The 72,089-nt window shown below is 36.2% G+C and overlaps 1 protein-coding gene across 2 annotated transcripts; it reads left to right on the top strand.

Moving 5' to 3' along the window:
- The first annotated feature begins 22,818 nt into the window (after positions 1–22,818).
- LOC131067970 (uncharacterized) lies at positions 22,819–40,753 on the top strand. 2 transcript variants are annotated; one of them, XM_058003152.2, is made up of 5 exons: positions 22,819–22,912; positions 23,113–25,167; positions 25,265–25,315; positions 25,698–27,415; positions 40,131–40,753. In XM_058003152.2, the coding sequence occupies exons 2-5, from the start codon at positions 23,379–23,381 to the stop codon at positions 40,164–40,166; spliced, it is 3,594 nt and encodes a 1,197-aa protein (XP_057859135.2). In that variant the 5' UTR covers positions 22,819–22,912; positions 23,113–23,378; the 3' UTR covers positions 40,167–40,753. The 2 variants fall into 2 exon arrangements, with proteins under 2 accessions (XP_057859135.2, XP_057859134.2); XM_058003151.2 differs by lacking the exon at positions 22,819–22,912 and having other exon boundaries at positions 22,957–25,167.
- Positions 40,754–72,089: the final 31,336 nt, after the last annotated feature.

The following is a 72,089-nucleotide window of genomic DNA, read 5'->3' on the forward strand; positions in this document are numbered from 1 at the left end:
TTGTGGATTACTACATCTCTTTGTAGGCAATTGCTTGTGATATTATCTAAAGGAGATAAGGTTACTTGTGTTCTTCCAGTAAACCTCTGTGTTTCATATTGTGGATTTGAATAAAAGATTTACTTGCAAATATAGTTTTGTATATAGTGCGCTTGCATATTATCTCAACCATGGTGCGCTTGCATATGTATATAGTTTTGTTTATAGGTGGAAAGCCTGAGGTTCAATGTTGAACTTGGTTGCTCTGATACCATATGTAATATTCCATTAATTCTATACTTAAAGAAAATAAATTGTGATCTATATTAAGAAGAAAAAAATTGAGCATTTCAAAATAAAACATAACTACTTCAGTTGAAGGATAAAACTAACTAAATGTTCTTCAACATAATAAGAATCTAACTAATTTTTCTAAAAGGAAGGTAATCTTTTAGCGATAAAAAAAATTGAACAAATATTATTAAGCTAATCAATATGAGAAAGGAATTCAAATGGCCAGTTTCATCACTTAGATAAAGCATCACCATCTTGGCCAAGGTTTTAACATTGCAAGCACCAATGCATTGTTAGTGTTCACCTCCCTTGCTCGACTTGTACATCCAATTCTTGAGCTCAACAAACTCACTAGTTACCAACCATCTAAACAAGTCATCTCCTTAATGTGTACTAACAATAATGGTTATTAACGACCATCATATGATAAATAGCATACACTTGAGCCAACTAACTCACTGGTTTACTAACCAACTATCTAGAGAACTGCTTAATGTCTACTAAGAATAACGATCATAAATGACCATCATAAGATAATTAACATACACTTGAGTTAGTTGATTTATTGGTTACAGAACTTCTAGGTTTAGCTGATCCAATTCGTTACATAACAGTCTCATGTCTACTGACATTAACGGTTTACAAGGACCTTCATGGGATTGTGACATAACCTAACAAGCCAACTGCTACAAATCCCCTATCTCTAACAAGCTTCAACTGTCATCATGGAATTAAACATAATACAACATTGGCTCCCTTATTTAGCTAAATTAACAGATCATATTATGTCTCAACAAAAAATACGGTTCTAATATATTTTTTTGTCTTTCTATATTCCCAAAAGTATGCATCTAATTGATGATAAAAATCCTTCTTCAGGTCTTGCAACCATGGAGACTGGTTATAATCTGATTATAACCAATGTGCATTGATTCCAAGATGAACCATATTCGGTTGAACTATGAGTTAAGAGTGGAAAATAAATAAACATAGAAAACAAATAAACATAGAATAGCTACAAATTAGAGCAAGGTATTGTGACTATAAGATAGAAACCATCCTAGGAGCCTCCAATATATCAAAAGTTGAGAAAGTAGCAAGCTTATTGTACAAAGACAGTGATCACTATAAAGTTGTAGTCAAGTTCAAAGCATTGATTTGTGGGAACAAAGGGTTTCATATGGGGATAGAGCAGTCTCATGAAATATCATGACAGTCATAATCATAATCTAAAGAGTAGTCAAATCTTCAAGATAGATTGGTGATAGTGCGGTCATTCTATTGAGCATCAAATCTGAATTAAGTAAAATATCTTGATTTGAGAAATTAAATCATAGAAGCCATCTCTCTTTGGAAGAAATCATCATTTTCATTGATACCGTAATGACCCATAAGTTATCAAACAAGTCTAAAAGCATTCTATCAAAGTATCTAAGATTCAAACAGTATCGATGAGACCCAATGATGTCTCATCGATATAAAAGGGGCATTGAAGAAAGCAAACGTCGATCAACTTCAGAAAGGACTCATCGAAGACAGTAACTCCATCGATAAAAGATATCAAGGAAAGTGGAGATAGTTCTCATCGACAAGAAAAGGTCTTCAAGGATATAACACTATCGGTGCAAAAAGACTCACCGAAAGAGATGGTCCCACCAACAAAAGGTATCGAAGAAAGCAGAGGTGGCCCCCACCGATGAGAAAAGGCTTTCGAAGAAATAATATCATCGATGCAAGATAAAGAAGATTCACCGAAAGAAGCATTCTCATCGAAAAAGTGATATCGTTAAAACAAAAGAAAACTACATTGATGAATGATATCGATAAGGATATGAGTTTCGATGGGAGGACAAAAGAAGTCACCAAAGTCCAAAGTCTCTTCGACATGAAACCCGACAGACAGCAAAAAGATTTCGATGAGAATATGAGTTTCGAGGAGACTAAAAGGCATGTCTCTGATACACATGGTTTCATCGATACATCTTTATTGGTGGAAGACGACAAAGAGAGGATAAAAGGGGATTTGGTGAGACAACAAACCCATTCATCGAAGGAGCATAGTGATATTGATGGAAAAAGCATTTCGATGGGAAACTAAAGGAAGTCATCGAAGCCCAGGGTTTCTTCGACATAAAAAGGGACCGATGGATACCAGATAGGTATCGGTGAGGAGACGACAATACTCAATTTGTTTATCTTCCAGTTTGTTAAACAAAAAATGTTGGTTACCGATTATATGTCGAAAAGCCACAGCACTTGGTAATAATGTATACTCTCATATAAAGGGGGGAGCTTTTGTAACATGAAAGAGAATTAGAGAAGGAATAGATTATAGCCTTAGGCTTACCATTGTACTATTTTGGCAAATATACATAACAGAATCAGTCATTTTCCTTTGTGTTTATGTTGTGGATTATTGCATTTCCTACAGGCAATTGCTTATGATATTATCTAAAAGAGATAAGGTTATTCGTGTTCTTCCAATGAAATTTTGTGTTTCATATTGTAGATTTGGATCAAAAATATTTACTAGCGAATTGTAATTGTTCATGGTATTTCTTCCTTGTATGGTCTCTTAAAAGCTAGGGTTAAATTCATTCAAGTGGTTTACAATATAGACATTGAAGTAGAGCTCATAAGAAACAGTAACTGACAGACTCATCGAGAGGTGGTGGGTTTAAAAATTGTCTCATAAGTTTACACAATAAGTCCTAAAGAAATATAAAGACTCTGTAGCCCAAACAACGAAGAAAGGCACTGGTCATCTATAGAATACAATTCATCAGTTCACATTTCATTTTAAAGCAATAGGAGTAGCTGAGTAGGAAATATAGAGTAGACTATAAATAGTGTATATACATAAATTTCAAGCACAGAAATCGAATAATTTCTACAACAACAATCTTGAACTCATCTGCTATATCTCCATCCTATCAATTTATGCCATTCTGAGATGCATTAGGTTAGTCTCAGTCACTAGAACACAATTTGCAACATGCATTAGGAGTTGTCCTCCTTAAAAACAATGCAACATTAAAAAGGTATTATCAAAGCTACAACCACAATTCAAAGAGGAAGCTTACAAAGATAGGACAAAGCTAGGTACAGTCATAAGTCAAGGCAAATTCATAGTTGAAACACAATCCAAAATAGTGAAGAAGTACAACAAATGACATGAGAAGTCTAAAGAAGTATTATAGCAATCATGAGTCAAGGATTAATGAAGAGTTTTTTTGCATCCATGATACAATCCTTAAAAGCATCCATGATACAATCTCAAACACACTTTTTACCATTCTCTTGGTGATTGTGCACAATTGTGTATGTCTTGCTTATGTATGAAAATGGCATTTTGCAGCTTTCCACCGACCATGTATTTGAGATGTCTTTGATTTAGATATGGCATGAGCTTAGTCGTAGAGTGAGAATAGGGAGTTAGACCATCTCAACCATGGTGCACCTGCATATGTATATAGTTTTGTGTATTCGTTAAAGATTTTCATTTAATTTTAATCAACTAAAGAGCAATATTCATGACTTACAAGTAATAAAAAAACTTACAAGGATGAGGCATATTCATTACTTACAAGTAATAAAAAAACTTACAAGGATGAGGCATATTCATAACTTTTGCAGTCCTACCTTGGATATCAACACTAGAAGCAACTCATATTGTTTGTGTGCAAACAAGACAATATGAGAGTTCATTATACCCAGCAACTTGTGGTGGTGTTGTTCATGTTGGCTCTGTTGGACCCTGCAATTAAGATTCAATATACATTATTCAATAAGATTAACTGTGCAACATAATTAAATATTGAACAGTGTGTTACCTTGTTGAACTTCGCTTGGTTTCGAGAATAGTTTAATATTCTCTACTTAACAGGGCCAACCACGTGAAGGTGGAAGCTCATTTGTGCCCCCGCCCCCCAACATCACTCTAAATTCCCTGTTAACATCTTATAACATTCATTCATTAATTCTTTCTACCATTAATAAAATATAGCATTCATTCATTAATATCACATAACGTTCATTAACACATAACATTGATTAATATTAATTAACATGTAACATTCATCAATATTAATTAACACATATCATCCATAACCATTAATTAGCACATAATTACATTCACTAACACATAAAAATCAGTCATTATCAAATAAGTTAGATTACAATAATTTATTTCTTTGTTTTTTCTTTGAAGCTATGAAAAGACTAAGTGGAACATCGGTTTCTTCATCATTTCCCCCCTCTGCAGATGTTTCGCCAACTGCTCATGATCTCAATGTATGCCTAGTCCTATACTGAGGACGAGGACATTGAAGCGAAGGGGGGTCCTCTACAATAACAAATAAATGGGTTAAATTTTTTTTTTAAAATTATTATTGTTACAAGTATTTCATTAATTTAGAGAACATAATTGTTGTGCTCTTTACCTGATGGGGCCACATCATTTTGTGTAGCCTCAACCTCAACATGTTGAACACCCTCTAGATCATCTGGAGTTGAAATACTAAAGGTTACATTAATGTTGAACACCAATTGCAATTATATTTGTTTAAAGCAATAACAATGGTCCTGTTTACCTGAGTGGGGAACATCACGTTCTTGAGGTTGTGTACCCAGATCATGCTCCACTTGCTCACCACCGACTACATGCTCTAAAATATTAACAAAAAATGTTACATTAATTACTACTCTAATTACAAATTAAGATGTTTAATTGTATTAATAGCTAAAAAAATAAATTTGAATAGCAAATGAATACCTCCACTACTGGGATGCACATCCGAACCTTCATGTGCAGGTGGTGTTTCACAATTAGCAGGCTGCATTCCAATGCCATGCACATTGTTATCATTGCTTGCTTATTTAAAACAAATATAGTCACTTTATGTTGGAACTCAACATCAATTAGATTATTGGTAAAGTATTCAATTTGAAACAACTTCCATTTAGCATATTTACCTATGTGACGGATGCACTCAAATGTTGTGTATGCCCACTCAATTCTCGTAGCCAATCAACCATGGTTGAATAGCCTTGTTGGTAGGCAATTCTCTTGTCATCTTCTGTGGGCGCTTTATTCAATTCAGAGCCCTGCATTTTTGCTTGGTACTGTGAATTTTGCTTGCATTGTTTGATAGAAAAAAAATGTTTGCAATTTATTAATATTTTGATGCAATATTTCGTTTACATGAGATACTTACAATTCGTGCAACAAGTTTCATGTAACCACCAGAGCTGAGTTTGTGTTGCTCGTGCTTTTCTTGCCTTTCCTTGGTTGCCTTTGACGTGTCACTCAGTCTATAAAAAGTTTGAAATATGTTAGATTATATAAATATAAAGAGTAATTAATTAGTACATAATTACATTCTTAATAGTATCTCGTACCTTCTTCTGGCGTCTAGTGGTGTATTTCCTTTTTTCCTTTCAATTCTCTCCTTGGCATCCAAAATCGGGTCCTTCCACTCCCTCTCTAGAATCATGGGGGGACGCTCGTACTTTAGGTTCCTCTCCAAATGGGTCCTGTATTGGTCCCTCACATACTTTAGATATGTGCTAGCTTTTTCAAGGAGCTTGGTTTTGTCAAAGGTGGCATTTCCAAACCACTCAACCATTTGGTTTGTCAATTCATCTTTTAACCTTTTTTCTTGGTCATTCCACCTTTTAAAGCAAAAACAAACCTGTTAGATTCAGAAATGAAATGAAGCTACATTTATTACACTTCAAGAAATGGATCAAAGGAAAACTATTCTAACAATGATATGAAATCAAAAGTGAATAAGGGTTAGTTCACATATGATGTACCACCTTTTACGTATGGTGGGCCCAAATATCTACAATGCAATGTCACTAAGATGTTTATAGAAAATATCATTTCCTGCAAAAAATTCATGGGATCATTAGTCCAAAACGAGTGATCATAAAGTAAATTACAATTAGAGTATATATAATAATAATTTTAAAGTACTTGGAACCATTTGTATCTTTAAGGGAAGCATTTCTTCGTCGCTCACCACCAATGTGGCCTGCAACATTCCCGTACTAGCAATACGAGAAGATCCAGGAAATGATGGTATGTTATCAGCAGTAGTCGCCTCTGGCACATCCTCATGTGCATCTCCTCATGCAAAAAATGAATCCACTATGAAATGGCATTAGAATTCAAGAAAGAATGCTTGAAGGGAAATAAACACATGACAAAAGATAGAGCAAAAGAGGGATCTACCAACAGTGGGCGGGCCAATATGACGTGCACTAGAGGATGTCTACATGCTACATGTTGCCGACATTGTAGTCAGCAATACAGGTGAGGGTGACCTCTGATGAGGTAGCGACGACATTTGCACAGTAACATTGACAACACCTAAAGAATAATACATTAAATATATCAAACATTAAATATATGAAAAGTGCAAGAATTGTAAACAAGGATGAACCTTTATTTTGAAAATTGACAGTATCAAGTATGATGTGTTTTGAGTACTCAGAGTGATAAGCCAAGCAAGTGATAATGCAAGAAAATCGTCATCACCTGAAGATCCTACAACACCCTAATCGTGGGAACGACTTTCATGAGGGCGGATAAATTGCTGTAAAAACAATACGTACATATTTTAGTTAATGACATAAAAGAGAATAAAATATAAACCATTATTGAACTTTTGTTATAATTAAAGCTTTCATTACTGCTTACTTGCAAGTTTTCTACTGTCTTAAACAATAATTCCACTCTCTATCATATCTCATCAGTGGTAGGATGCACGGCTACCAAAGCAACAATCTCTTTTCTAATTTTTATAAGAGGCATTTTAAAGAATTTCACAAGGTTTGTGGGATCTTCAGGGTCATCATTGCTTAACCCTAATGATTCCACATCCATAGAAAGGTGCTTAGGTACTGCAACTCCCTTTCCCTTTCCCCGAACATCCATCTGTGTCAAGAATATCATTAACAATTACAAAATTAGTATAAATCACTAAAAAAAAGAACATAATAATGTAGCAGTTTGCTTCTATCTAATTTGTACAATTACAATGAGGTTTACCTGCTCGGTAGAAGTGTCGCAAGCTACATCTCTGTCTGCGATATGTGATGGATCCGTGTTGGCCTGTGACAAAGAAAAAATATAAAAAACGTTAGCGAAATTACATAGTACACAACATGAACAACATGAACTTTGTAGACAAAAAAAGTATTAAATAATAAAAAGATGTTGTCATCAAAATCATTGTAAATTTTTCAATTCCTTACCTTTACTTTATGTAGACTATGTAGGATCCTCAACTAAATGATTGACGATGTCTGTAGTCAACGACCTATTCCCACCAAGGGTGACAACATCACACAGGGACTATACCTGAAATCAACACCATCAATTGAGCATCATAAGCATTACTACATTTGTAAGTTGATAAGCAATAAATACATACGTATCATAAGCATCAAAAGCATCACATGATGTGTCATCATATATGTAAATGAGCATCACAATTAGCATCACATATCATGTGTCATCATAAACATGTAATCCATCACATATGTATCATAAATCACCATCCATCACATAGGTAATAAACAATCCACGTTCTATAAATAAACACAAAGTTCAAAAAATGTCACATGCATCATCATAAACATGTGATCCATTACATATGTATTTTAAATCAACATCCATCACATAGCTAATAAAAATCCAATTTCCATAAATAAACACAGTTTAAAAAATGTCACATAAATAGTCACTCTCCCTATCTCCATCTCCATATTAAAAGGCGTGTCATGAATTAATTATGTAATGGCATTAGAATTCAAAACATAATGAATTAATTATGTAAAAAAAAATCTATCAAGAAGTCAATATTAAATAGATAATATACTAATCACATACCTCATACATTTCATTCTTCATCATGAACATCAAGGTCATCATCACCAACATCATCATAGATAATATACTAATCACATACCTCATACATTTCATTCTTCATCATGAACATCAAGGTCATCATTGCCAACATCATCATCATCATCATCATCATCATCATCATCATCATCATCATCATCATCATCATCATCATCATCATCATCATCATCATCATCATCATCATCACCATCATCACCATCACCATCACCATCACCATCACCATCATCACCATCACCATCACCATCACCATCACCATCACCATCACCATCACCATCACCATCACCATCACCATCTTCTTCTTCTTGTTGTTCTTCTTCATTGTCATTGAGAAACTGTCGATCGTGATCATCATCCACTTCATCTTCTACTTCTTCGATATCTTCTTCTTCCATCACATTATACTTTATTGGCCTTCCTCTTGGATCATGTCTAACAACAAATGACCAACCCGGTTTATGTGGAACCTCTGAGTAAAATACTTGCTCACATTGGCTTGGAAGAACATAGGGCTCATCCCCAACTGGTTCAAATGACCTTGTATTTAGCATTATAAAACCATTATCATGTTCAATAACAGTTCTATCAGGATCATTTTTATTTAATCATAGCCTGTACCATTTGACGACAAACAAAACTAATTTGAAGGAATTAAAGTCACACTCAAGTATATCATCCAAAATGCCATAGTATCGATTTTGAGACTGTTGAGGATGAATGTCATTTCTCGATGAAATATTTGTCACCTCAAATACTGCAGTGATGCCAAAATCACAAGTTTTCTTCGTGTCATCCAAAAATTTTATGCGAAATTTATGACCATTGCAGCACATAGCATTGTGGTGTTTGACTTGTGATATGTCAAACATGTAAAATTTATTGCATTGAGAGTTGATAAACATATGGGTGATTAATAAATTTATACATACCTGTTTATCTCTTAAACCATATGCTAAATCAATTTCCCTTTGCGTAACATTGGAATCTCCATTACGATGTACTTCTTTAACCAATGAAGCCACACCTTCCCATGTTAACATGTGTCCAGAATGTTGACAATATTCAATCCATACCATCATCCAATCAAGATTGTTTGCAATATACAAATGTAGTGCATCCCACTCTCGACCAATTGTACAAAAAATAAATAGACATCTTACAATCGATTTATTTTGAAGATTAAGAATTAATTAACTACAATAACATCTTATAATTACCTCTCACTTTCCTCAATCTACCTTTCCGCATCAAGTACTCCCCTTCGAATTTGTTAATGGTGTTGGGATCCCAAATGCGATCCACGTGGATCTTTGTTGCAAACTTAGGAAGATATTCAGAAATGTACACCATAGTCTGGTATACCATATATCCCTCCACCATAAAACCCTCAGGATGTGCTCTTTGTCGAACCAAAGCCTTCAAAAATTTCAAGTGCCTCTCAACCATCCACATTGACCTAGTGTGTACAGGTCCACACAATTCAATCTCCTTAACTTGGTGTATGAGGTAGTGTTCTTGTGCATTGAAAAAAGCTGGAGATAGACACTTTTGCATTTTACACATTAAATGAAGAATTTTTCTCTTCCAATATTTTATATCGTCTTTATGGATTTATTTACATGACAACCACCTACAAGGTATTCAAGACGCAAAAAAATATATTACATAAGAAGTAAAACAAATTGCAAATATAATATCTATATAACGAACTAAATAAATATCACTACTTACCTCATGTATTTTCCAAGATCATTTACGACTTGCTTGACATTATTGTTGAAGTCGTCTGGGAGAGAGAGAGGTAGAACGTACTGCAACAATTATAAAATTATCTTTTCATTTTTTCGTAACATGATGAAAAGTACACGTACGTGCAGTACTTAAATACATACTAAAAACACAAGAACATGAATTACCTTAATGAAGGTATGCCAATCATGCGTTTTCATCCCTGGCCCAAATTCACTTTTCTTTGATATGAGATTGTTTATGTTCGCAGCAAATCTTGTGGGAAATCAAATTTTTCATATGACTTCTTTTATAGCATTGCTTTGTTGGTCCGTTAATCACCAAGGAAGCTCACTTATATTAATCTGGTCTCCATGACTATTTGATTGAATGACATTTATCATTGCATGATTGGAATTCTGAATGTCACTACATATTTTGACAATTTTTTCTTTGTCACGCCTTCCATCCAATATTTTCCATACTGTCTCTATTATATTCTTGCCAATATGCATACTATCAAACAAACGAACAATTTGTAACTGCTCGTAGTAGGGCAACCTACTAAATTGTCGGGGATAACTTTTTATTCCCTTAGGAAGGTGGTCATTTATGCCTTCACGACCTTCATGATCATCAATCACATCATCAGTAAACAAAACAAAATAGAAAAGATGTTTTATGACAAACCAATAGATGGAATGGCATTACCTTGACGATTAATTCTATTATATTCCAACTTCCACATGTGAGGTGTCATTCTTTATGGCTTTGATGTATTCTCTTCTTTCCCATTGAAAATATATTTTTCAGTATTTCGATACTTATGATTTTTGTGGAGAAAGTGCCTATACTCATCAAACACTTGCTTTCCTAAACTTTTTGAATGACGAGATTTCATCTTTGGACCACAAATAGGACATGCAAATTTTCCCTTTGTTTGAAGACCTACAAGATAATGTACAATTGGGTTAAATATGACAATTTTTTGAATTATAATGTTCATGCACAACTTAAACACTACAACATACCACAAAAATGTGTTAGCCCCGAGGCATCGTGTATTGTCCATAGAAGCATCGCATGGAATTGAAATTGTCTTTGTCCTATTACTCTAGAGACGTCATACATAGTGACACCATTCCATAACTCCAGCAACTCGTCGATAAGAGGCTCGATATATACATTCATATCTTTAACTTGGTACTTACCTAATCGAATGAACAAAAACATTACATAATTATTATGACCATTTTACTGCAATATTTATAATTAAATTTAGACGACTATATTTAAATGATAAAATACCTGGAACAATCATTGCCAACATTATGTGCTCCCTCTTTATTGACATCCATGGAGGAATGTTATTGTTGATAACAAAAATGAAGCCACACTGAGTAAACAGATCTCATCTCTCCAAATGGATTGACACCGTCCGCTGCCAATGAAAGCCTGAGATTACGAGGTTCTCCTTTAAAGTGTGGCCACTTTTCCTCTATGTCCATAAATGTTGAACCATCCGCAGGCATTCGAATAATGTCATCTCAACTTCTATTGCGTGCATGGTAATCCATAAATTGTGCCAAGCTAGTGCACTTGAATAATCGTTGCATACGTGGAATATTGGGAATATAGTGAAGAACCTTGCAAGGAACCCTTTTTGTTATTTGATCTATTTGATATCTACTGATATGACATTCAGGGCATTCAGTTCAAAATTCATGTTGTTTGTGATATATAATATGATCATTGGGACAAACATCTATTGCTTGATACTCCATTCCGATATCTTTCATAATGACAGATAATTCTCGGTATGAGCGAGGTAGAATATTTGATGGTGGTAACAAAAACTCACCTATCAATCTACAACGAAAAAATATAATTTGTTATAATAAAGAATATTAATGGTACAACATGATTCACAGTTTATTATGACATATATGACATACCTTAACATACGTGACATTGTTATGTTCGATAAACCATTCATAACCTTCAAGTTCACCAACAACAATACAACGGAGAGAATAGTTGCCTGCGAGCCTTCGTAAAGGGCCTCAGATGCCTTCTCAAGTAGAGGGACATCATGAACAACATCAAGGTCATCTTCATCATCATGATCAGCTGTGCGAGTACTAAATGAGTCATGGATCAATGTATTTGTACCATCATCTTCAATTGTGTTTTCTGGCTCATGATCATCATCTTCCATGGGATCATTATCTTCAGCTTCGATATTCACACCTCCATGTTCGTCCACTTCGAAAACCATATTCTCAGGGTTGTGTTGATCCATACCATGTGCTCCAGGGTGCTTGAGCTATATAAAATTGATAAACATAAATAAACCGTGATCATGATCTCATCATCACGTGATTTATTATGTATATAAATTGTCAAAACGATATAATGAGAAACTTACCAATGGATGATAATCATGTCCACCTTCAATGTGACCATGTAGCCTACAATGTTTCTTTGTTGTTTTGATTAGAAGTCTTCTAGTCTTTAATCCCTTACAAATTTTGCATGGACAACAACATTTTCCATCACCTTTTCTTTTCAGTTAGACCACAATCTAGCAATTGTCTCCTTATTTTGTTGTTCGTTGATATTGTCTGACATGGTCTTTCTTCACAGGCAAGAAAATAGAAATTATCATCATTGAACAAAGTATCTTATTGAATTTAGATTTCTAGTTTGCTTATGGTACATCACACAACATGGAAAACAAGAAATACTCAATAAATAACAGGATTCATTGATCTAGTATTATCACAATTTGCACTTGGCCTTCCATATTTTCTCCTCCTAACATTGTTTATCCATTACCTGTCAAGTACAGAACTCTAAAACTCGTGGCTATTAAAATACATAAGACAACATTGTAGCATCTTATAATCATCTGTTATAAAACCAAAGCACTTGGGAGTGATTCTTTTGTTTGTCACAGTCTAGGAAAACAGTGTCTACTGGAGCCTTGAATAACTGACTAGAAAGATTTTTAATTCCTTTTCTTTTTCCTTCTTATTTTTTCACTGTCACTTCCATCCTCCGAGTCAAATGCCCTTGCCCTTTTCTTTCTTCTTGTTTTTTCATACTCATTGTCATGCTTTGAATTATTTTTCTTTCTTGGTGACTCCTTACTGCTCTCACTGTCAGTTTCACTCTCAGAATCTGACGAACCTGATGAACTAGAAGAATCGTCATTAAAGGTAGATTCATCTGACTCAGGAATAGACTTTTGCTGCTGCATTACAAGCCTTGGCATATTCTTCAAATACTCACGTAAACTCTCAGTGATACCACCAAGACCAATAGAAGTAAAGAAATTGATAGCAAACCGTGAATTTTTGGGATTGTCCTTTGGAGAAATTGAATCAAAAGACTCCTGCATTGTTGGATCGTTCAACCTTTCATTAAGAAACAATATACCAAGCTGCTCTGCCAGCTCCTGCAAGAGAATCTTTATAAAAATATGAGAAGAGGAAGTAGTATCTTCCTTTGTCTCACGTATACAAGCAAGACAATGCCATGGAAGAGCATCTGTGCCAAGTAAGTGGGCAAAAAACTTTGCAACATTACGCAGTTTATTTGTTTCCAGTCTGTGTATCATAGAATACTATTGTACAAAACACTTATCAAAAAATTCCTCATAAATTTTATTGATCATACAAAATCTTTTCCCAAGAAGACCATAATAATGAAGGTATGTTCTCTCTTGACCAGGTTCAAGCTTGATCTTTAGTAGCTTATGACCAGCTTCCTCAAAATCAACACTTGACATGATTGTCAAATAAATTGTACGTCTTAAATTGACCAAGTTTGTCTCTGTCTCATCCTATATTCTCAGTGCTTCCTCACCTTCCTCATCATCATCATCATCATCATCATCATCATCATCATCATCATCATCATCATCATCATCATCATCATCATCATCTGAATCATCACCTGAATCATTCTCCCCTTCTGCTTCATCTGAAGAAGCATCTCCAAGGATATCTTTCTTTAGTTTTTCATAGGTTGCCTCATGCTCTAAGAAATTAGGACCTGGCTTGAAAACATCCAAACCAGCTTCTTGATCAAGTTCATCTTCTAGGAAAACTTCATGTGTTAACTGATCTGGACGCACAGCTGGATGACCCTCGAACTTAGCTTTGCGAACTGCAAAAAGGCCTTCGATTAAAAATAGTAGTCATTTGTCAATTTCCCCCTCATTGAGAATACCTCTAAATCTTTCAAAAATCCCATAGAGACCTTTGGGTGAAAGGTCTTGCAACAAAGAACCACATTCTTTCACGAACCCAACAACAACCTCTACACTGTCATCTGTGGGGTTCTCTAGTAAAAGGGTGAGAAGTTCCAAGGCAAAGATCTCGTGTGCAACTTGTTGATTCACTAAATGAGCTATGAATTTGGTTGTTGCTATGAACATGTGCTTGTCATTGCGTTTGTATGCCCTCTTAAGCTATAAAATAATTCTTCGCAAAAGCAGATTGCCAACTTCAGGAAATTTTTTATTTACCACAACAACCAACGCAGCAAAAACATCTGTAAATCCAGGGGATGCCATTTGGGATTTCATACAAGACCTACAAAATAGACCCCTCCCATGGATGAGATTCTCTACAAACAACTCTGGAATGATGTTCTTGATGTTAGATGCATTTACCTTGTTTACTAACCCATTGATACTCTTCTGAAGGGCATCCCATGTCATGCACTGGTATTCCACACTACTCTTGTCTTCCACATCTTTCATCATTTGAGACATCTTAAATGGGGGAATGTAAACACCCCCGATTCTTCCAACACCCTTCTCAACTCCTCTTACAACACCTTCACCATTCCCATTCTGAGATGGAGTAGACACAACACCAGAAGTTTTCACTTCCACTGCCTCTCTGTCCCTGTTGTTTCCAGAAGCCCCTTTACCACTTAATTCATGCTTATTTATGTACATAAACCCATCAGGAAGCATGAGTTTTTGCATATAAGCTCGCCCAAATATTTTACAGTTATTTTTCATCAAGATTCCCTCAGGAGCTGGCAAATCTTGCTTCCATACTTTAATTTTGTTTTCTCAAAGGACAATCCTAAAAATCCATGCATTGCAAACAATTTTTTACACCTTTGTTGGTTGTGGTGGCGTCACAAAGAGTTTACATTAATAAATGAAGAACATGCCAATGTTTTTAATGCAGCAGTAGAAGTCTATCTCTTATTCAATATCTCTAGTGAAACCCCCATGATCTTTTGTTGGAGTAGAATTTGTTATATTCTAGAAAGGGTCTTGTCCTTTGTTGATGGGATATTCATCTACCTCAAGAAATAAATGTTCTTTTCTCCAACAAGAAGTGGAACTAAATGAAGATCTAGCACCATGAAATGAATCCTCAAAAGGATTACTATAGTTAGTTTTGGTAGATAATGATCTGGGTAAAATACTAATGTGGCTTTAGGAAACATTATGTATTAGCTTAGCATACTCTAACAACTTAGGTGCGACATGCTACATCCAATTAAGTCTCCATCGGTATCTCTATTGTGTTTATGGATTGGGATTCAATGTACTCTTTTTATACACATATTTTACTTTCAACTGAGGAGGTTTATATGTACTTACTTGTCTTTCGATTGTATCCCTATTTCAAGAATTTCTTCTATCAACAAATCATTTGTTGTAAGTTGTACAAGTGGAAGCTTGAACATGCCTTCCATGCTAGCCTTGTTGATACGTTCAACACCATCTTGTGCAACAAATATTTAGAACTCCACTATTTCATTGAAGAGTGAGTAGTAGGGACAATCTAGGACACTTACAGAGGTTTTGCAAGAGAGATAAATAGACCTAAATATTATGGCTTAATAATGATCAATAGGTAAACAGATAAGAAACTCTCAATATCAAAATGACTTTCTCAATTGTCTTTACTAGAAATGGATAGATCAACTAATAATGGCTTTGTGACTGTATGTCAACTTTAGACTCAATCCAAGAAGAGCTAGAACTAATATGTGATATCTAGATTTATGATCTCTATAATATAACAATCCCATAATTATGTTTCCACGCATCTATACCACAACACAAACATCATGCTAGTGTTCAGCCATAGCAATTGATATCCTAATTATAAAATGTGAAATATGCACATAACTATGAATAAAGATTAAGAAAAACAAAGAAAGATGGTTATTGCAAACATAAATGACTAATGGACAAGAATTGAATTCATTGTAGATAGTTTTGAATATCAAATTCACTTATTTGTGTGCATTTAGTTACTCATGTACTTGTGGCCAACCATTTATCTCTTTCATAAATTAAACACTTATTAATAACATTAAATGGCCGAATAATTATGTTTTAGTTGAAATTGAAAATAAAATATTTTATTTCAGGACAACTCACACTATTCCCTATCATATTTTAGACTCTTGGTTTTGTTAGTAGTAGTTTGATGTCTTTGGAGCTGATCATTGCATTTATTTAGTTACGTTTGCCAGTGTACTCTCAGCCTGTACCAAAATGGGAGCTTTGGAACATGGTATAGACATCCATCAAAGCATAAAAGATAGAGGATTTTTGTCAGATGTAGTTGCAACTACTCTGTTAGCATGTATGCAAAATGTGGAAGCATAGACAAGGCACAAGAACTGTTTGATAGATTGTCTCAAAGAAATGTGGTTTCCTGGACTGCAATGATTGCCGGATATGCACAAAATGGATTTGTTGAGAAGGCTTTAGAAACTTTCAATCAAATGTAATCGGCAGGTGTAAAGCCAAATTCCACGACCATTGCTACTATCCTCCCTGCTTGTGCCAAAATGGGAGATTTGGAACAGGGTATGGACATTCATCGAAGCATAAAGGATAGAGGAATTTTGTCAGATGTTATAGTTGCAACTGCCCTGGTAGACATGTATGCAAAATGTGGAAGCATAGACAAGGCACGTGAATTGTTTGATAGAATGCTTGAAAGAAATGTTGTCTCGTGGACTGCAACGATTGCTGGATATGCACAAAATGGATTTGTCGAAAAGGCTTTAGACACTTTCAAGCAAATGAAATTGGAAGGCATAAAGCCAAATTCCACAACCTTTGCCAGCATCCTCCCTGCCTATGCAAAAATGGGAGCTTTGGAACAGGGTATGGACATCCATCAAAGCATAACGGATAGAGGAATTTTGTTAGGTGTTGTACTTGCAAATGCCCTGCTTGACATGAATGCAAAATGTGGAAACATGGACAAGGCTCATGAATTGTTTGATACGATGCCGCAAAGAGATGTGATCTCATGTGAACAATCAACACACGTGTATACGGGATGAAGGGATTGCCGCTACAAAATTGAACGCTCACTCCTCAATCACATTTCTATAGTTTTACGAGATTAAACTAGGGCAATTAACCACCACATGTATATTTTTTGCAACATGAAATTAAAAACTAGGGCAATTTGAATCTACCTCCTGCGTGGGATTGCAAGTAATGCCTCAAATGCCTTCAACGCGGGTTTGATGTTCTTGGGGGTAGAAGTCGCCACGGACACCTACGTGGGAAATTTGCAATACAAATGAATTCCCCTCTTCTTTTTTTTAAGTAATGACCGTTGTCGTCGGAATTACAATGAACTCGAGCACTTTTTGTAATGACCGTTGTCGTCGAAACCAAATGGAAAATTTTCGTAGGAATTATGATGAATGCGGGCATTTTTCCAAAAAAAAAACAAATTTGGCCACAATATACCTTCTCCGTCGAAAACCTCAGTCGGAAATCTAGTCCAAATGTATTAGTGTCCTCTGTCAGCACCAAATCCTCAGTCGTGTGAGCCTGACATCTACTCTCGCAAATCATGCATGAATGAGATGTAGATCCATCTGCAATGACCATGTCATCCGTCCTTGAGCATATCCTCGAGCAACTGACACACATATGCTGAATGGGCTCTCTGTCACCATCTGGAGCAACTAATGGCTCATCATCCAATACAATAAGGTGTGCTAACGACGTCCCATGCTGGATGATGGAACCAGTCAATGTTGTGGCCGACTGAAGAGTCTTGTAGCTCCATCGATTCTTTCATCTCTACTAGGACAACTTGATGCACCTTGGGTTTGGGTGCTAGGGGGTGACGACTCTCTGGGGCTACTCGCCTACGAGCTCCAAGTCTATCTTGGGCAGAGCCACCACCTCTACCATGGAACTCTCTCATGTCAAAATAGTTTGGCTACACATTGAGGACAAACTCACAGTATACTTTTCTCAAAAAATACAATGGCACCTCATAATTATTACAAGGTGGATCATCAAAGACCATCCACCACCTCTGCCAAAAAAGATTCTTCATCTACACATTGGTACACCAATGTATGGGAAACCTCTTTGCATTAAGAGGTAACGACTCACTAGTTTTAGGATCAACAAAAAGGGCACATATTTGTTGTTTACTAATATTTTTGTTTTTCACTCCCTCGTATGATAACCCATCAGCATAGTATTGATGACACCTATCCCTAAAATTTCCCCATTTTATAATTTGTGTGGAAACGGCTATGGCACCACTAGCTAATGTTTCTAAGCTAGTGGCGAGGGATTTATGATGCTCAAGTTCAGATATTTTTGATGGTATGATGAAAGAATAAGTATCTGGTAGATTACTAAGAGGGGGGGGGGGTTGATTCAGTAAATTGAAAAACTGATACAAACTTCCCAATCTCAAACTCAAACTCACAAAGTAAACTTTCACTATCAAGATCAATACTCATAAGAATACTCAACATCAACCAGTTAACTGTTATAACAACTTAACAGTAAACAACTTCAATCTTGTAAACATCAAAATGCTTAATCATATATCAACACACTTCATCTCTCAATGCTTCCAATTATCATGCCTTATCAGAAGTTAATCAAATCAACAAATAAGATCATAACCATAAAAACATTCACCACATGACACAAATATTCATACGTGGAAAACCCAAATAGGTAAAAACCACAGTGAGATGAGACTCATAAGATAGTTATCTGAATTCTTCTAAAGTTTGCCCTGTTAGGAGCCAAGCTTGTTAAAGCTTTTACAATAAGTCCTGTTAAGAATTGATTCTGTTAGGAATCACCTGGTTAAGGGATTTACAAAGTGCCTTGATGAAAAGCAAATACCCTGCTAGAAGTAACCTCGATAGAGGATTTGAGAATCCAAGCTAATGGATCACCTCATTAGAGGATTTAAGAAATAACCAAGCTTGTTAGAGATTGCCCGGTTAGGGGATTTCAATTCTGTTGTAATTGTTAGAAAACAACAGTTTTCTTGATCTGTCTGAATAGCACTACATTTGCTTGATCAGATCCCTTTTAAGCTTTAATCTGCCTTTACACAAACTGCAGATCCATTATCCGGTTAGGCAACCACACACTCAACTGATTTCAGCCAACACTTTGCCAACTCTAAACAAAACAACTTCATCGACCTTAAATACAAATCAATTAGGTTGGTAACACAACAAAAACCTAATTCTCTCATAGAGATTACAAACAAATCGGTTCAAGTGTGACCATTGGATTTACATAGCAATCTATACACATTCTTCAAGAAAATTCCAACCGCTCCATGATCACTGCTTCATCGGACTTTGTAACTCATCATGCGCTATGCATTAGATGCAATCCACTTTTCTCATTCCCCAGACAATCAAACAAACATGCCAAAACAATTTAAACTTATCCTCATACAATGATCACACATGTCACTATCATTACTGCTCATCATTAGATCTTAAACCAACAAACTTGATCAGTTAGGGTTTAACAAAAAACTACTGGTAGGGTTTACTGATTACATTGCATAGAAAGGGTTTTAACCTTATACACCGATTTACCAGTTCTACTCACAAACATACATACCAGTTTACAACATCTTCCTCAAAGCTCTTCCTACCGGTTACAAGACAATATCAATAACAACAACAATATCAACAATATCATAAATACCATTACTGGTTCAATTGACATCAATGACAACATAACATATCATTAATGCAATCTTCATGCAAATGCCAACAGTTTTCAATTTATTAATCAACCTATTTATTTTAGATGTGTTTTGCCCTAACTGATTAATCAATTGCTCCTATGTTTTAGGTATGCGGTCAAAAGGAGGAACTGGGGGTGCATCTTGTGGGTTTTCAGGAGGTGCATTTTGTTGTTCTTGTTGTGGATTATCAGAATCTGGTTTTTGAAACAAAAAATAAATAAAAAAATCAAAATTAACGAAATTAAATTCAAAACGTTAAACAAATTGAATAAACGGGAAAGAAAGACAAAAATTAAGAAAAACTAACCTTGATCCATAGTGTATGGAGGAGAAATGAGGCACCCCGTTCATGGTTTCGTGGAGGAAATGGGGAAAAAAAGGCGTGGTCACGGGAAAATAAGACCCAGTTTTATTTAATTTTTTTTTTTGACAGGTACCGTGTACACGGTTCTTTAGGGCTTATGAGCGCAAACGTTCTCACTTTCCTAAAAGTAGCGCGTATGCGCTACATTTTTTTAGGCTCGGGAACAACGAACCTAAGCGCATATGGGGTGATTTTAAATTTTATAACCGCGTATGCGCTTCTTATTTTTTCATGTTTTTTTGGGTGGTGTCCACTTTTCTGACCATCTTTGTGCACATACCCATATACTCAACATTAAGAGCAAGGTTGAGAAATCTTTACTAAAATATGAGGCACAAACTACTCATTTTTGTGTAGGTATTGATGGAGTGCTCATGCTAATGATAATACACAAATAATTGTTATATATTTTTCAAAGACAACATATTTCTATGAGTGCCTAAAAAGTTTTTTTTCATTTTGACTGGGAATACCCATATTTTTTGAAACACTCTCATGTTATATTCTCATACACATCAAAGTGGGGGTAAAATCTGTTCATGAAATTTGCATAGTCCTGCCCAACTTAGCGGTGTTGGAGTTATTTGTTCAACCCCACAAGCCCATGAATAGTCTACAAGCAAAACACCTATCACATAACAACTTGATAATTGTATTGATGGACACAAGATTAATGATTACAAATGAATATAATGAATCCTTATAGAATGGATGGATGCAACCCTAGAGTAAACCCTAGAGTAAGATTAAAAAAGATCTTGACAAGTGTCCACATCATAATGAATGAGACAACATGTGCTAAATAAAGCTCAATCTAGTGAAAGATATAAGACACCTAAGTTTAGTTTAAGTGAATAAAATAATAAAGGATCTAATTATATAATTAATTAGACAATGTCCTAATTGCTCCAATAGGTGGATTTTATGCAATTATATATCAACAAGTGACACATTCTTATGCGTACGTTTGGCTCATGGCCCAATTCCCATCCATCCTATTTTACTTCAATTTACACTTATTCCTATACATTCACCATGTACTCCTCATTGTTACACCTACATTCACAAGTTACCATATACTCACTCCTTATCTCGAGATTATTAGTTTCATACTTTGGTTTATTTCCAATATAATCAAGATCAATCTTGTAGTGGAAATTCAAATTCTAAAGTTCTTGCTCCTTTTCTACTACTCAGTATGACCTAGGTTGGTACATGTTGCTAAATTTTGGTATTTAAGGGAATTCATTGAGCCATTAATTCAAATGCCAAATTTTGGAACTACATTTATGTATAGGCCAAAAGAACCACATTTACGTATGGGCATCTACATATTGGTGAATGATGTATTCAATATTTCTCATTGTGGTTAATCCATTATGCCAAGAAGGGTGACCTAGGAGAAAACAATCACCTAATAATTAAGTGAAAAATCTCTCGAATGATATCCTTAGACACCACCTTGATAATTGAGATATTAAGAAAGTGAAGACGAGTAGATGTTTAGAAACACATTTTTTCAAACCATTTCTATGTGACACAATTCAATCTCATGCATCTATTCTAGTTCATGTCAACAAGGATTAACCCTATGAAACTCAAGATTGAATTGAAAATAAAATTCAAGGTTATCTAGGCTCTAACTCATCCAATACATTGAGGGTAGTCATTTTATAGACATAAGCAGATTAATTCTCCATCATTTTTCCATTATCTATTCTAAAACCAAATACCTCTAATCCTCTTATTTACATTTTTAAATATTTTTTTCGATTATCAATCCCCTCTTTTATCTAAATTAATTATTTGCTTGCATACTATATTTAATAAACCATCCTAATCTATATAATACTATTTGTTTCATTACAAACATAAAGCCTTTATTAAATCTAGAATAATTCATTAAAAACCATATACAATTTTTTTTTTTTCCATATAATCAAAAAAAATTCATATCCATCAATATATAATTCTAGAGAGTTTGGAAACTTGTGATAAAAACTCTATAGGAATTGCATGCAAAAATTCATACACATTTTTTATCAAAATATGTGCTATGTTACTGTAATAAAACTGTAAAATTGCACATTTTAGAATTACTTTTAAAACAAAAAAATCTCATATCCTGTCTTAAATTACCAACTTCTCCTCATAAAACAATCGTCATATCCATCAACACACGCACCTCTTCAAATTATTCCTGCGGCTAAAAGTTTCTTCAGAACCTCAAATCCTTCAACGACAGACACGATACATTCATTACCAAAGGTGTCCCAAAGTAATATAAATGAAAACTTTTGACTTGCTGCGTAAAATTCCCGCAAATGAAAACTTTTGACTTGCTGCGTAAAATTCCCGTTGATCAACCACAAATCTGTTACTGAATAAAACATGGAGCTAGGTTGGTGAGAATCTTGGGCCCACATTGTCCCTTCCATCAAAAGATGGCCCACCAATACAAGCGAAAAAGGAAAAAAATAATAATTTAATTGAAAGTTACTAGAAATTGTGGTTTTAGTGATCACCATATTCTTTTCTGCAAGCCTGCGAGCGCTCCTCTTCCAGGTCAGTTGATTAGTGATACCAAATCACTTTAGTTGTCAAAGCACGAACTCTGATGATCTTCAATGGGAATCATTTAATTTATAATTAAACTAATAACATTCTTTAAATACTCAAGTTTTTTCCTTTTCGTACTTCATTTTGCATCTTTATGGTGAGGACAGCTTTTTCTCAATCCAACCATTTTTTCTATTTACTTGCAGATCTGTTTTCTGTACAGAAAAAATTATATTGGTTTTGAAGCTTTATGTTTTCAAGAATTTAAGGACGGATAGAAAGCACAGTGAATAAAGAAAACTACACTGGAACTTCTCAGAGGAGGATATGAGCATATTGGGCTACTTCGGAAAGGAAATTTAAATATACCCACCAAAAAGACGTTTGATTTTGGAATTGGATATTGGTCTGCAAAGAAATCTAAAGAGCCCGTTAAAGGGATATTTGATTTTTAAATTGGGTATTGAATCAGATGGCATCCAAGCAGATTGCCGTTGTTATGCAGAAGAATTTTGGAAGGATTGGAACAGTATTGATATATGCAGTTCTCGAATGGGCGCTGATCTTGTTGTTGATCATTGGTGCTTTGCTGTCTTATTTTACTAGAAAGTTTGCAGAGTATTTTGGGCTCCACCCTCCTTGTCTTTGGTGTAACAGACTCGATCATGTTCTGGATAATCAAGAACCTGGATTTTATAGAAAACTGGTATGTGACCAACATGCCAGAGAGATTTCTTCTCTGGGTTATTGCCATGCTCATAAGCATCTGTCTGATGTTCAAGGTATGTGTGAAGATTGTTTGCTTTCCTTTGCTGAAGAGACTAAACCTAGTTTGTGTACATATAAGGGGGAATTGGATGTGGATCTTGAGGGTATCGTTCATGGTGGCACTCAGTTGGGTCTAGAGAAGGATTATCACCCGGATAAGAAAAATGAGGGGGTTTGTCTGGCCAATCACGAGGGTGAAAATGATCATTGGGTTCACAGGGTTGAGGAAAACAAAAATGAAATCAATGTGAATTCCCAGATGGAGGGAAAAGAATTGGGGGAATTGAGTACTGAATGGATATCAGATGGCGTTTGTTCATGTTGCAAGACCCCATTAAAGAGAAGCAGACTGTTATTGGACAGGTTGGTTAGGATTCCTTATGTACAAGGGCAGAATGGGGTTGGTTCGCCCCTTCCGAAGGCGGTGGTAGGCTTTGCCGAGGGTGTTGACAGGGAAGAAGTTCTGATGAGATCAGTGGAGTATCCCGAGGCTATCTTGCAGGAATGCAGCAGCTTAAAGCCTGAGGACGAAGGGATTGAAGCCGAAGGAATTGATTTGAGGTGGACTCCATTGGGCCATATTGCATATACAGAGCTTAAAGATACATCGGATGACTCTGCATCGGAACGAGCATCCTCTGAGGTAGGTGTAGAAGTTGCAAAAGCATACAGTGGACAGGGTTTGCAAGGATTGGATTCACAAGTAGAGGTAATCTCTGATAGTCTGCTGCAAGGTTTAGTTCACGATATGGTTTCAGATGTGGAGAATTTCTGTCTTGGTGTAGCGCCTGATGTGCCTATCTTGGAAAACAAGATGGAAGCTCACAAAAATGAATTTTTTGAAGAATTTTGTGAGAGGTCAGTCGGGAAGGTTGATTCCCAAACCATAAACAAGAGTGAATCTCACAAAAAATACTGTGTGGAAGAATTTTTTGAGAGTCCAGTTGCGGAGGTTGATCTTCAAACCATACTAAACATTGATTCAATGAATGCCAAATCAGAAACTGCGCTTGTGGATACATATGTTTCTCCTGAAAATATTTCAACAAGCATGTTTGGGTTTACCGTATTGGGCACAGATGGACAGGTATGTGATTCAGTAAGCCATCAGATCGTGGAAAATTTGTGTGAACCCACAGAGTTACCTCATAAAACTGTGGAAATTATCCCATCTTCTGAGGAAGTCTTGATTATTTTGGATGAGCCAATAAACAAAGAAATTTCTATGGAGGGCTCATCTTCAGAAGGCATTGTTTCTCTAGGCTATGGTCTTGGAGAGCTTGAGTGGAATGGGATTTCAGAAAATGGGCATCTTTCATCAGTTTCAGCTATTGAGTTGAAGGAGGAGCCCACTGAGATTGTTCATGCTGAACCAACTTCTTATCCAAAGGATGTTCTCGAAGCTAACAAGGTTTGTTTTGGAACAGAGGTTTTGAAACCAGTTTTATCCTTAGAAGTGAAAGGAACATCTGACCAAATTGAATCTGTTGGAGGTACTATCCCTAATGCTCATGAACAATGCTTAGGTCTTGAAATTGTTTTTTCTTGTGAGAGTGGAAGTAACATCTTCTTGAGTCACACTTGTCGCAGGTCCTGCTTCACAAGTAGCACAAGAAGATTTTGGAAGAGAGAGTTTAAATGGTGAGCTTTAGATTTGTTTTTCTTCTCCAATTTTATTGTGAAATACATACAAAATAAAATATCACTAACCACTACAATGTTAGTCAAATCCAAAATTTTGCCATGTAAACTATGTTGTCCAAAACCAAAAGAACTAAGTTATATCTCTCTCTTTATCACATCTCTTACCATGTTCTCATAATGCTCATTTTTACCTTTGGAATCCGAGGCATAGAAACATTAAAAGTAATCTGAGTAGGGCTCTCGCTCCAGCAATTTATCTGTGTTCTGACTATCAGGATGGTCACAAAGGCTTACCGATATTGGTGTTACAGTCTTGCATATAATATATCCTTTTTATATGTTGATTTTTTCCTTCAATTTTCTCCTTCTGTGGTTTCAGGATCTGAAAATATTGAAGCCAATGAAAGTAAGGTTGAACTGAATAGCATGGGTATGAATCCCTTTAGGGAGGAGGAAGCAAACAAACCTCAGGAAGAGGTCAAATTATCGCCAGGGCGCTTTTATGCAAAAGATTTAAATCGGATTGATTCCCTTACTAGCCATGGTATGGTGGTAGGTATGAGTACTGTAGATGAGTATAGACCTCCTGAAACTCCGAGGTTTATTGAAGGTTTGCATATGCTGCATAAGAGGGCATCAATTGATAGAAATGATTCTGGTTTTGACTCTATGGATGGAAGCATTCTGAGTGAATTGGACGGTGAAAGCACTGTTGATCGTCTGAAAAGGCATCTGGAGCAAGATCGGAAGTCTCTTCATACTCTTTACTCAGAATTAGAAGCAGAGAGAAATGCCTCTGCTATTGCTGCAAACCAGGCCATGGCCATGATCACACGTCTACAAGAGGAGAAAGCAGCAATGCAAATGGAGGCATTACAATACCAAAGGATGATGGATGAGCAAGCAGAATATGATCAAGAAGCTTTGCAACTATTGAATGAAGTCCTTGTTAAAAGAGAGAAGGAAATTAAAGATTTGGAGAAGGAGGTTGAACTTTACAGAAAGAAATTCCATCTCGAGGCAGCAAAGAAAAGAAAAGATAAAAGAAAAGGGGCTTTGAGTAAAAAGTCTGGAAATCATTTAGAAACAGAAAGAAATGAGGAGGATTCAGAACAACATCTTATTGATCAGTTCAGCAAACTAAAGACTTCTTCTGTCTCATCCTCGAGTGAAGACACAGATGAAAGTTCCTCAAGTGTCCATGAAGTTGAGGAGGATATTGATTTCCATCAAAATAATCAAAGTCTGGAATTGACAATTAGTGCAAGTGGGGTCCATGAAGATCAGCAACTTGAGGATAGCTTGGATGAATCAATGGTTGATCTTGAAGAGGAAAGGCTTTCTATTCTAGAGCGGTTAAAAAGCTTACAGGAGAAGCTTCACACATTGGCAGATGACGGAGATTCTGAAATTGGTATGCAAGTAAAAGAAGTTTCTGACATTGGTTTGGTACATCGGGAAGAAAATGCAGAGACACAGGACCATTATGATGTGATATCAGATGAAAACAGATCATGTTACCTGGCAACTGGAGAAAATTCATCCATTGAAGAGAAGATTAATGGCAACGAGAAATGTTTACCTATAAATGATTCGAGAGGAATGTGCGATGAACTAAAAGAAATGCAATGGGATAAAGAATCTCAGAAAAGAATTACTGTAGGCAAGGTAGATCCGTCAATTGACATAAAGGCATGCACTCCAAGAAAATCAGGTGTTGTGAAGGGCAAGAGGCTTCTTCCTTTGTTTGAGGCTGCAAGCTTTGAAGATGAAATTGAAGAATCATATAATACAGAAGCATCCTATTTTGCAGGCCTGTCTAATGACTGGCGCAGCTTTTCCATGATTGCTAGAGACAATAATCGTTTCGCCATTGAAGAAGAAGTGCATCATCTTAATGATAGGTTGCAAGCTCTTGAAGCTGATAGAGAATTCATGAGGCACAGTATCAAATCATTAAGGAAAGGTGATGAGGGTATGAAATTGCTTCAGGAAATTGCTCAACACCTGCGGGAGCTCAGGAGGGTAGAAATGAGGGCTAGTAATACCAATGACTCCTGTGTGCAGCAGAATGCAGTTTTTGTTTCCTTGACAGAGGTAATGACAGTCTACATTATTTCGCTTTTGGATGAGATATATTGTTGTTTTGTGAGTACTATATTTGTATTTTCTGTTGCTAGTTTTGAATATTGTTTGTAAACTCTTGTTTTATATCAGTCACCCTCAAACAAGTATTCACTGCATTCATGAAACCAATGAAAATAAAAATAGTATATGCGAGTAGCTTCACTCTGTATCAGTGTTCCATGGGGATAAGCCCTCCCTAAAAAAATCCACGTCCCCTGTAGAGGGACGTTTCTGAGACTTGGAGACTTGGGGGAAACGTTCCCCCACCGCACCACCACTTCCACCACCTCTGCTGGGGAGGCCGCCAGGTCACTTGCTATATGGCACATGCCATTACATACTGATTGCAACCTTTAACTTCGTGAAAACTAGTTCGCCTTTCATGGAGCACTCACAAAGATGTTATATTGCAGATTCTGCCTTGAAGATTTCAATTCACCTCTATTTTTCTATCAGCACCACCCCCCCCAACCACCACTCTTCTGCCATCCCCCCACCGTCCCCTCACCATCCCCAAATTTAGGCCCTTGGTCCCCCAGTCCCCAAAACTTGTCCCCCTGTCAGGAAAATCCGTGGAACATCACTCTATATGCATAATCCAGCTCAAGTTTGTATCCCTTTCTTTTCATCCTAATCGCAGCATGAACTTGATCTGCATGGTTTGATGTTGTATTTCTTTTTTCATTTTGAGTCCCAAGCATTTGAAAAGAAACCATGGCAGATCATTGCCTTGCAACCAGAAAATTGAAACCATAATTTCCACTGCACAACTGTATTTACTATGAACCCTCTATTCATGACAATTAGCTAATTTTATTGCATAAAACACCTCTATCCTATGAATCTACGATTAAGTTTTCCCTCCTGTAACTGATGCCAAGACTTATATCTCTTTAACATAGTAAAAGGAAGGTAATATCTAACCTGCATTTGCGTATTGTATTTATATAGTGCACAAAGAAGGCAATTTTCTGACAGGGACCCTAGAAACTACCCATTAGATCAACCTCTATGAGGCCCCTTTTCTTCTGATCATCATGGGGATTCAATTGTTATAATTCCCTTAGGATTATTACTCAAAGATTTATCTTTTCTTTGTAGTATTTAGAAATTTGTCATAGGATTGATCTTGGAAATATTCATACTTTTTTAATGTATGTCTAGATTTCCAATCCTAGTTTGGTTAAATCTTAAATACCTCATTTGACTTGTTTTGTTGGTTTTTCATTAATATTATTATTGCCATCACACCATATTTTAGATACTAAACATGACCCGCGTCATCGTTCGGTGCCCTGACTTTTGCGATATCCTGAGAGGTTTGAGCTGTTATCTGAAGGCTTTACTTTTGTTGTTTATGGGTTGCTTTCTTACAAATTATTTGGTTTGTGACTTCAATCACCTAAAGGCAAAGATAATATTTTCAATAGTTTTCTCTTCAAATACTTGTATCATATTACAGACTTCTATCTCTAAGATATTATGTCCATATATGTCAAAATGAAAATTTGAATCACAACAATTATTGAGTAGGTCATTGTGTCTACTTCAAGGGAAGGAAAAACAAAAGTAACAGGTTTTTGTTAAACAATAAAGTAGACTCTTTCAGTTTTAGAAAAGTTTGAAACATTTGACAAAACAAATAAATCGCATCTCAATTTGATGGCTAATGTGAAGTGGATCATTATAAGATTATTGTTCTTGACTTGAATTTACGCAGAAAGCATCAGAAGGCAACTACTTCTTTGGTTGTTCTATATCTTGTTAAATTTTCCATACAAAAGTTTCATGGTTTATACTTTTTGTTTATAAATTATAGCTAATTATATATTTAATTATTTTGATAATACCTTCAATTTTTCTTTTCTGTTTGTTTTTATATCTTCTTTATAGAAAATCTTGAGCATTGATGCAAGGCAATAATCTGGAGGATAGATTCCCATTAATGGTTTAGTAGCCTTTAAGAATAACACAAAGAGAGGAAAAATGGAAAGTCCCTTTGCAGGGTGGAACGCTTAACCTTGATGGATCTTCTAATGGTGATCCTGGTCCAGCAGGTGCTGGATATGTGTTACAGCACACCTTGGGTGCTTTGTAATTGGAGGATCATGCAGTTTGGGAGTTAAAACAAATAATAAAGTTGAATGGGAGGTGCTCTTAACTGGTATAACCTTGGCTTGTAAAGAAGGTTTCCATAATATCATAGTGGAGGAAGATTCTTCAATAGTTGTCAATGCTTTGAAGAAAGTCCATTGCCCTAATTGGAAGTTTCGTGCTATTTTCAAAGAACTATTAACATGGAAAAAATAATTTGATCATGTAGAGGTGCTACATTGATAAAGGGAACAAAAGATAGTGGCATATTTTATAGCCAATATAAAAAATTGCTCCTTAGAAAGTCATGAAATGTCTGCTTAGGATGGTCTCGCAAGGCTTATCAATTAAGCTAGGCCACTATGTTTATAAGTTGGTGCCATCACCCTCCATAGGCTAGCTTTTATTTCTTCTCAAAGTCTCGTTTGTGATGTAGGGACAGCAGATTTGGATCTGATTGCATTGTGCGTGGATGGCTGGCCATGCTGGGGGTTTATTTGTCACTATGATTTGTACAGATATATTTGTTTTATGTTGCATGTGGCTTCCTGTATGGTTCACTTATCTGGCTTTTGTGTTTGTTTGGTTTGGTGGTTTATTGCTATTAGGGTCTTTGGATTTGCTGATTTGGTGGGTAGGGTTGGCATCTGGTGTTTTACTTATACCAGGGACTGATTTTAGCTTGCCTAAGAACCCTTTTGTAATGTCCCCTTGTTGAAATAGGATTTATTAATAAATAATAATAATAAATTAAAATATAAAAGAACAAAATAAAACTTAATATAACTAAAATTTAGCTAAGTTTAATGAATGTTCAAAAGGCATGAAATGAAAAGTTGTGACTCTGTCAAACATGAGATATAAAAGGGAGAGAAGAGAACTTCATTTGGGGAGAAAAGGGAGGAAGGAAGAAACAAGGGAGCAAAGGAATTAAGGAAGCATTAATGGGAAGAAGATAAGGAAGTGACTCTTCGAAAGGGGCAGCAATGATGAAGGGTTGTGACCCTTTCGAAGAGTGGTAATTGTGAAAGGTTGTGACCATTATGAAGAGGTGCGAGTCTCCCTCACATTGGAGAATATAAAGGGGAGAAGTTTTCATTTGAGGAGATAAAAAGGGGAGATCAATTTGAGGAATAATATATTATTCTCTGTTAGTGTTTTATAGCTGCAGGAGGTATTCCTAGAAGTAAGGCCTATTGCAAATTATTATTTTATATTTATAAGGGCCGACCCAAGATGAAAAGTCACCTTGGTCTGGGTTTTTCTCCCTTGAGAAGGAGGGGTTTCCCAAGATATATGGTGTGTTCTATTTTGTTCATGTGTTGTATTTCTGTGTTTCTGTGTATTGCAAATCTGATCATAAAAATAACATTGTCAAGGGCAACAATGAAAAGTGGTGACTCAATTCTTATGAAAGGTGATGACTCTTCCACCAATAAAGTATAAAGGAGAATTCATTCCAAGCATTGAAGGGGACTTATCAATAAATGGAGGAAATCAATACAATTAACAACAATTCTCCTAAGAGAGCAAAGTATTCTCAGCAATCAAATACAGATCGAACCATTCAACAATAACACTCATCCAAGAGCAGTGTTCATCTTTCAAAGAGGGAAACAACATCAAATTGAATCTGTCCAAATTACCACAGTAGACTGAAAATACATAACCTGCAATAATTCTACAAGTATAGTGGGCAAGATTTAGTGTCCTCCCAAAAGGGGACATTACAAGTGATATCAGAGCACTGTTCCTGCCAACCTGAGGGAATAGAGAGCAAATTATAATCATGCCATTACAAGTATGAATTATTATTGATTAAAAGGAGAAATGCCAAACATAAAGTGATAATAAGTCATAAGGTGCAACACTTATCTCAAAGAAGATTAATAACAAAGTGATAAGTTACATGCCTATCAGTGAATTGAATTCATATTAACGTTGTCATTATTAGCAAATGGTAGCAATGGAATCTAAAAGAAAAGGATGCCTCTCCTTGAATAAATATCTCCTTCCGTAAAATCGCCCCTTACCAAAGGGCATGAGTAACCATAAAGGGAGAATGAGAAGCGTGGCTGAATAGTAGATGAGAAGGACAATAAAAATAGAATAATTATCATGATCATCCAAGCAGAAGGGATGGAGTGAATAAAATAAATATTAAGAGGACAATAAATATAAAAGACACATCAATAAAAGAAGTGAAGAGATATATGAAGTAATATCAATGATGAAGTGTGAAATGTTAGAAAGAACAAGAAATATATGAAGATAGTAAAGCTAGGTTGCCGGTTCGGGTTTCAAGAACCAGTATGCCGGTATGGCAAAACTTTGAAAAGGGGTTTGGGTTTGTTAGTACAAAAACATGTAAATTATATATATATATATACAGCCTATACGCATGTCACATAGCATCATATAAACAACAAAACCAATATAAACTTGTAATCATAGCATCATGATCATACCATAACAACATCATATACATCAAGTTTAATATCAAAATGATAAAATATTCAAGTATCATTGTTTCAACTTTCAACAATTTAAAGTTTGATCATCAAATGGATTCTCTAATTCATCATCCTCATTCTCCTCCTCCTCATCATTGACATTGGCATTGACATTGACATTAGATGAATCAATGCCAATGCCACTTACACTTGTACTTTAAGTTTGCTCGCTCTTAGAGTCATCAAATGCAACAAGCTGAGAAGTGAAAGCATCCAAATCAGTATGCTCTGGCTCTATATCCCACATCTTCATTTCCCCTTGCTTGTGTGAAATGAGTCAAGTTAATGTTTTAAAACTCACTTTTAGGGTTGTATTTTAATTTTTTATGTGGTGGAATTCAAAAAAATTAAATTTTGCTAAAAAAAAACCATTTTTGGGCTGTCAGACCCCTGGGTTCGACCTGGGTCCTCTTGGGTTCGACTTGGTCCAAACCAGGGCTATGAATCACGGACCCTGTCCCGATCACAGGCGGACCGGACTAGAACTTTGGACCAAGACCGGACCGGACCAGTACCAGGGGTCTTGGGGGCCGAACCCGATAATCTAGTAGTAAAGTATATTGAAAGATCCCCAGCCAGTGTATACTGCATTTTTTCTGTTTTTGATGTTGTTGGTTGAAAGATTTAGGATAGTTTTTTTGAGGTTTTTCTTTTTTTTGCTCGGTAATAGTCGTTGATTTTATTAAGAATCAGGGTTTTGACCTGGCCCAAACCAGGTGGAGCTACAACCAGGGAGTCACCTCCCCACAGTCACGACAGACCCATTAACAAGTCATTGTGAACAATGTTGATTAACCTCCTCCAATTCCTAAGATTGAAGGATCAGCCTAATACTGTCATCCTTGGCTCTCTTATCCCGCCTCCTTTTAACCTCAATCCATCCTTCATCTCTAGCATTTTCCAATAACTTCAAACTGGATGCTCTCAAAACCTCTTTCCCCCCTTAGTCCAAGCTTTGTGGATTGATGTGGTTTGTACTAGAAACATCTATGAACCCCATCTTTGAACCAGATTTAGCCTTCAACTCTTGCATTTGCTCACTACCTGCTTGATCCCCACATTTGACTGCATTAACACTATCATTCCCCCCACCACTTGAACCTCCTGTTTTTCCTTGCATTGTTGTGCCAAAATCACCCTTGGTCTCTGGCATCTTACCCTTGCCACCCAAATTCACACCACTCAAGACCTGAGGGTCCTAGAATGAAATCAGGTTCTCCTTATCCACCATTTAAAAATTGGGGGTGACCTCTTTCCACCATGAAGCTGGTCTCTTCACCCTACGCCTATCACATGAATCAGCATTATTACCAGTTTTAAAACACCTTCTACACCTAAAAGGAATCCCTTTGTAGTCCACAAGTTGCAGCCAACTACCTTTCGAAGTTGAGATAGAAATCTCTGGAGGGAGATCCTTGGAAGAGTCCATTTCAACCAATAAACACGCAAAAGTAGTATGCATCAAACTAAGAGAGCCTTCGTCAGTCAATAAAAACCTACCTAAGGAATTCCTAATGGCTTCAAAACAGGATTCAAACCAAAATTGCATTGGAAGATTGGGAAGCCTGATCCAGAGAGGAGTGTAGTCAAAAGTCTCCAAATCAGGATTGAAAGCCGGGTGCCAAGGTTTCAGCATCAACAAATGCCTGTCCTCCCAACATCACTGACAGCATCTCAAAACTTTGTTTCTATCCGCCTCATTCTGGAATACAACAACAAAGAACCCTTGGGCGTGGGGATAAATCTGCACACAATCATCCACAATGGGTTCCCAATGTACTGAAATCCGTTTATGAAGATCCCCAAGACTTGGCTAGAGTCCTCTAAAACGACCAATAAGCCCTAGACTGGCATAAACCCTTTCGTTATGTTCAACCTCCTCTATTTCCCTTGACAATGAGACCATAACCAGCTTGGCCGTTGCCACCAAAGCTGATGCAGAGGGTTTCAAAAGATCTATACCATGTGGCAACGATTCACTACCATGCAACAAATGCTCTTCACTCCAGTCCAAGAAACCCCCTTTCCTCACCCCCGTTGACCTTCTGCACTCTGCATGAGGTCGGGAGCAAGATCAACCCCCTAATCCACCCTGGACAACACCCTCAGCGTTAGCTTCCCGCCCTTCCTCTTTTGAACAGCCTCAAATCCATCCTTTTGAGGACAATTAGGCGCACCACCACATCTGAAACCGCCACTGCCCTCCTTTACCACAGATGCCCAGTTGCCAACCCTTCGGCCGAGAGGAAATCCGGCATAGTAGTGCCCTCTCGTAGGAACCCTAGCTTGCGGAGTGTAACACAACGACATCGCAACCAGTTTGGAAGATGACTTTAATATGTTATTATGAGAAAAATATGTTTTTCTGAGGTTTTTGCTTGGGTTTTGTTATCAATGATTGCATAAGGGTTTATCATGAATGTTTGACAATGAAACAATACTTTTGAATTCAAAATGTAGAAATATTAATGACTGATAAATAAATTCAGAATTCTGATTTTTGGAACAGCAAGATAATAAATTTCAGAATTAAGGAAATAATTCACCACAACCACTATTCGCATACCAGGAGTCCAGCACTCAACTAGGTTGGAATTTTATTGATGAATTTCAAGATAACACAATCTATGAGCTCCCAACAAGCAAAGATGACTCCAAATGGCTTTATTTGCTTCTACAATAAATTACCAAAAACAATTACTGGGGAATTGCTTAGTCCCACGCCTGGCTCCCAAGCAGAATTATCCAATTTACTGACAAAAACAACAATTTGAACCAAAATCAACTCCTATAGCCTGTAGAAATCACCAAATTACCGCTGGAAGATATTGACAATTAAGTTTGCATGAAATCCAATCCCTTTCTTGGCTGGTATGGTCATTAAGTGCAATCTAGTGTCAGCTGAATGGTACGGCTGGCTTAGGAAAGGTACGGCGAGCTTAGAAGAATGTACGCCTGGCTTGAGGAATCTCAAATCCCTCCAAATCTGCCACGTTTCACCTCATTTCTGCTGCAAACAATTTTATTATTATTCTTTTAAGCAATTTCACTGATTTTTGGTAAAATTGTTCTCCTGGCAACAATTATTTTTATTGAATTTTGCTGATCTGATTGCTTCAAACCCTTGATGCTTATTTGCTGGAAATTAACCTGTAAATTTGCCTATAAAACACTCCAATTAAGCACAAATGGAAATCCTGTATAGATTTCCCACAACTATGAACTGGGTTTCCGTCCAACCCACAAATCTCCAAGGAGTTTTCGTTCCCAAAAGTCTGAAAGGCTGTTCAAATCATCCTCAGAGCTCAATTCTCCAAATGCTGATGTAAAAATGAATGATTGAATGCACAAATGAGACCCCAAAATGTTCTTTTATTAACCCCAAACCCTAATCGACCTCGTTTGGGTTTTCTTTTCATTTTAATAAGTTTATTTTATAAAATATTTCTCCCTTAAGTGGTACGGCTACCTTGAGGGTCTTTCACCATTAATTAAAAGCCCTCCTTTTAAAACAACCTTAGAACACCTAGGGAGGCATGCCATGGGGTCTCTCATTAATATTTTATTTTAACTTTATAATATAAAATTATAAAGTTACTTTATTTTAGCTTTTAATTATTTCTATAAATAGCCACCACAATATAAAATTACTCGTTTTAGCCTTGGATGGCTTTCTATTTTTAGCAAAAAGGTGACTTAGCCATAAATAACATTATTTGCTCAAGGATGAAGACAACCAATTGTCAAACTATACCGTGTAAGTCCTTCCTTGTTTGGAGTAACATCTCCTATCCACTAGATTTGCCTTCGAAGATGGATAATAGGCAAACCTCGTTTCCCGAGTGTTTGTCTATAGAAGAGGGGACATTGCATATATAAAAATGAGTTTGAAAAATTATGAAAGATATGGATGTGAACAAGATATAACAATAGATCTATGAGACATCAAGCAAATGTTTGAAGCATATTGAAGCAAATTTATGACACATTAATAAGCATATGGGAGCATAAGATGGGGTTAGGTCCATTTTCTAGCTCTAGATGACTTATGAGCAGCAAGATGGGGTTAGGCCCACTTTTTGGCTCTAGATGACTTATGAGCAGCAAGATGGGGTTAGGCCCACTTTCTGGCTCGAATTGGATTGGGAGCAGAAGGATTGGAGTTAGGCCCACTTTCTAGCTCGAAATGGATTAGGAGCAAAAGGATTGGAGTTAGGCCCACTTTTTGGCTAGAATTGGAATAGGAGTAGAAGGATTGGGGTTAGGCCCACTTTCTGGCTCGAAATGAATTGGGAGCAAAAGGATTGGGGTTAGGACCACTTTCTAACTCGAAATGGATTAGGAGTAGAAGGATTGGGGTTAGGCCCACTTTCTTGCTCAAATAGAAAGATGGGGTTAGACCCATTGAAGGAATCTAACATGTGTATTTGTTTGTATACTCCATCTCTACATATATTCATGTGTATACTTCAAGTATTTGTGTATGCTCCGTGTCTTCAAATATTCATTTGTATACTTCGTGTTTTTATGTGTATACTCCATGTTTGGCATATCTTAAACCAGAAGAGATTAGTTTATTTGGGAAAGAACATTGCAATTAAGGTCTTAGATGTGTTTCATGCTTCTAATCCTCATCTTGATATATGATAAGTCCTTGTGTTAACACAAAGATCAAAGGAACATTGTGAAAGGGTAGAATACGAACTAGACTCAATGATTATCCCACAATTGCTTGAGGACAAGCAATTTTGGGAAGGGAGGACTGTAATGTCCCCTTGTTGCAAAAGGATTTATTAATAAGTAATAATAATAATAAATTAAAATATAAAAGAACAAAATAAAATTTAATATAAATAAAATTTAATTAAGTTTAATGAAGGGTTACAAGGCATGAAATGAAAAGTTGTGACTCCGTCAAACATGAGATATAAAAGGGAGAGAAGAGAACTTCATTTGGGGAGATAAGGGAGGAAGGAAGAAAGGAGCAAAGGAATTAAGGAAGTATTAATGGGAAGAAGATAAGGAAGTGACTCTTCAAAGGGGCAGCAATGATGAAGGGTTGTGACCCTTTCGAAGGGTGGTAATTGTGAAAGGTTTTGACCATTACGAAAAGGTGTGAGTCTCCCTCACCTTGGAGGATATAAAGGGGAGAAATTTTCATTTGAGGAGGAGATAAAAAGGGGAGATCAATTTGAGGAATAATATATTATTCTCCAGGGCAACAATGAAAAGTGGTGACTCAATTCTTATGAAAGGTGGTGACCCTTCCACCAATAAACCATAAAGGAGAATTCATTCCAAGCATTGAAAGGGACTTATCAATCAATGGAGGAAATCAATACAATTAACATCAATTCTCCTAAGAGAGCAAAGAACCTTCAGCAATCAAATACAAATCGAACCATTCAGCAATAGCACTCATCCAAGAGAGCAGTGTTCAGCTTTCAAAGAGGGAAACAGCATCGAATTCAATCTGTCCAAATTACCACAGCAGATTGAAAATACATAACCTGCAATGATTCTACAAGTATAGTGGGCAAGATTTAGTGTCCTCCCAAAAGAAGACATTATACCTTTCTGCAAAGGAAGTGTGTCAGAACATGGGCTGAAAAAGATTTTCAACTGCTTTGATCCATCCATGTTGAAGATGTTGAAACACTGAAATGAGAAATCAATTCTGAATTCTGATGGATTAGAAAACACCGGTCCACTTTGCTTTTTTACTTCTATCGTGGTGTATTTTAAGGCTAAATTGGCTGTGGCAGTTCAAACGAGTGGATTTGTGTGGCAGTCTGGATTTGTGTCCAGGAAGAATACAGAAGAGTTTTGGTTCAGGGTTTGTAGGATTTGGGGCAGCCATTGAATGTATTGGATGATCAAGGAAATAAAGGTATGTGTGAGGAATGCTCAAGCTTGCCAAGGAGGTGGGCAAACTCTTTGACTTCTGCCAAGACTTGCTACAGGTAATTAAGAATATGATCATTTCTCACCGTAAGGGCATTCATGAGTTGTGAGCAGGCCATACGCTGCTGTACCTTGAGAATGATGTTTTAACTTGTTATGTGCATCAGATAGAGATTAATGTATCAAAGTTGGAGGTCTAATAGCTTCTGTGTAGTTGGTGCTATTGAGGTGTAAACTGTGGCAGTCTTAGTGAATGATGTCTACAACGGGGCTTTTGATCACTGGAAGGCAATGCCTTTTGTCTCGGGTATAGGTAGATGAGGAGTTTGTGAACTTTCCATAATTATGGTTTATATGTTTTGTGGTCTCTCCAGATTTTGGGTCCAGCTAGTGGCTGTGATTTCTCCTTTTTGTTGCTGTGCTGTTTCTACTCCTTTCTCTGGGTTGATTTTTTTTCTTGTTATTGGTTTTGTTTTTATGTTTTGCTGATTTGTTTCTATGCTTGTTACCTATTATGATCTTTGGGTTCAGTATTTTGGTATTTCTTTGTTCCTCTTTTTAGATATAGGGGTGGGGCCCCTATATAGATCCCTGGAACTTTTATCTAAATAAAAAAGGACAATTTGGAGGATAGATGAGCTTGAATATAATGGTTGTAAGATGTCCCCAGTAGGCAAAATACTTTATTTTTAGGAAAGGACTTGAAAGTTGAAACATGTTCTTGAGAAGGGCCATTATACACATTTCGTTTGGGTGGGGAAGACCACAGCTAGACTAAAACCCTGCTCAGTAGTATGAAACTCTGCCAAACTTATCTGGGGAACAAAGATCTCGTTGACTAAAATAATTACAACAAATAGTCATGTTTTCAATCTGCACTTTAAATTATCCTGATGTAAAGTATTTAATTCAATCATAATGGATATAGATGGTTTTTTAGTCCATATCAGCTATTCCATAGTTCTAATACTCAGTCCAATAGTGAAATTCTGTTTGTCTCTACAGTTTACACAATCTAGTAATCTACAGAAGTAGTCTCTGTATCGTATGATTCCAAAGATTGAGACCTTCAAAAACCTGTTGATTGAAATTCTGGAACTGAATTTTCTGCGTTTAAGTAAAATCTCCAATGCATTACTTTTCATGTCTTTGCATCTTCCTTACAGCATATTTTTAAAAATCTGGAGCATGAAAGCAAGGTAACAATTTGGAGGATAGATGAGGTTGAATATAGTGGTTGTAAGATGGATGTCTGCAAAGGAAAAATACTACTTTCTTTTCATTGGAAAACTTCTTGAAACATGCTTTTGAGAACAAGGATCTTTATTCACATTTTATTTTGGGTGGGGAAGACCATAGTTAGATTGGAACCCTTGTCAGCAGGATGAAACTCTGGTAAACCCACCTGGGAACAAGGATCCTGTCCACCAAAATAATCACAATAAATCTTTTTTTTTTGCTTATGCAGTTTAAATTTATCCCGGTGTAAAGTATTTACTCCAGTCATAAATGAGACAAATGGTATTTAAGCTAATATTGGCTATCCTTTTCACGATTTTAGTATTTGGTTTATCATTGAAATTTTGTCTGTTTATAGTTGTATGCTTTGCCCTACACAACTACGGAAACAATATCTGAGATTATCTAATTTTTTGGAATTCAAACCTTTAGAACCTTGGTAACAGAAATTCTAGGACTGGGATAGACTGGCTTAGGCACATTCTTATTATCTTTTCAAATTTGGAAGTCAATCCTATTTTTGACCCTGGTAAACCCTGCTGTCTGTTGATGATCCATTTGTAGGTAGACCTCAGTGGACAGTGAAATAGAAATGATTTTAGAGAATATTTTTTTGTTTATAATGGATCTTTAGTGGGGTCCACTTTTAGCCTTTTATTGATTTGTTTCTTCTGTAATGAATGTACTTGAATCTTTCAACACCTTATCTTCATCTTGAATCTTTCGACACCTTATCTTCATCTCTAAGACTAAGTACCATGTTTGCTCGAGTATCTGCTAAGGAATATTGAGTAGTATAATTATGTATTCTGATTCTCGATTGTACTTGTTTATTTTGATATTTGTTTTTCCATGTCAATTATGATATTATACATTATACACTTCATTTTAAGAAGTTTTTAAACTGATCTCTTTTCAATCTGTTGAGAATGCAGGGAAACGGAATGATAACTATGCAACCTCATTATTGAATCAGTTAGCTATGGTAAGTTTAACAGCTAATCTGTGCTATGGGAAGTCTAAATATTTATCTTCCTTCAAAACCTTATCGGTAGGAACTTAGGATGGAATTTATGGCAGTAAGGAGCTTGATTATGTGTAATGAGTAAACAACTGGTGTTTACATCACCTAGTTGAGGAATGACCCTACCGGGTATTGTATCCTCTTGTATAACATAGTACCAGATGGAGATTAATTTCAGCATCCCATGTCAAGAGTTTTTTGTTTTTGACATGCTGGCAGCGTTTTCTATCTTGCAAGTCTTGCAAGTTTTGTGTGAAGCCATCAACAACCGATGGCAAAGATGGGTCTAATTTTTTTTTTTGTGGCTCAATCATTTTTTTTTATATAATGGGTTACCAAACCATCATTGATGATGACGGTGTCCCTATGTCTGTGATGTTGTGTCTACATCAAGAAGTCACCTATCAGGATCCATTGGCTGTATACATGTAATATTCTGGGTATGCAACAGCCGATTTGTTTATTTTTTAAGTTTTTGAGGGGTGTTTGTAATTGATTCCAACTTCTTGTAATAAAGGCTGTATTTTTGGCAGACCTTGATTCAGTTCTCCAAGTTTCAGGCCTTAGCACAAGTGTAAAGAGTCTCAAAATTGTCTTTTTTTCCATTAAGACTTATAAACTTATGAAACCTCTGCGTGTGCATTTGCAAATGTTTTAAGTACAATTGCAACAATGAAATGAACATAAAGAGATTTCTGCAACTGTACATGCTGTATACATATTTATATTATGTATTATAGAGGGTAAAAATCATGTAAAAGGAAGTTTCTATGGGAATGTACAAGGACAGTCTTAAGAGAAAATGCATTGAGATATCTGCACATTAAAATATCAGTAGCTCATGTCATTAGATTTCATCATTCAATGAGATATTATCAGCCCTTATCTTATCAGCATGTAAGTAGGAAGCATTATTCCTCATTAAATGGCTTAATATCTGACTGCCATAATTTATTCATTGGAGCAATCAGTTTTAAATACATTCATGCAAAATTTTGTAGGTGTAGGAGAGCTCCACTTTGATATAAAGGTCAATTGATATTTCATATTTTTAAAGTTTCTGGAGAAAACTGTCTAACGGAGTTTTACATCTGCTACACCAATTTCTTAAAAAGTTATACTATCAAATCACTGATATGGACTGTGAAAATCTAACGCTCCCATAACTCATAAGTATCAATTCCTTAACTCAAGGTTGGTTCAGATGCAAAAACTGTTATAACCAAATGTGAGTCCCGGAGGATGCATGCATGGGCTTTGATATTTGTTGAGCGTGATAAGCACAGTCAATGTGAGGATGTCCTGATTGCATCCAGTTCACTATTCCGTTGTCAAGACAGTGGCATTATAATTACCACGAAGAAAATAACAAAATTACATGCTTTGAGTGACGTGCATTGTTTGCAACATTTTTAAATGATGTCTCTGATTTATGTCAAGAGTTTTGAGGTTTTGTACTAGCAGTCTTCTGAAGGCACATTTACATTCACAATAGCTTGGTAGCTAAGACAATTTTTGTGGGTTGATAAGTCTTGATCCATAACATTACTTTGCCTCTTGAAAATTGAATTCTTGAATTGTGGCACATTCATAATTTTTCCTAGTTTGTTTCAAGGATGGAGATCTCATAGAGACTACTAGATACTCGTGGCCACCTGCTCAGCTGGTGGTTGGGTCCCTCGTACAGAGAAAATGTGAAACAGTCAAAAGGGGAAAAAAGGTCCGATAAAGATACATTTATAATATGGAGAGAAGAATATTTGTTGGTTTGCGTATATCTTGTTTACCATTTTGAATGCGCCTGTAATATCTCTGTATCTCTTATCAAAACACTGTCATTCTTGTGACTTGTGAGGGTTTTTTTTGGTTTTGTATGTTGATAATTTTATGCAACCAAACAAACCTAACATTGTACGTGGCAAATCTTGAGTGATGTTATGGGTGACCCAGTTTTATGACCTTAATGTAGTTGGATGTGAATCTTACGTTATTAGACTGATCCAAATTTGATAACCATAGATAATAGAGATTAAATGATGTTGTTGAACTCAAATAATAGGAATAAAATGTTTCAAAATATAAAGAAACCAGATGACAATGAAATGAAGACTTGGAGAGAAACCACTTACATACATTGGTGTTAGAAACTTTGAAAAAATAAATGATTGAACCGAGATAGAAGAGTCGATATGGAAAAAACATGAAAATGGATTAGTACTGGCTCTCTTGGTCTTTTAGACCGCCTGGTCTTATAGACGTAATTAAAATCATTCCATTCAATTCATTTCAATCAAGATAAATAGAATGGTGAGAAGAATGTCTTATATATTTTTTGGTCGATAAGAGGCAGAGCCATGAAATTATATTGATTTTTATAAAAAATTTACAAAAAACCAAAATTTCTACAATTTTGATGTAGTAAACCTCAGAGAGCTACGACACAGAGATAGTGAAAGACTATATTTGTTCTTGAGCATGTACAGACGATTAAAGCCTTAGAAAATAAAAGGCTAACAACATTCGAAGCCCTGAGTCTAACTCGACTCAAAACAGGGTTAATCTGCTAAAAATAAATCATTTGTCCTTTGCTGATAAGACTAACTTTTTTAAACAAACATTTAGATTTTGTGACTGTAGCGTCCTAAAATTGCGACACTTGCAATTTCGACTGCATTTGGGTCTTCACGATGGCGGCGCAATGTTGAACCTGAATGGAGACCCCGAAACTTGCTTACGACACCAAAAACTGCATCTTTTTGCACCTTGGCCCGATCCTTCCTTGCACCCTGCTGTCCCGGGAGGTGGGACCATGGCGCCCAAGCGCCCTGGTCCCTGACCCTATTTTGGGCCCGGTCTCTTGTTGGGCATCGGGTCTTTAAGTTTGCAATTCGGAAAATAATGTTTCTAGGTTGGCCTCAGGTCGGAAAAATCAGTCTATCAGCCCTAATCGACAAGTATATAAACTACATTTCCCCTCCCATTTGGGGAGGCAGAAAAAAAGAGGAAAATATATGCGAGCAAGAGGCGGAAGCGATATTCAAACATTCAAACATTCAAGCATTCAAGCATTCCTTCAAGCAATTGAGCATTCTAAGTCTCCATTCAAGGCTAAGTGTTGCATTCAAGACAAGGATTCAACCATTGAAGAGGAGATCACTTACAACATACAAAATACAACATTCATTACACCTTTGCATGTAAGAATACAAACATTCTTACAACAAGGTTGCAGGTACGCGGCTGTAATTGAAGATCTGGAATCCTTGTGCAGAGATGAACAGATCCCCCTTCGTTTCGCGGATTTTTCGGAGGACCGTGTGCACTCCGGGCGCCATCGTCCCGTCAACTTTCACTCAAATTTGCAGAATAGCATCGTCTCGACATTTTACTGCTAATTTCAGGTCCGTAGCTTCATCTCGTATCCCTATCTCCGTTTATAAGCGAATCTTTCTTACTTTACATGTACTCCTAGTTCAATCTTTCTATCTACATTCTTTACAAAAGAGGGTATCCTTGATGTCTCAACCCTTGAAACTCATTTAGAATCCAGTCTTGCATTGTGTGGGATTGGATCTTGTGGGTTTCAACCCCTCTTTTGAATGTAAAGTCCCTCCTAAGTGAAAACCGTCAATCCTAGTGACTTCCTTTCTCCTTGGAATGGGGGAAACACCTAGGGTTCGATTTTCTGCTTTACATTTTGGTGAACCCGACGTGAACATCCTAATTCTGATTATTCATGGTTAGATCTGAAAAATTTGCTTCCTTGATTACATTTCCATGTTTGATCTTTTGCAAATTTTAGAGGTTAATTGCATAAAAACCCTAAATTTTCTGTTTAGTAATTGAGCTTGTGAAATGTTTAATTGTTAATGCTTGTTTCAGATCTACCCTCCTATTGCAAATTGTCAAATCATATTTGTGCTTTAATTTTGAAAATTAAGTGGTTAAGTGTCAAAACCCTAATTTTTAAAACCCTCTTGATTCAGCCTTTGATTGATGATTTCACTGATCAAAACACCTCTAAATCGGCTGTAACTTTGGATTCCGCAACAAAATCATAATATCTCTCATCCCTGAAAATTTGGAAAAAAGTTGCGAGGACCATGTGCACCCCGAGCGCCATTGTCCTCGACATTTTTTCCAAAATTTCGGGAGCTAGATCTTACTGTATTTTTCTGCTAAAATCCAGAATTTTGGCTGATTTCATCAATTCTAACACTTTCAAAATTAAAGTCAAAGTTGGTCTAGTGATTGCTTGGATTGAGGCTTCTAATCATTCAAAAATTGTTGAAATTAAAATTCGTATCAAAATTGTATTTCTTACTGTCCTAAATCTGAAAAATGTGTTGGCATTCATTCGAAATTTCAGTGCTTTATTCAAATTTTTGCAATTTGTAACTTTTGAAATTAAATGCTTAATTGCAACAACCTTGATTTCCACTTTCAAAATTGAATTTTGCGTGAAATTGAGTCAATTTTTAAATTTTGAAACCTACATTGCTTTTAGTATTCTCTCTAAAATCATAAAATTCAAAATTTCAGTTTCCCTCTCTTTTTCAAAAATTCAAATTTTGCATTTTTCAACAATCTTTGTAGGGTTGAATCTTGAGATTGCAACTTTAATTTGGCCTATCTACAGATCTTAAAATCACTCAATTTTTTTAGATTAGCTTTAAAATCATCATAACTTTCATTCCTGAAAATTTCGAAAAAAGTTGCGAGGACCGTGTGCACTCCGTTCGCCACGGTTCTTGACATTTTTTCCGAAATTTCGAGAGATTGTCCTGATTGTATTTAACAGCTTAAATTAGGAGATTGGCTGATTTTATTGAAATTTGTTACCTCTAAATTCAAAATCTTCTCTCTCTCTTTGGTGCATGAGTTTTACAACAATAAGCCCTACTTACACTATTCCTGTTAGGCGAAGCCTTAGAATTAAGTCTTTCCAAGGTTTAATTACCGAGGAGATGGAACCTAATTTGAATGGCCTTTTTAACGAGGACACGGGTAATTCCTCTAATCCTCTTAATGATGAAGAAGCTCTCCATGAGGTTTCTGAAGAACAACTTTCGAAATTGGACAACCAATTTGATGATTTTCGACAATGGATGTCTCAAGAATACCCCGATAGTCAAGCTCTTCCCTTAATTGAGGGTCTAAAACGTATGGTTCAAAATGATAAGAATGGAATTGATATTTTGCGTAGTATTGCACACATTGTGGATTCGAATGTGATGCCTATGAAGAGTTGTGCTGAAACTTTGCGTTATACACAACCTCCTACTCAAGTCAATCATTCTATCCCTTTGACAACTTCTATTGCTAGTATACCTACTTTTACATCAAACATAATGACTACTTCAATACAAGACATTCCACCTATGATCACCAGTCATGGGGGCAATCCTTCTTCTTCAATTAACTCTCTTCCTTCATTCAATCCGACTTCTTCATTCATTCCTTCAATGAGTGTCCCTATTACATCTCCGCAAATGAACCTAGCGCAAGGGGGCAATTCATTTAACCATTCCACTCTTCCTTGTAGTGTTCCTCCTTTCCAATCATCTCCTATGACTAACTATCATAGTGTCCCGCCACCTTACTCTCAATCAATACCTTCTTTCAATAACATAATACCTCCATCACAATCTAACACGTCTAATATGAATTCTTCGACTGAAGCGACCATTAACAATCTTGCACAAACTGTCTCTTCTTTACAGCAACAAATTGCCTCTATGAATCAATCTAAGTTTAGTGTGCCCACATTTGATGTTGCGAGCCCACTTTCTCTTGACATTGTTTGAGCTATTCCCCCTAAGCATGTTGAAATCCCACAATTGGAGCTTTACAATGGTAAAGGTGATCCTTTAACACATGTTAAGACCTTTCAAACAATATGTATTGATTTTGCTCATGACCAAAGATTGCTTGCAAAATTGTTTACTAGAACATTAAGAGACAAGGCTCTACAATGGTATTGCTCGTTGCCTTCCTATTCTATTACTTCTTTCCAACAACTTGCAAATGCTTTTATTCAACAATTTCAAAACAATATAAGTCCTAAAGTTACTTTGATTGATTTAATGCATTGTAAACAAGGTGTTAAAGAAAAAGTGACTGATTTCATTGGTAGATATAAGCATTTGTATGCTCAAATTTCTTTTCCAGTACCTGACAATGATATTCAGAGAATCTTTATTTTTAATTTACAAAAAGATATTAGAGAAAAACTTCTGTTTTCTGAGTTTACTTCTTTCCAGCAGTTGTGCGCAACTCTTCACAATTATCAACTGACTGTGAGTCAAATGGAACAAGCAAATCCTATGGCTCCGAGTGATAAGGGTGATAGTAGTCAACAACCATTTGGGGTAGTTTAAATCGAACAGAGAGTCTATTAAATTCAATGAAAACATCATCAACAACAATGTGAATGCAGCATCAGGTGTGCCTCCTATTTCTAAGTTTTTCAAGAAAGAAAGAAAGTTTACTCCTTTGAATGAATCATTGCATAGTATTATGAATAAGTTATTGGAACAAAATGTGCTTACTCTTCCTCCTATAAAGCAAATAGATCCTACAAAGATTAATTCACCCTATTTTGATAACAAATCTTTTTGTCAATTTCATCGTCAACCTGGACATGATACCGAAAAATGTTTTGCTTTAAAGGGTAAAATTCAAGATTTGATTGATAATAATACTATCTCTGTTTCAGGTGTGAATGATAAAGGCAACACATCTGTAGCTCCTCCTAACCAAAATCTTAAGATTTTTACTGATCCATTACCTTCTCATACCTCTAATGTGATTGATACTAATGATTCCTCTGTCTCACCTGATGATCTTGTGTCTATGACTCCGAATGTGATTAACTTTGTAGAGCAGCAGAAAATCCCTGAAGAACCTCCCATCACCTTTGATTCTAGTGAAACTATCAGGGCACCTGATGGTCCTTTATATATAGTGGCAAAAGTCAAGAATACACCTTGCCGTGGAGTGCTTATTGATCCTTCTTGTATGGTTAATGTCATTACTGAAGAATTTCTTTTTACTTTGCAATTGAAACAAGTGATCTATGACAAAACAAATGTGGTTGTGAAATTATTTGATGCATTTTCTTCTCCTGCAATTGGTTCTATTACATTACCTATTGAGGTCCATAACAAATCCCTTGATGTGAGCTTTGCTATTATTCCATCGTCCGAACAATTTCGTGTGAAGCTAGGCTATCCTTGGCTATCTTCCATGAAAGCTATTGCTTCTCCTATTCACAAGTGTTTGAAATTTTCCCATAATGGTGAAGTTGTTACTGTCAATCATAGTCTCTTTAAACCAGCTGAAAGAACTTCTACCGTTCCTATTGATTACTTTTGGCCTAAACAATTCCAATCTCTTCCACCGTGAAGTGATCATCTTTTCAAATCTTATCAAAAGTGGAAAAAAGATATGATCCTATCTCTAAGTGAACCTAGAACACCCAAACTTGATATTCCTATCATTCTTGAGAAGGAAGTTCTTCCTTTGAAAGATAAAACTAATGTCTTTCCTCAAGAAGGTTCCCAACCCATCCCTATGGATGTGACTATGTCTATGCCTAATAAACTTTCTAAAAGTAGACCTATACCTCCTCGTCATGATGGACTTGGTCTCCTTCCTAAACCAAATATTCTTCCTTTATATGGAGCAGTTCCTCCTCCTTCCTCTTATAGAGAGAAGAGACCTTCTTCTTCTCCTATTGTTCAACCTAAGAGATCACAACCCAAACACCCAAGTGATAAGGATGAGAACATTCCTCCTCCTCAATCTTCTCAACTTCCTACTAAGACTAGACGAAATCGTTCTGCACGTGAACGCCGACGAAAGCGTCGTCTTAGAGCTCAGGCAGCTGCTTCTCAAACTTTGCAATCCCCAAAAACACCTTCAGCTAACATTATTCCATTTTCTCCTCAGCCGGAAATTGAGCCAAAGTCTCCTAAACATAAGATGCATGATGGTCTTGATCCTGTGCGAGTTAAAGATCCTATTTTTATAAATCTTGATGATGATATAGATGAAAATGTTATTCATGATGAAAATGTTACTTCTTTTCATTCTGATAGTGAATATGAATATGTTGATGTTGATAACCATTTATCTAACGAATTTTCTAAAGCACTTATCCTAGCTCCTAGACAAGAACAACGTGGCTTGGAACATGAACATAGCCCTTGTTTGGATCTTGTGATAGCTCCATCTGTTGTGTTGGATGTTCCTCCTCTAGCGTGTTTCCTGCCTTCCCGAAATATTGATCAGCAAGATCGGGGGGTAGATGACGTGCTAGACTAGTTCATTAGCATAGCAGACTCTCTCCTCCTCTCTTGATCTCTTTTGTTACTTCTTCTATGTGTTATTCTCATTCTTCTATTTGTTGTCCTTAGTGTTGTTTACTTGAGGACGATGCAAAGCATTGAGATCTCTTTTGGTCTCTTTCATGTTGACTCAAAAGACACATGTGTTCCCTTCTTCTAGGTGACCTTCCTTGATTGGGGAATGAAGAACAATTATGCATACATACATATGATATACATGAATTATCATACAACATACTGACCCCAAAGAAAGCGAAGTCACCTTGTGCTTTGTGTTTTGTGTCTATTATCCTTGGGTTTATCTCACACTTGGGGGCTAAATCCTTGTGATAACGTGCTCCTCTCTCTTCTCATTTCCTATATGTATCACTACCTTAAAGCAATCACCCCCGATGAGGCGTCTACGATCGCTTTAACGTAGGGGGGCATATACCCCGTTCATATCTCTTCAAGATACTTGAATTTTTTTGATATTTTTCTTGCATAACTCATAGTGAGGGAACCTTACTACTGACAGTCATGGTTCTCCCTCGTGATCTTCCCTTTTACTTTGTCAATCGAAGTCGTAAGATCCTTAGTCCACTGGGGGCTTGGTGTATCTTGCCTTCTTGACGTGGTGAAAGTCTTTCAATGTTTTTTTCTCGTACTTTACCAGAAGTATGGGCGTATTCTTATACTCCCGCTAAAGTGGGGGCTAAATGTAGCGTCCTAAAATTGCGACACTTGCAATTTCGACTGCATTTGGGTCTTCACGATGGCGGCGCAACGTTGAACCTGAATGGAGACCCCGAAACCTATATACGACACCAAAAACTGCATCTTTTTGCACCTTGGCCTGATCCTTCCTTGCAGCTTGCTGTCCCGGGAGGTGGGACCATGGCGCCCAAGCGCCCTGGTCCCTGACCCTATTTTGGGCCCGGTCTCTTGTTGGGCATCGGGTCTTTAAGTTTGCAATTCGGAAAATAATGTTTCTAGGTCGGCCTAAGGTCGGAAAAATCAGTCTATCAGCCCTAATCGACAAGTATATAAACTACATTTCCCCTCCCATTTGGGGAGGCAGAAAAAAAGAGGAAAATATATGCGAGCAAGAGGCGGAAGCGATATTCAAACATTCAAACATTCAAGCATTCAAGCATTCCTTCAAGCAATTGAGCATTCTAAGTCTCCATTCAAGGCTAAGTGTTGCATTCAAGACAAGGATTCAACCATTGAAGAGGAGATCACTTACAACATACAAAATACAACATTCATTACACCTTTGCATGTAAGAATACAAACATTCTTACAACAAGGTTGCAAGTACGCGGCTGTAATTGAAGATCTGGAATCCTTGTGTAGAGACGAACAGATCCCCCTTCGTTTCGCGGATTTTTCGGAGGACCGTGTGCACTTCGGGCGCCATCATCCCGTCAACTTTCACTCAAATTTGCAGAATAGTATCGTCTCGACATTTTACTACTAATTTCAGGTCCGTAGCTTTATCCCGTTTCCCTATCTCCGTTTATAAGCGAATCTTTCTTACTTTACATGTACTCCTAGTTCAATCTTTCTATCTACATTCTTTACAAAAGAGGGTATCCTTGATGTCTCAACCCTTGAAACTCATTTAGAATCCAGTCTTGCATTGTGTGGGATTGGATCTTGTGGGTTTCAACCCCTCTTTTGAATGTAAAGTCCCTCCTAAGTGAAAACCGTCAATCCTAGTGACCTCCTTTCTCCTTGGAGTGGGGGAAACACCTAGGGTTCGATTTTCCGCTTTACAGTGACATCATTTAAAGTTTCACTTTAAAGATTTAGAGACAAAAAAGAAAACCAAGAGCCAACTAAGTGCTCTGAAAAGGGCAACCAAAAAGAAGCCAACTAATAGCATATCTGATTAATCCTCTCCTTGAGGAGTGAGAGGAGGCATTGGAGGAGCAAATTGGCTTCTTGCACATCCATGTCCACGTCCATGACCCCTTCCTGGAGAATATTTTCACTTAAAGATTAAAGCCACGAGGATTGTTGTTATCCTCCCACTAGTGTAAAGAAATACCTTCTGCTGCAGATTTTGAGAGCTCGTCTGCTTCTGTATTAACCTCTCTATAGACATGTTTTGAAACAAAATTCTCTAACTTGGTAAAATTCTCTAAAATGCTATCAAATATTGCTTGTAGCCTCCAGTTTGGAATTCTCCTTGTTTTGATTGTATTAATTGCTATCGTTGAATCTCCCTCAACTATAAGATTTATGATCCCATGTTTGTGATAGTCTATTAAGCCTAGGTGCAAGGCTTTGAATTATGCTATATTGTTAGTATTCGGTAGCATTGGCATGTCCATCTTGCCAACTACTGTCCCTTTGTGATCCCTTATCACATATCCTATGCTAGAGGCATCTGGATTTCCTTTCGAGGCTCCATCAAAGTTTAACTTGAACCAACCTTGTTTTGGAGGAGACCATTTAGCATCCACTCTTGTGCTAGTTTTTTTCTCCAAGGTAGAAGGAGTCTTGATTCCATTCCAATTGCATCTGATACTGTCATCCTCTGATGAGAACATTTTGTTGGAATCTGTTGAGAAGGCTAATTTGCAGTTTGTTGTCTCAACAATAGATGCTTCAATTGAGGATAAGACTGATTCAAATCTTATTGTTTTGTCATAAAAAAGTCTTCTATTCCTCTCTTTCCAGATTTCCCACACAAGGCAGGAAGGAGAGATTTCCAAAATCTGGCTTAAGGTGCTTTTCTTAGATGGTAGAGGCCAGCATTGAAAAAGTGAGACTATGCCATTAGGGAGAGTTGCTATCCAACCGAGTTTTGCACATAGCCATTGCCAACATTTTGAGGCGAATGGGCAATTTAGAAGGAGGTGATCCACTGTTTCTGCTTGAGCTTTACACAAGATGCATCTAGAGAGTCCTTCATAGCCCATCTTGGTGAATCATTCTGCGGTGAGGATCTTATTTTTGAATGCCATCCATGCAAAAATACTTGCCTTTGGGATGATCTTATTGTTCCAAGAGAGTTTTTGAGGGATTACTTGATCCTCTTGTTCTCCATAGTTTGCTACAACCTTGTAACTATCTTTAGCATTATATTGGCCTTTTTTGGAAGAGGTCCATACTAGAGAATCCTTTCCTAGATTTTGCATTTGTTAGATTTTATTAGTTTGTAACAAATTAACCAATACAAAATAGAAATAAAATATTTTAACCAGATTCTCTCATATCTATTTTTTTTTTTAATTTTCTTTTGAAATATTAAAATCACTTTATCAGCCATTTCATTGGGTAATATATATGAACAGTTCTATTGTTTTCAAATATTTATATAATCTATTAGATTGATGTAAAAGGTAATTGAATCCTTGACTTTTGTGATATCATAGAAGAAAGCTTGGCGAGTTTGTAGAATATATCTATAAACTCTGACCTAGTAGAGGGTAAAAAGTCTTCTCTATGTATAATATTTAATCTTACAAATTGTCAATGAAATCTGATTTTTATTTTAATTATGTTAAGAGGCATCTACAATGACATTAAAATGTGTGTAAACAAAAATCCATTTTTGAAACAATTTGACATGCAAATGAAATGGCAGGGAAATGTATGAAACATGGCATATTTCATGCATTTATGTGTCATTTGTATGTCAAATTATTTCAAAAATAGATTTTTGTTTACAGACATTTTGACTTCATTGTAGATAGATTCACAACTTTTTGCATGAAGAACTTTAATAGATTTATATTCTTGGTGTTTATATTTTAGAAGAACATTTATTTTACAGATGATTCTCTTCTATTATAAGATGTCTCTCTGCATATTTTACATATATTTTTTAAATATAGATATACTTATATGATATGACAGTTTCATGATGCCATGGGATTTATGTGTAGATTTCATATCCTGCATTAACTGTACTACTTATTCCACACGTCACCTGAATTTATAGCAAATAAATTTTGATTCGTGTCAGGCCGATCAAGTTAGAATTTAGCTGAAGAAACTTAATGACGAAAAAATTATTTGAAAGAAGCCAGGTCACGCTTAAATTATTTTATCTAAAGCGAATCAATGTGCACGCCATGCGATGGAAGGTGCCATGTCAATTTCAGGCACTTGTCCTGATTTTAGCCAGTTTTCTGGTTCCATTACTGTTCACTCAATTTTATTTGAGATTTTTTTCTTTGGAATTATTTCACAACATTGTTATAGAATTCCTTGTTTGTGTGTAAGGTTTTCTTTCTGGTAATTGTCATCTATTTGGAAGACTGAGCTACACTAAAATCTGCACGCTTATTTGATCACTGCAAAAATAAGGTATGCGATATCAATTTCTGTGCATTTAAACTAATTGATTGAAAATATAGAGAAGAACAGCTTGTCACGGGAAGAAGGTATTTTTGATGGAAAAGTTGTTTAAGCCTATTGAAATTGTGCCAAAAAAAAAGGAAAAAATGCTTAACTTTATGATTGTAAACCCCAGGATTCTTTATATTTTGTACCACTGAATTTTATATTTGATCATTAAAGAGTTCTACAGTAAATTACTATAAATCTCTGTTCATTAAATCTTATTGCATCTGTATCTAAATTTTGTCTCCCAAAAAAGAACTCACTAAATAAGAAAAACGTGTCATTTACTCTGAAACTCTCCATCTCAACCAGGAGATCGTAGCTAATGTTTCTGACTGCCTCCAAATTAACAATTTTAGTAATGTTTCTGACCCTTTATAGAAATTTCTTGCACGTCCAGCACTAACTATAATCTCGGTGTACGCCTGAAAAACAAATCTTTGCCAGTGATCCTTGTACCATAAATGCAATTCACACTCTTAAACAACTATATTTGCATTCAAAGCTTTCGTACGCAGGATGTACCAGTAGATGGTGGAATTATACTGAAAGTTGCAGACTATATTAGGGGAAAGGACTCAGTAGTTGTGTACCCTAACTTCACGCTTGTCAAAATCTTACTTGGAAATTTCAAATCACCCCGATTTTTTTACAGCAGCTTACTTGGCAAGTCCCTTGCTTATAACTAAGGTTTCAGGGCCACATCATCAAATATGATGCCACATCAGCATGTTTTTTGCCAAGGTGTCCAAAACAGCCCCCCAAAAAAGTGAGACCAATAGGCGTGCAAAAGAGAGCCCAATAGTTGTGCAGCTGACATGGCATCACCTGATTGGTTACTTTTTACAATATTAGTACATTTCTTAACAACTATTGGTACATTTCCTAACAAGTGTTGGTACATTTCCTAACAAAAATTGATATTTTTTATTTCAAACAATAGGTTTTATTTGTTCAATTTTTGGAACAAAAGGTATTAACAACCCTCACAACAATTGGTACATGCTCAAACAACTACTGGGTCCTTTCCCCTAAAATCCCCTTGAAAACTCGTTAACCATTCCGCTTACAACTAAGCTAATAAAAAATAAGTTTTCGCATAAGCAAAACAAAATGATTACGAATTTCCCTTGAAACAATAACATCAATTACTAATAATTGATATTAAGGGAACCTAACATTACTTCTCAATACTTCATAGTAGTATATTTATATTTAGAAAAAAATTTGTAAAAGATTTTTTTAGAGCAGTTATTTTGTTTGTCTATTATTTTATTTTATTATTATATTATAATTAATATTAAATTATTATTATTTTTTATTCATAAATGCAATGAAAAATTGCAGAATTATATTAATAGTAGAAGAAATTTACAATGATAGTTTGATATTCTCTAGACACAAGGCGAGTGATAGCAAACAAAGAGAGGGCTCATTACACAACCCCAAATGTGCACACTTATCTTACTAAACAAATAGACTATCAAAATGTTTCAAGTGGACAAAGAGCAAAAACATTGACCATCCACCCAATTGACAAAATGTTGCACTTACATGGATTTGATGATATGTCTATTATTGTGCTCGGTCATGTGATAATTTAATAGAATGTTCTACCCTTTTAGCTTCTCACCATTATTGAAATGATTCATGTTGGCTTGTGAGGGTTCAAATATAAATGATAATTTCTTCTAAAGAGTAAATTTATATAATATTATTTAATTCACTAATATTTTTTTCAATTTGTTATCGAATTGTTGGGGGTTTGATGGAGGAGGGATTTGTTGTGAAGGTTTGGATTTGGAGCTTAATTACTTATATTACCTATTTCAAATTTAAAACATACAAATTTATTATTTAAAATAATATTTTGTCAAATTATATACAATTAAATTTAGAATTTAAAATTTTAAACTAATGCTTGAATAAAAAAATGAGAACCTTAAGTCATATAAATATTTTTTCTTTGATTTTTGGAAAATTCATAAAAGAAAGACCACAAAAATTACCTAGATAGATAGGTGTGAAACAAGGAGAAATTTTGACTCTAAAAATTATGATATTTTTTTTCCCTATAATTGTGTTTTGGCAAACCAACAAATCACATAATATAAACCTTTCTAAGGGAGAATTTGGAAAATGAAAATGGATATCCATTATAAAAAAACAAAGGATATCTATTTTGGATCGGTATTAACAAACCAAAATCAACTTTCTATACAACCCATACATAAAAGTTAAATATCCATTCTAGGATTTTGGCTAAGTAAAGACATGTTTTTTTTCCTTTTGCTATTGTTCAACCTATCATGATCCTCCATTTACATTGTATCAAATTTATATACTTAATAATGAAATGACTTGTGTTATCATCAACAATAGAGATTAATGTCTAACTAATGATGTGTTTGAATCCACTAGTCAACTTCCTTTGGAGTATTTCATCTAGGAGTACCTTTGAATCCTTATTGTTCATAATGCTCTTTAACAAATTCTATCAACTTTGCTTTTTCCATTTGTCAAATTATAAGGCTTCTTTGTGTAAATGTGTTTTTCTCTCCATTTTAATTTTTTTTGGCTAATTGTTGATGTTTAACCTTCAAATATGTTGTCATGTTGTAGTATGTGGCAAAAATACACAAATGGAGTGTTATCATCAACAATATGGATTAATATCTAACTAATGATGTGTTTGAATCCACTAGTCAACTTCCTTTAGAGTATCTCATCTAGAAGTACCTTTGAATACTTATTGTTCATGATGCACACTAACAAATTCTATCAACTTTGCTTTTTCTTTATGTCAAATTAAAAGGCTTCTTTGTGTAAATATGTTTTTCTCTCCATTTTTTTTCATATTGTCGATGTTTAACCTTGAAACATGTTGTCATCTTGTAGTTTTGTATGTGGCAACAATCCACATGCATACTTTTGTGTTTATGATGGTGTCATTGATACTTTCTTTAAAGAATTATGTTTAAGTAATTGTTTCCTTCTTTCCTTTGTGATGGGAATTACAATATGTCATATTACAAATTACACCCACCATTAAGTTTCGCTTCAAATAGGACCCACTTTTATATTTGGGCACATAAATATTATAAAACAAATAATAAATGTGAACATAAGGTAGGGTTGAGTTTGTGATACCTAATCCTAACATGTTTGATATAACTACCTAATTGTTTAGATTAATTATGAGCTTAACTAAATCATTAAATATTCAGATTGCACACTCTAAAGTGTTGTATAAAAAGAAATTTCCTAATGTATTTCAACCCAAAAAGACATGCAAGGTCGTTGTAAATGAACATTCACATGAAAACATCATAGAGTATTTTACTTGCATTACCTTGCATCATCATCATAAGCATACATACGAGTTTGACCCAAGAAGAAGTAACTATTGTCTAATAAGCTACTCAACGATGTCTCTAAATAACACATCTACTGTGACAAGGGTACAACAAGCTAAGGCACATCTACAACACTTTAATTTTTTGCTACATCATTTTCACAAATCAAGTTCATTTTTTACATGTTAGATTATCTTCTGTGAGCACATATATTAAAGGATATAAAATTTGGTCAATAAGACTTATTTTTCTTTTAGTATAGTAAATTTATTTTATATCTACCATGATCATTTCTTCATCAAATCTAAAACTAAATATATTTATTTTATTTTTTGCCTTTATATATATTTATTTTTCAATCTAAACTCTTATTCTAAAAATTCATCCATATTGTTTTTTATTAGTGGAAACATGTATTTTCATTGCACCATGGTATTGGTGAAATAGCCCCAAGCAAAAAATGTCGTTCATTGATTCATAACTTAAAAGAGATGATAAAGAATTGTGCTACTATCTATCTAAAATAAGCATAGACGATTTTTATTGATGAAGGATTATTCATCCTCTTCAGCTAAGAGCCAAGGATTGAGGGATATCCATTCCGCCAAATTAGTTCGAGACAATGATCACAACCTCATCCCTTATGACATCAGAGCCTTGCACTCAACAAGATTTGATCCCTGGTGGGGCTCATTAAGAACCTTTCAACTTTAGATGAGTTGGTTATCAAAGTAAGTGAAGGAGCTAGGTTCATACTGTTAGATTCAATGACAGTCCCAAAGACACTGAGAGGGGGGGGAGGGGGGGCCGGAGGGTGGTTGGGGGGTGAATCAATGTCTAACCGGTTAAAGGAATATTTAAACTTATTGATAACTTTGCAACCCAAAAGTGTATCGGTAAATAAGAATTATTGCAGTAAACAAAAATAATAGAGACAACATAGAAACACATCATAACACAAGATATAGAAACTCGGTGTGGGAAAAACCTCGGTGGGATTTGTGACCCACAATATTTACTCACTGGCCAATAAATAAATACAACTTACAATAAGGGGCCTGCACATGCAGGGAGGCCAACAACCTAGAGCTCGCTGCTCAAAGAAGAGTCACACTGACTACAAAATGGATTATTAAATCCAATACAATGTACTACTCAAAACAACATCTCTAATGCCAGGTTCAATACCGGTTTAAGCTCAGATAGATACCTTATCTAAAAACCTTCGTTGTCACTAAAACAATTATTTTCTACCATACATATCATCTCCTCTTCTGCCAAAATGACCTATAAGATCTCATACATATATGAGTCTTTTACAATATACCATGTCGGCTTACAAAAGATAGTTATATTACAATAAACAAAAGTTCATCCCATGTCGGCTTGGAGTACCGGTATGATTTGTCGTCGATGTAATCTGAATGCTGATGTAAGTGCCTGTCGGTGCTGGTGTATGAAGTTTGTGATGTCGGGCATGTAGAAACCAATTGCTGGTGATTTGCCAGTTGGTTGCCATCAATGACAACATCAACTATTCTCATAAAAGTGTAAAATGCCAACACATACAAATCTCGAGCTCATAGGTGATTTTTTCAAAATATAAGAAACAAATCATTTTAAAAAGAAAAGAAAAAGGGGCTTCCCCTGTGGGTGTCCATTGACTCACAGCTCATAGGACATCCGAGATCTTGGAACAATAGAGGCTCCCTCAATAGTGTTCTAAAAGAAAGGAAGGAAGGAAGGAAGAGAAAGACTACTACCAATTTTAGCCACCTAGACACGGAACAAAAAGACTATTTTATAACCCATGATAACGAGCGTTCTATATATGGGTCTACAAATGGTTTGTCACGATATGAGACTACCTCATATTCCTTGCAGAAGAAACCTACCTATACTACAGACGAGACATACATACATTATTCTTTATACAACTAAAAGATGAGGATGATCAATATATGATAAGACCAAGAGATGAGGATGATCAATATATGGTAAGACTAAGAGATTACTAAAATTCATGACACGAAAGTTTCGGGAAGGCAGCTTGAAAAGGCGTCTTAGCCCCGTAGAGAAATGGCGAATTGCAAGGAAAGTGCACTACGACCGACTTTTCAACGTATGAAGGCCACACAAAACTTCATTTGTCCCACATGATATCTTAACCAAAGTTTAATATTAAAGGGAAGAACTTGATCTTGCATTGCACTACAATCCCAAAGCCTTTCCTCAAGTCATGAAATCACAGTTATTATTGAGATGTAGTGGCTGTCATATGAAAGAAATTTGGAGGACAAATGACGTCGATGGTCTCTTAATTATGGTGGTGTGTTTGAGCTTTGTAAGCATATTTACAGTGCCCATTGGGCTTGCAAAGAAGCTTGGCTTGGCGGGGGCTAGAGAAGCCATGGAGAGCGTGGGGTTTGTGATATTTGTAGTGATGAACACACTGAGCTTTTTCTCATCACTAGGGGTGGTGTTTTTGCAGGCCATGGCTATGGACAACATTTCAGAGAGTGGTATTACGAAGGTGACGAAGATGTGTGGTATAATGGCGCATATCGCAATGGGATGTGCTACCATTGCCTTCGTTTCTGCAGTCGCCATATTTACATGGCATCTCTAATGTTTATAGAGCAGTTATACCAAGATTGAGATTGAATAGTTAGTTGTTTTGTTTCTCTTGTTAGTGATCTTTTGTAAAATATGTATACATCGGTTTGTAGAGGATGGATTCCTTTTGCACCGTGTGTTCTTGCCAACAGAGACACCATCGTTTCAATCTACGATGTTCTTTGTTGTTTCAGTTTGGTCTGGTGTTCGTTGGCGTTGTACAACTCTTATAAGAGAATTATATGAAAAGATTTTGAGTTTTTTTTAATGGAGGTTTGTTTACAAATTCGTTTTTGCTATCTGATGGGAGCACAAGAATCTTTTGGTTAAGAGTCAAGGACTGAGGTGTACCCATTCCATCAAATTTATCCAAGACACGATCCCGGTTTCATCCTTTTTTGGTATCAAAGTCTTGCACTCAACAATACTTAATCTCTGGTGGGCTCATTAAGAACCTTTTAACTTCACGAGCAGACCAAGGGCCCATTGATAGATTTTGAGTTTTCAAGGATATTAAAATGAAAAATTAACGTAATAGAACAAATGAATGATAGTTCAAAGGAACCTTAATGCAAATGTTTTTAGGTCTTGGTTAAATTTTTTTTGCTAGACCCTTCCATCAATTCCCGTATAAATATTGTAAGCCATATATATATGTGGGGAGTTATATATATGGAGATTCATGCAAATTTTATATAATTAGTATATTGCAATTTTAATATTCATTGAAATAATATTAACATAAAATTGTTAAAAATTGAATATTTATTGATAATAGAATTCATCAAGTTAATTTATTCAAAAAAATTATCTTGACTTTATTTCATTTGATATTAGAGCTTGGTTAATTTATGAGATCTTAGGTCAAAGAAAAGTTTCTTTTGTTCTTATCAATCTTGTTTTGAGGTGGATTTGTGCATAAGCGAGATCTTGTTTCAAGAAAGTTGGCCAACATATCATGTTTCAAGATGTATATATTGAACAACACAAATTTCAACTTGTAGAAGCTTAAAATAGAGAATCTACTCATAGATCAAGATCTATGGATTATGGTATTTGGAAGCAAACATATATCTATAAAGGATGAAGAATAGTTGGTATTGAACTAGAAAGGTGCAAGCCTAATTAGCTTTATTTGGTAGGCTTATTATTTCCAAATGTATTTAAAAACCCACCATGAGAACCTCTAGAAGAATTTTGATAATATGTATTAGGCTAAATCCTTGGAAAATAATTCTATTCTACAAAAGTTGTATTCTTTGAGGATGGATTATGGGGACTTATTTAAAGAAAAAACTAAATGCTTTTAACATCATTTTGAACTAATTATACTCCATGTGCGTGAAAAATAGATCTGATAAGGATCAATATATCACTTTGGTGTGTTTTTTGAAAAACTTATGGGACAACTTAGTGATGACAATCATTAGTGCAATGACAAAAATTATATAGCGCTATAATTAGTTGATAGGCTTTTATCGTGGACTTGCTAATCCATAATTGACTACAAAACTTGTCTCACACCCTTATACCGTAATATGAAGCTAGAAACCATTGTTGTTAAACATTGTTCTGGACACCATTTTCACACTGTATTTTTACTTCCTGATGCAAATTCACTAATATGGTTCAGGAGGCACAATCAAATTGATCCCTCAGATTTAGGAGACAAGTCTAACTATATTTGCAATGTTTAGAATTAGTAAGTAATCACACAAACTAGTGGGGAAACAACTGTAAGATGATTACTAAAAATTAAGGAGTTGAGAGTTTTTTTTGGAGTGGATGACTTTGTAAGGAAAGAAAGATACCAAATTGGAGATTGGTAACGATGGTAGGTGTGACCAAAAAATTGTTAGTGAATAAAAGACTAGGAAAACAAATTGCAACCTACACTACACAATCTATCAAGCCTACACTCATGATAAGGACACTTGAAAAGAAAACTAAATAAAGCAAATAATAATCAATAAAAGATGCAAACTCTCAAGTGCTCCTTTGATTTGATTGTCCTTCGGTTTGATGTGCGCTCGATTTCATGCTTCAAAAGGTATTCCAAAGTGCTCCATGATCATGCAATTATGAAATCTATGCTAATGGTTGATGCAAAAGTGGACAATGAAAGTGATTAAATGGCATTATAATGATGCTATGCGAGTGTGAATGATGATTAATCAAGGAAAATGAATAGGTTAAATAGGCAAGGATGAGGCAATGAAGAGGATTAGAAATGTGTCATTCGTCCCACTTGAAGACAAGTGGCAATGCCAAAGATGACAAATGTCCTTCTCAAGGCCACACGTCATTGCTCAAGATGACAAGTGTAACAAGAGACACGTGTCCATATGAGAGAGAAACACCCAGACAAATTTGATTCTTTTCTAAATATTTGAAAAATAGGAAATGTGCACACATGTGACAAGGGTGGTTGAAAGGATAGGGTTGGTTAGAACCCCTAGGCAATTAGTGGACTAGGCTTAGGAAATGGGTTAGAAAGGGGGTTAAAATTAGGAGCCATGTGCCCTAATTGAAATTTAAATTATTAAATTTAAATAAAATGACTAGGAGAAAAAGGGAATATGAATTAAATCATATTTATTTTATTTAATAGAAGAAGGGTAAGGGAATTCATTAATCAAAATGTTCTATGCAACACATTAATTAATTAGTTGGATATAGCCTGATTAATTGAATTAATTTAGCCAAAAGGGGATGCAATGATCAATTAAATAATATTAATTATTCAATTAATATATGCAACCCAAAGGGGTTAATTTGATTAAATTAATTAATAAAATTTAAGTGTATATAGGAAGATTGATAGGAGACTTGGACTAAGTTTAATGTAAATATTTGCAAAATTAATGGAATGATGTATTTCATTATTTTCTAAGTAGTCTTATATGTATTCAGTTAACCCTCGTTGATAGCAGTATTTGTCTATTTCCTTCCATCTCTGTTTGTTGTGGGTAATAAAAAGGATCTTGAATGTTTCTACATAAGTAGGTTGATGATGTTTCAAGTTTTCAATAGAGAACCTAGAGTGTCTGCATTACTCCCTGAAACTAGGAACTCCTTTTAAACACAACAACTTAGTTGTTGAGTTGTATTGCAAGCTTCTTCTTTTATTAAGTTAGGGAAACAACATCAGATATCACATTCCTTGAGCAAATCAAGGTTTAAGTCACAAACATGACTGCCAACAACAAAATGGACATTGTTCAACTACAACGCACATTCATTGAGAAAACTAATTCTCTCTTCTAGGAGGTGGGTATAAACATATTTCGGATCTTATGATCTAATTATGGTTTAAATTGACTTAATTTTGGAGATTTTACATGTTTTTATGCAAGAATGAGATGTTTTTAATTTTTTTTAATTTTTTTTTTCTATAGGTAGGGATATCTGGTTGAGAAATTCACATATCTACAACAGGTACAAGATGAGAGCAATCCTAAGTTTGTTATGGAAAGTGGTTTCTCTCTTCTTTGAGGATGTTGAGAAAAGTATTTATGATTTTCCAAAACTCTATATAGTTCCTATCTAAAAGGAAAAAAAATGATATCAGAAGGCATATCTATAGGTAAGAAAAAAATACTGATTATTAAGTTGATAGTTACATTCATGCAAAATTTTGAACTAAAAAAAATGTTTCTATCTTTGCAAACATAGAAAAAGCTTACTTTTTGTTGCATGCAATAAAAAAAGGAACTAAAAGTTTAACCCTCACTCATCTTCAAGATTTCAGTCTTAGGTTGTTTAATGTTTGGTATATGTGATTGAGAAGGCTCTTCAAAATATCTATATTGTGTCATTGAGAAGGCTTTTTGAAATTTACTATAACACCGAGGCTACAGATCTTTGTATCCTATCATTGAGAAGACTCTTTGAAACTTATTTCAATCTAGGGTTATAGATCTCATATCATGTGCTTTATAACTTAGCACATAGAAACTTTCATTACACAACATCGATCGGGAAGCCCAATGAGAAAAATGCACATAACAAGAGAGTAGGCGGAAGGGGAAGTCCTCCCTACCCCCCCTTTGGATCGGGTCTCCACACCCCTTCTTGAGGTGGGTCTTTGTTGTTGAAGGTTGAACAAGTTTCCTTTGTTCAAACTTGTTAATCCTGGACTTGCTCTGATGTGCTGTCTTTTTGACTACAGGATTTTCTTTCTTTTTTATAGTCTATGACTATGTTAAGGGTCAGCGCCCTTGTTAATGCTACTTTTTAAATAAAAAATAAGAGAGCTAAGTGGAAGATTACTAAAATTTGTGTTCTTCAATGTCCATACCAAATGCTTGCAACACATAGAAAATTCCTCCTCATTATCTCTCTCACATTTATGAACAAGAACCCTCAACAATGGATGATTGAGATATTTGGTACTTATCAATATCTTCTCCTAGATTTACATACATGCACATCATTATATTCATTGGGAGCTTCATCTAAGATGCCTATGTGCATAAGGTTCAAGTGTATACCTTCTGCTTAATCTGGCATTGAAATCCCATATCGTCATGGAATATGGGATTCCAACTAAAATTGTTGTATGACCTTTTCATTGTACCAAAGCTTTCTAAATTTCTTGACAATAGATTTCATCTCACTTACATTAAATAACATTTTTTTGCCCTTATATTTTTTCTTCTTTAATCGATTATATGAATTCTATCTACCTCTCTATGGGTTGGACAAAACACAATGACAAAATTTCAGCATCACACTCTTGCTTTTGTTTCTATTCTTTTAAAAGAAACACACATTTTAAAAAATGTTAAGGCAAGTGGTTTCCTCATTTTACAACACACTTAAATTTCTTTTTATTTTATTTTTTAAAATATGGAGATCTTTCGGAATTGTTTGCATTATATTTATATTTGAATATTGGGAGTCACTAGAAAAGTGTGAGAGTTGATAAATACAACACCACAGGAGCCCAAATGATCTCTGCAAGCTGAATAAACCTATTACAAGGAGAATCAAGGAAGCAATAGAGAAAAACCTAAACACATGAAATGCTCAAGAATATGAGAGCTTTGTATTCACAAAAATGTTTACTGGCATAATGATACAAAATAAAAGAATTCAACCTCTAATAGGTCAAAAAACCCTAAAAGGGAAAACCCTAGGCTTGCACATAATAATTAATAAAAGAATTAATTATTATACACCTAATGTTAGCTTAAGTGTAAAAGAGATAAAGGGGAACTTAATTAATTAAACAAATATTGTTTAATTAATCAAGTAAAGACCCGATTACTCTAACACCCCCCCTTAAGCTAGACTTAGGGAGAAGCTAAAACCTAGAACAACTACTGAAAGCAAGAAAGATGGGTCCCGACAACAAGGTCTGATCAGGTACCCAAATACAAGGAAATATCTATGAAACGGAGAAAAAGGAGAAAACCCAGAGGGAAAAAACTCCTCTCCAAAAAGAGATAAAAGAACATGTTGAAAGAAATATGAAGGAAGGAAGGCCTCATAAAGACACCCCAGGGACAACTTCCTTCACCCCAAGCATAGAGCGCAACTGAAGATAGCATGGCGATGCAAAAGGTTTCGTGAAGATGTCTGCAACTTGCTCGACAGTGGGAATGTACTCCAAAATGAGAGAACCATCCTGAATTAACTGGCGGATGAAATGCATGTGAAGCTCAATGTGCTTTATTCGTTGATGCTCCACAGGGTTGCAAGAAATGTGAATAGCACTTTGATTGTCACACCAAAGAATAGTGGGACTATCAGGAGGAAAACCAAACTCAGTCATCAATTGTCGAAGCCATAAGATTGACTTGCAAGCACATCAACTTGGTACTCAGTCAAGCTGTAGATGATAATGCATGAGCAGTCTGCCTCTTGCAAGACCACGTGATAGGACCAGAGCCAAGACAGAAAACAAAGCCAGAAGTAGACTTCCGACCATTGACATCACCAGCCCAATCTGAGTCAATGTAGCCAACAATGTGACGTTTCCCTGATGTGTAGTGAATGCCATGAGAAATAGAGCCCTGAATGTACCGAAAAATATATTTGGCAGTTTGCCAATGACTCTCATGAGGATCATGGGAGAATTGAGAGACAAGGCCAACCGCAAAGGAAAGGTTAGGACGAGTGTGTGTTAGGTACAACAAACTGCCAACCAACTGCCTGTAAAGTGTAGAACCTACTGAAGGAGTGGGGCAAGTAGTAATCCAAACAACCCCTGACTGAAAAGGAGTGGGGGCAGGCTTTCAATCAAGCATGCCAAAGCGCTGAATCATGTCAAGAGAATACTTCTGCTGGTAAATGGAGATCCCATCAGAAGGTTGAATCACCTGAAGACCAAGAAAATAGTGCAGAAGACTGAGATCTGTCATCTCAAACTGGTCCATCAAAGCTCGTTGAACATGTTGAATCATAGAGGATGAGCGACCTGTGATGAGGAGATCATCAACATATAGAACAAAAATCAAGATCTCACCCTCAAGATGTTGAATGTACACTGTGTGATCAAAATGACAATGTGTGAAACTAGTGGAGAGCAAGAAAGAGTCCATCTTCTCATACCAACCCCGAGGGGCCTGTTTGAGACCATACAATGAACGCTGAAGTCTGCAAACCAAAGAATTGTCCTGCAAAAATCTCTGACGCTGCTCCATATAGATTTCCTCTTGTAGGTCTCCATGCAAGAAAGCACTCTTCACATCCATCTGAAAAATGGGCCATCCCCTAGAAGCTGCAAGGGATAGTACAAAGCGAATAGAGTTCATCTTGATGACAGGGGAAAATATCTTGGAGTAATCAATACCCTCAACCTCCAAGAAACCCTTCACAACAAGACGTGCTGTGTACTTATCAATCGAACCATCAGCAACATACTTGGTGTGATACAACCATCGGCACCGAACCATCTTTCTGCCCTTAGGAAGAGGACAGAGTCCCAAGTATTATTCCTCATCGAATAAGAATACTCCTGCTCCATAGCATAATCCCACTTAGGATGTCCTGTTGCCTCTGAAAACTTCCAAGGATCATTTGAAATGGCATGACTCAAAAGACTAGAACCCACAGTATGAGAATGGGTGCGATGAGCATCTTAAGGATCACTAGCCATAGATCGTGTCGCCTCAATAGTAAAGCGAGCCCACTTGGGCATCTGAGGTGGAGGAGGTGGAGGTGGAGATGGTGGATCATCAACAACATCATCAGAATCATTCTTAAAATGATCCTGAAGAGATGTAGTGGGAGGAGTAGGTAGAGAGGTAGACACTTGAGACAGGGTATCCACTGTGGGAAGGCGCTCATCAAACTAAACATCCCATCGAAACATGACCTCTCTGGAATCAGGATCAAACAACTTGTACACCTTAACATCCTCACAGTAGCCAACAAAAATGAGGGGTCAGCTCTTCCACTCCATTGCTCTCCTCTGAGCATCAAGAATAAATACCCATGCCTCACTGCCAAATACTCGGAAAAAAGAAACATCAGGCTTGTCATGAGACCAAGCCTCCTCAGGAGTCATATGTCGAACCGCCTTATGAGGCATCCGATTTTGAATGTAGTTGGCACAATTGACTTCCTCAGCCCAAAAAGACAAATCCATGGACCTAGACTGAATCATACAATTCGCCATCTCCCGTAAAGTCATGTTCTTTCTCTCAGTGACACCATTCTGCTGAGGGGTGTAGGGAACAATAAATTGATGCTGTAAACCATGCTCAGTGCAAAATATCTGAAAGCCTAATTCACAAACTCCCCCCCATTATCTATATGTATTCGCCAAATAGAATAACCAGACTGCTTCTCTACAAATGTCTTGAAGATTCGAAATGAATCAAAGACATCAAACTTGTACTTAAGAAAGTACACCCATGTGCGTCTAGAGAAGTCATCAGTAAATGTGAGTACATACTTGACCCCAGAAAAAGAAGGATTAGGGAGTGACACGAGGTCACTGTGAATCAACTCCAAAGGTGCCAAAGCACGAGGGGCTCTTCCCTTTGGAAAGGGATCCCTGTGATGCTTGCCAAGCCCACAACCATGACAAACACCATCAATGTAGGAAATTTGTGGGAGCCCAAGAACAAGTGTCTGTGTACTCATCTACTGAAGATATCTATAATTAACATGGCCCAAGTGCTCATGCCAAAGCTTACTCACTGAATCTGCATGTGCTATAAGAAATGAACCTATACCACAGAGGGCTCAAATCCATCAAATATGTAAAGACGAGATGTAGGATCAACACTCTCAGTAGCCATAACCAAATCAGAGTCATGGAGGTCCCCAATAACCACATCATGTGGTGAGAACTTCACTATCTTACCAGAGCTAGAATGACAAATCTGATAAATGGACAAGAGGTTCGTTGAGATGTCAGGTACAACCAGAACATCCTGCAGAGTACCCCCATCCAAAGAGACAGGACCTGAACCCAAGAGTGAAAGCTGAACAGAGTCACCCACTATAATCTGTGAAGTACCACAAGAGGCAAGAGAAGTAACCAACTACTGAGTGTGATTCATATGGTGAGAAGCACGAAAATCTAAAATCCAAGTGGACCCATAGGTCGAAGCTCAAGCAGTGAGAGCATGACCTTTCCCTGTGGAAGGAGAAGATGCCCAAGGTGAGGAGATGTGATGTTGTTGCATGGCTTCCTCTAAAGCCTCTAATCGTTTCCAACACCTGGAAACTAGATGTCCTTCCTTGCCACAAAACTGCAAGTATCTCCTGATTTCTTCTTAGTCTTGGCGGAAGACTCACCAGACTGCGAAGATTTCCCTTGTTTCAGATTAAATGGTGGTTTAGAATCAGACTTAGGAGGTGGCTTGGAGGAATGCTCACTCCCTGTAGAATTCTTCTTTGGCTTTGGTTTTTGCTTTTGCTTCTCCTTAGATTACTGAGCAACCAATGATTTGTTCTTAGACCCTGAGAGCATGTCCAACTGAGAAAGGTGAGACTGCTCATTAGACAAATGCTCACAAAACACATCAAATGTAGGCATGGTAAAACAAGCACCCAAGCCATCCATGGTGGAGTAGAAAGCAGAGGCAAAAAATTGAAAAGGACCCCGAAGCTTTGAAAGGATCAAGTGAATGCACTCAAGGTTTTTCTTGATCTTTCCACACCCCTGGAGAACAGATCTGGTAGTCTTGAATTTGTTTAAAAAATCCTCAATGGTGGGAAAGGAATCAGGTAACAAGGAAACCAACTTTGCCTCAATCTGTAATGCTTGGATCTCATTAACTCTCCCGAAGAGAGTCTCAAACTTCAACCACATAGCTCGAGGAGTGAGCAAAGCATCAAGGTGAAACAAAATATTATCACAAACATGTAATGAGAGAAAACCCATGACCTCATCCATCTTGTTTCTGTGCTGAAGAATCTCAAAAGGACGTTGCAACAGAGGTTGAATCTCATCCAAACAACACCACAACACTCATGCCCTGAGAAGCCTTGTGATGCGAGGCTTCCATGTGTGATAGTTGTGTGATGTCAACAACCCAACTGAAGAGTCTTCCATGAAACTCTATGTTAGCATTTGGCATTATAACTGACAATGGAAGATTACTGGCATTTCAATAAGGATATTGAGAAGGTTGTTGATGATTATGGATATAACTGATTAAGGATGTTTACTGTCTTGATATTATTATTTTGTCATTGATGTCAAGAAATTGATTTTCTAATTCAGTATGATGTTGCCATATCTTGAGAAGTATGATTTAAAGAGTATAAAGATGTCGGTAAAAGACATAGGAAAGAATATGATGAATAAGGGGATGAATAAGGTATTCAATGGGAAACTATTACCGAGTCAGACAATGATGAGATCATGATGTTTAGATTGTTTTAACATCATACATATGTTGTAAATTGTAAGGTTAATACTATACTATGTTATCAAGCAAGGAACCTAGTCGGTAAACCCTAAGGTTATCGCTATCGGTTAATGAAGGCAGAATGACTACCGAGTGAAGTTTAGTATTCACCGAGTTATAAACGAGTTGTAACCGAGCTATAACAAAATGCATTAAATGTTTACATGCATTATTTAATGAAGGAAGCTGATGAGCTAGAACTGATTAAATGATTGGTGAGTCATGCATGAAGTTTGTTAATGAATCTAAGGCAAAGGAAAGTCGGCATGAAGATCTATAGCGCAGATTGAACCGTAATACCCTAGCACAAGTTCCAAGGCAAGGTAAAACATTTTCAGATTGAAAGATGCAATGAACCTAGACAAGATTGAAGATCTGATGGCTATGATTGATCATGGGAAATGTGATCAAGGAGATTAAGTGGTTATCTAATTGTTTATAAATAGGGAACTGTTGATAAACAATGCATGCGGGCAAGTGTATGCATAGGGATGCTACATAGTGATTACCGAGCATAGAAGCTTGAAGACCTGTTTGAATAACAAAGTATAGAAGCCCAACAGATGGACAAGATTAGTTCTATGTCTAGATTATATTGAGAGAATAAGAATCTGCTTTAGCATTTTAGATGTGAAGTTGCAGATAGATTTTTATTACTATTATTTTGTGAAAGTGACAGAAAATCTCTTAACCGAGTGGACTTAACAGTCTTATTTGTAAAACCCTCTGGCAAGGTGACATTCTGATTGAATGTTTGAAATCCTAACAGATCTGAGGGAAATCCCTTAACCAAGTCACATCTAGCAATGTGTTTGTAATCTTTAATAGGATTTGCTTTTAACCGAGCATACTCTAGAAGAGTATATTTCTTAGTGGGTCCAAAATTCCACAGTGGTTTTTCCCTATTTGGGTTTCCACATTAAATCTGGTGTTATGAGGTTTATGATGTTTATATGCTTTTGAGTTTGCATGTTTGATAGTTTTGGTTAGATTACTGAAGTATATGTTACCGAGGTTGAATCTGATGTTTTTATGGAAGATTAAGTTTGTATGATTCACCCCCCCCCCTCTCATCTTGTTGGCTATTGGATCTGTACTTACATTAAGTATCAGAACTATCAATTGGTATCAGAGCTTTGGACTCCGGAAGAAAAGTTTAAAGGCACTTGAGTTAAAGATCCAAAGATGTATAAGAGGGATGCATGAAGTTTGTTAATGAAGGAAGCTGATGAGCTGGAACTGATTAATGAAGGAAGCTGATGAGCTGGAACTAATTAAATGATTGGTGAGCCATGCATGAAGTTTTTTAATGAATCTAAGGCAAAGGAAAGTCGACATGAAGATCTACAGCGCAGATTGAACCGCAATACCCTAGCACAAGTTCCAAGAAATATATGCAAGTTCCAAGGCAGGGTAAAACGTTTTCAAATTGAAAGATACAATGAACCTGGACAAGATTGAAGATCTGATGGCTATGATTGATCATGGGAAATGTGATCAAGGAGATTAAGCGGTTAGCTAATTGTTTATAAATAGGGAACTATTGATAAACAATGCATGCGGGCAAGTGTATGCACAGGGATGCTACATAGTGATTACCGAGCACAGAAGCTTGAAGACCTGTTTGAATAACAGAGTATAGAAGCCCAGTAGATGGACAATATTAGTTCTATGTCTAGATTATATTGAGCAAATAAGAATCTGCTTTAGCATTTTAGATGTGAAGTTGCAGATAGATTTTTATTACTGTTATTTTGTGAAAGTGACAAAAAATCTCTTAACCAAGTGGACCTAACAGTTTTATTTGTAAAACCCTCTAGCAAGGTGACATTCTGATTGAATGTTTGAAATCCTTTAGCAAGGTCACTTCTAACAAGGTGAAGATCCTAACAGATCTGAGGGAAATCCCTTAACCGGGTCACATCTAGCAATGTGTTTGTAATCTTTAACAGGATTTGCTTTTAACCGAGCATACTCTAGACGAGTATATTTCTTAGTGGGTTTGAAATCCCACAATGGTTTTTCCCTATTTGGGTTTCCACATTAAATCTGGTGTTATGAAGTTTATGATGTTTATATGCTTTTGAGTTTGCATGTTTGACAGTTTTGGTTAGATTACTGAAGTATATGTTACCGAGGTTGAATCTGATGTTTTTATGGAAGATTAAGTTTTTATGATTCACCCCCCCCTCTCATCTTGTTGGCTATTGGATCTGTACTTACATTAAGTATCAGAACTATCACTCTGCACCTGTACCTACTTGTGTTTTTATTATTATTATGTGATCTTTCAGAATAGACAGAAGATGCATAAGGGTTTGTTTGTTTTGGTGTTCTATATTTCTGATATAATTGATAGAAAGTGAGCAAAAAACACCCCCCCACAAGAGATAAACCAAACCCTAGTACATACTAGTGAGAATGAAGTAGCGCATAAGCAAAAAAAATTCAAACTGAAATCTCATGTACCTAATAAAATATCTGAGAAACAAGATCACATATTTGAATAGAGCATGCTGAGAGCTTTCCAGCGCCTATTTGTCACGAATCGTTTTATTTAATATTGTGCAAATTAAAGATGTAATGTGATTTTGAAATTCAAATAGATTAGATCTTTCATATTCTATTATGAGGAAATATAATATGCTTCTTACTCCTGCAAATGATAAGAAATTCGATATTCTTTTGGGGTTTGTCATTGCTGATAAAATTTTGAGTGTGTAGCATCCTAAAATTGCGACACTTGCAATTTCGACTGCATTTTGGTCTTCACGATGGCGACGCAACACGCAACCTGAATGGAGACCCCAAAACCTGATTATGACACTGAAAACTGCATTTTCTTGCACCCTGGCCTGAACCTCCTTGCACCCTGCTGTCCCGGGAGGTGGGACCAGAGCGCCCAGCACCCTGGTCCTTCAGGACTAGGGCGCCCAGCGCCCTGGTCCCCCAAGACCATGGCACCCAGCGCCTTGGTCCCTGGGTCCTATTTTGGGCCTGGTCTCTTTTGGACTTCGGGTCTTTATGTTTGCAATTTGGAAATTAACTTTCCCTGGTTGGCCTAAGGTCGGGAAAATTAGTCTATCAGCCCTAAATGACAAGTATATAAACTACATTTCTCTCTCTCATTTGGCATGAGGAGGATATGTGTACAAAGCGTGGAAACTATACTCAAGCATTCAAGCATTCAAGCATTCAAGCATTCCTTCTAAGTCTCCATGCAAGGCTAAGTGTTGCATTCAAGACAAGGATTCAACCATTGAAGAGGAGATCACATACAACATACTACAACAACATACAACATCTATACCTTCGCACATAAGGATACAAA

The sequence above is a fragment of the Cryptomeria japonica genome, chromosome 6 (assembly GCF_030272615.1).
Source record: "Cryptomeria japonica chromosome 6, Sugi_1.0, whole genome shotgun sequence".
Classification (NCBI taxonomy): Eukaryota; Viridiplantae; Streptophyta; class Pinopsida; order Cupressales; family Cupressaceae; genus Cryptomeria; species Cryptomeria japonica.

Excerpts from the sequence above, each read along its gene's own strand:
- LOC131067970 (XM_058003152.2), top strand. The coding sequence starts at position 23,379 with ATGGCATCCAAGCAGATTGCCGTTGTTATGCAGAAGAATTTTGGAAGG. Across the intron at positions 25,316-25,697 it reads TGGAAGAGAGAGTTTAAATG|GATCTGAAAATATTGAAGCC; the intron begins GTGAGCTTTAGA and ends CTGTGGTTTCAG. Across the intron at positions 27,416-40,130 it reads TTTTTGTTTCCTTGACAGAG|GGAAACGGAATGATAACTAT; the intron begins GTAATGACAGTC and ends TTGAGAATGCAG.